This window comes from Carassius gibelio, chromosome B11 (assembly GCF_023724105.1).
Source record: "Carassius gibelio isolate Cgi1373 ecotype wild population from Czech Republic chromosome B11, carGib1.2-hapl.c, whole genome shotgun sequence".
Classification (NCBI taxonomy): Eukaryota; Metazoa; Chordata; class Actinopteri; order Cypriniformes; family Cyprinidae; genus Carassius; species Carassius gibelio.
The window spans coordinates 17075608-17145173 of NC_068406.1; the positions used below are offsets into that span (position 1 = coordinate 17075608).

Consider the following 69566-nt stretch of genomic DNA (forward strand, 5'->3'; position numbering starts at 1 on the left):
TTAAGATTAGCTCACTGAACATACCTCAGAGGAAATTAACCTCAAGGAGATTTATAAAAATGTTTCATGTCATTTAACATCTTGAATAAAACAGACCTAAAATAAGACAATTGCTGATCAACGGTAATTGGTAAAATGTATATGCACACCATAAACATTGAGAGAATTTAATGAAAAATGTTTGAGTTCATATTGAAATGTTTGACTTTTGGTGTCTCTGCAAACTTGAACACAGTTTGAGGCACTGTTCAGATCCCCAAAGGAGACCTGAGAAGAGAAACATGTAAACTCCATGTAATATTGTTTCTGTTTAGGAGAAACGACACATCTATTTTCTGTGGTTTCATATTTCGTATTTTGCTCTATATCTGTCATCTACCTGCATGTCTCCCTGACAGGCATTTGATGTGCAACACCAACACTGGTATTGAGTCATACACAGGGGTGGGGCATTAATCTTCACAACGGAAAAAAGAACAAACTTAAAGTATATATAGCAACACGTATAACACCGTTTCCCTCGCATTAATGTACATTCACACGATTTTCTACATTAATTTGTTTATTTCCTGTGTTATTTTCCATCTCCGTTGAAATTCAATAGGAGGCTATATTGATAGCAGTCTGTGCACGACATTTTCGCTGCTTTTTTGAAAAAAGTTGTCGTGGTCAGTTTAGCGGTGTTTACTGCGTAAAATTGGCTAAACATTTTCCATTAAACGCCACGGTTAGTGTTTGCAATCCACCCCTTGCAAACTTCAACATTTGTGCGTACTACTATTGCGAAGCTCTATACTAGATGTCGTCAGACCCGAGGGGCGGAGCCAAGATGTCGCAATCTTACTAAGAACAGCATCATCGAGTCAGGCTGGTGTAACACACGGAGCATATTAGACGTGCCCAGCCGAAGTGAGATTACAGTCAGACGGTCAGGCTGAGGGTCCACGTCTGATTTGTGATCACATTACTAAAAGGACCTTTAATTTCGGCAGCAACAAAAGACCAACTAAAGGACTACTTTTTCATTTCTGTGCTGTCACCATTTAGGTCGCGTCCTCTAGTTAAACTTTCTTTGGACAATTTATTGTGTGTAGTATCACTGAACTTAGAGTTAAGTGCATCCAACAACGTTTTATCAAGTTTCATTTGTCCGGTACTCGCCGTGAAAGATCTAAAACTATATCCGACCTCCAAAGGACGTTATTACGTATATACAAACAGTGAGAATCAAGATCCAAGGAAATATTATCCATGCAGGACGCGTTCATTTAGCGGGAATAAGGAACAAAGACATTCGTGCCAACAACTGAAGATCTCTTGGTGTTGCCGCCAGACTCACAAGTATCAATTTGCTCAGTCTCCAGGACAAAGAAAAGGACAGAATACGGATTGGAAAACTCTAAACGTGCAAGAATAACTGCAAAACACTTTGAAGCCGGGGATACTTTTCAGATCACCTACTGTATAAGGCACGCGCCTCCTTTCAAACTGACTCATATTTATTCTGCATTCACTGGAGACGACATTTTCATTTATATTCTGAGACCTAACTACAGCTGACCGTTTCCCAGAGTTCATTTCATAATATTTGAATTTTCTCCCGGTGGAAATGTTCTCTGACAAGTAGACACAACTAAGTGCGCCTGTAGTTTTCATTGTTCTGTTTTGGAGAGGAGCGGGTCCTTTGTCTGAGCAGCGAGGTGAGTCCTGCAAACCTTTACGCGTCACATTAACCTCTAGAATCACTATTTAGTACAACAAACCCAAAATCCCTTAGATTAGTTCAGTTATTGATCAACTTTTCCATTGAAACGATTATTGAGAAACACTTTGGTTAAACTTTACATGGAAAGTGATGCGGCGCATGTTGTTGTTTGAACCTTGTCAACTTGGATGTCACATCATAACCCTTGAGCATTTTGAACATATTACTTAAATCGTTTATTCAGCCGGGAACTTGGTGTAGTAGTTTACGTTTGTGATAAAATCCGCTCGCTCCGGGGGATTTAGGTTCGAGTCCGACGTGACCTGGGTCAAGTTCCGAAACCTCACACGTACAAATGTTTCAAAATAGTATTTTAAAGGAAAAACGCTAACATTTTTAATAGCTAAAAAGTTAATTTCAAATACCGAAGTGGAAGAAACTAGGCTACGTCATTGTATGACGTATGCTTGAATGTGTAATAACTTAGAAACTGCATGACTCACAGTCGCCGAACAACATTTCTTAAAGAACTTGAGTCAGTATGATCGAGCACTCCTGCTCATCACATAGTCATTTAACAGTTTTAAATCATGTCCTTTCATTACACAATGTCAACGAACCTCCCATTCTTATTAAGTTAGTTGGTGTGAGATATTATACCGCGGTTACTGAGTGTTGAAGTGTGGCGCAATAATCAAATGCACTCATTTTTATCAACTTTCCTTTTCACCTTTGTGCATAGACTCTTCATTCTTAATCAAATCACCCTTAATGGTACGTTAAGTCATGGTGTCACAAGGTCATGAACTTACCTTTTCTTGTTTTTGTCACAGATGAGTATGAATCTGTCAACCCCTACACCTCCACTGCGACTGAAGCGAGTAGACTTTGAGGACTCTCACAACACCGATACTTTCAAATGCAAGCGCCGCAGACTCAGCCAGCCTCCATCCCCGGGTCTCGCGCCCTGTCTTCGCCCCCTGTCCCAGAGCCCTGAGCAGCCGGGGCCAGAGAAGCACCACGTCTCACGTATTGGGCCCTACATCCTGCTGGAGGCCACAGAAGGAGCTCAGACGTTCCGAGCGGTTCATCAGGTCACCGAGCAGGAGTACACATGCAAGGTGAGCATAGATGCTTCATTATAATGGATTTAAAATAGTTTCTGTTAATGTAAGTTGATGTAATAAGGGATCTATAATCATCTTGTTTTGGTATGTTGCCACCAGGTGTTTTCCATTAAAAAGTATCACGAGTTCATCGCACCCTACACACGTCTGCTTCCACACAGCAACATCTGCAAGATCTCAGAGATGGTGCTCGGGGAGGCCAACGTGTACATATTCTTCGAGCGTAACTATGGAGACATGCACTCATACGTGCGCACCTGCAAGAGGCTGCAGGAGGATGAGGCAGTTCGCCTGTTTGGCCAGATGGCAGCCGCGGTCGCGCACTGTCATGAGAACGGCGTCATTTTAAGAGACCTTAAACTGCGCAAGTTCGTGTTCACTGATCCACAGAGGTAAGTAACTTAGGATTTAATTCTTTAATTACTAGCCAACTGAGTCAAATCTGCTATTTGTAGAAGGGGTGCATAATATTAAACACCAGCAAATATCAAAATATATTTTGCACAGTATTGATCTTAATTGCACATGCTTATTTACCATATTTTTCTTTTAAATCATTATTAATTTGAAATCTTAAAATTAATATATATTTTTTTTTATTGTTGCAATGCTAAATTTAATTGTAGTATTTAAAATGACTATTGGTTATTTACATATGAAAAATAATAATTGGCTTATTGGTATTGGACATAATTTTTATAATGTTATTGTCATTGTTTAGGTATAACAAGATTACTCCGTAAAGGTGTTGTTAAAAAAAAAAAAAGTATAAAAAAAAAGTATAAAAAATATATTATAGTTAACTACTATATTAATGTATAAATAAATTAAAGATTAATATAAAATAAATACTTTTGTTTTTGTTTTTGTTAAAACAGCAATTTAAAAATAAAATCATGCATTTTTAAGTGTATAAAATATTAGATCCACACTAATTACAACCTGCAGGATTTGCATAGGCGTTACCTTGTATTGCTCATTCAGCAAATATTTTCTTATATTTTTAACGCAGGACGTAGTTATCAGGTGACTGATAGATGCTCTTTTGTTTCCTCAGAACAAAGCTGGTCTTGCAAAACCTGGAGGACTCCTGTCTTCTTAACGGGAATGACGATTCGCTGACGGACAAACATGGCTGCCCGGCCTACGTCGGCCCAGAGATCTTAAACTCACGGCACTCGTACTCAGGGAAGGCTGCCGACGTATGGAGCCTTGGCGTGGTTCTCTACACCATGCTAGTAGGACGTTATCCATTTCAGGACGTAGAACCCACAGCACTGTTCAGCAAAATTCGCAGGGGTGCGTTCACCATACCAGAGACTCTTTCACCCAGGGCTAAGTCACTGGTGTGTTGCATGTTGAGGAAGACTCCCTCAGAGAGGCTTGAGGCTGGAGATGTACTCTTCCACCCGTGGCTCCACTGTAATAACAACGTATCCCTCAACCAGCACTCCAGCACCAGACACTCGAGAGATCAGTTGGTGCCTGATTTTGAACCAAATGAGAATGAAGATTGTTAATGAGCTGCTTCATTCGGTTTACCCACAATCAGGGGGATTGGACTCTATGGAGGAAGAGAGATTGCCTCGCAAGGTATGCTGAGGTGTTCGTGATGGGCCAGAGACTGACCTTGTAGTCTTTACAGACCGAAGTAACGTTTTTTTACCTCTGAAAATATCCATTTGTGATCTCTCCAAGAAAATGACACCGGAGGACAAAAAAATGCTGCTTTCCTAGCAGACGTTCCACCTTGGTTCCTGAAAGAAAGTCATGAGGCTCGTGCACACTATTTTAACATCAGTATTGTCTAATCAGTGCATGGATTTCCCATTGTACAACCATGTTGTGTAAATTAAAGTACCTCTAACTTAATTCCTGGTATACTTGATGCACACTTTGTGCCTTTATGTACTGTTTACATATTTTTGCAGTGGAAAACACAGACTATTTAAAGTGCCTTTTTTTTCCAGAAAAACAGCCAATGTTGTTGGACTTGTTGAAGTACCAAAGATTTGAGTTTTTCCTCCCACAGTCTGAGCGTGTGTAACTGCAACGGGTCAGCACGAGTGCACAGAATTCAAAAGGGTTCTAAGTTTTCTGCGAGTCTCTTTTGTAAATGTCTTTCCATCTGTTAATCTATGTATGTGTGCTGTAGAGCAGGTTTAACCCTGAAGGGATGTAGGGCAAATCATGTGCCACAGGAATCATCCACATGATTTAGAGATGTGCCCGTTGAGCGAAACAAAGGCTTTACATGCGTTATCGTTTGTGATGCCTGCATGCAATGCTTTCACCCCTTTTTCGTTAAAGTACCTGTCATTTTGTAGATATCTTTTTTGTTACTAGCGAGAAGTGGACACTACATTCATTGTTGTTTCAAAGGTTGACGTACCTACAAATAAGTATTTTGTTGTTGCCAGTACAAATAAAATGAAAAAAATCAAATAAAATCAAGACTGCATTGCTGCTTATTAATGATTCATTATGAGATTTGGCCCGATTAACGATACACAATCAGTACAAAAAAGCAGTATTTTTATTTTTATCTCAGCAAGGCTGTGTAATAAGAAAGTGTTTTTTTTCTTAACAATCACAATCAGTGCACATTAAATCAGTAAATATTTATTTGACATAGCATTTTAAAAATAACAAAAGTGTTCTTTAAAAGAATACTCAAAAATGTGTTAAGCTCCCAAGAAGGAAATGTTTATGTATCATTAATGCATAAATCTGCATCCAATGAGGCTCATCCTTGATTGTTTTTAGGAATATTACTCAAAACATTTATAGTAATAAGCTATGAAGTTAAGAGCAAAAGTGATCTTACATCTTTCTGCTCGTATCCTGTTCTTATACTGGTGCAACACTGTGATACATCAAAGTGCTCACAATTACAAACATAGTCAAATCTAAAACAGAAAAGGAATTTGGTAAGATTGCAACTTCACCACATATGGCCAGATCCTCAAGAGGCCCTCCAACACATAACAGCAGACATTATGAGCTATAGCGCTCATCACGACTAAGTGTTATTTATTCAAGCCACAGAAGAAAGATTAAGCAACAGCACTGAATCTGATCAGACAAAGTGGTTCACTATCAAGCTATATGTCAAACGGGATGTAATAAAGTTAAGAAACAGCCATTGACACCCACTCAAAGTTTATAGACAATCAATATTATCCACAGAACCATGTTAGATCTACAGCTATAAACACATCAGCAAACAATATCAAGAGTCAAAAGACAACGCAAAATAAGTCTTTGTGGAAGAAAGCAGAACTGCAATGTTTACTTCATGTTATACACCTCACATATGTTACAAAATCCAAGCAAAACCTTAGAGCTTTAGAAAAACTCAACTTTACATACCCATCATGGTTTTCCTTTCACATATTTATTTGCTTTGGGGGCGCAACTAAAAAAGTTGATCCAAAGGTCAAGACACCAATAAATCTACTGGGCGATGTTTACGCTAATATCTGTTTAAATTTAATATTGTCTCTTGAGGCTAGAAAGTTGAAGGAAAATATATTAAATCCAAATCCAAAACAAAATGACACTCATCCATTAACTTATACTGTGATTAATAGAGACAAAAATCAGGGGAATGTTGCTATAACAAAAAAAAAAACATTGAATTATAAGCATGTATTGGTCTCACAAACATGGAAACTTGAAAAAACATTTAAATGTGAACTATGACTTACAATCTTTTAATTTCATTTAATGCTCAAAATGCTTTAAAACTTAAAACATTAAAGGATGATCAGAGGCAGAAGACAAGGATGCCACCTAGTGGAAATACTGAAGTAAAGTACTTGGAGTCATAAAAACTAGTGGAAATAATGAACACGAATAAATGAATGAGGTTTGAGTATCAAAAAATAAAAATACCTGGAGAGGGAGAAAACAGCCAGGGAGAATAAAACTTATATACACGCACTCAGATACAAATAACATGACCTCTTTGGAAGTGTAAAATGGCAAGTATCATAACACATATCACACATGTTCATTCAGAGGAACATTAAGAGAATGCAACGGAAAGTACACAGAAAAGTAAAGAAAAATGCTAAAGTGCAATGAATAGCACTCTCTGGATTACCACATCTCTCTATTCTTCAGAAATGACCAACGATATATAAAATTGAAACAGAAGCAGAAAAGAATAACAGGCGATTAAAACTCAGGCAAGATATGCTGGCTTCAGATGATAAGGAGGAGGGCTTCATCAGGCACACAGTGCACCGTACCTGTGGAAAGACCCATCAATCCATCATTGACCTTAATGACACAAGCTGCTGTTTGTCAGTCTGGTAATAACAGAGTAATTTTCTTTAGTTACACTACAATGTTACTTTTGGCTGTTGGCTTTCCATTAGCAAATACACTGGAACCACATGGTTTATTTGCAGTCATTTTATCTGCAGTCATAACGCAACAGCCGTGGGCGTTCATGATGCAGTACTTCCTAGAGAAGTGATAATAAATAATAACGGTGCAGTTCGCATAGTTCCTCACCTCTCTTCATCCATGTTGCCCTCTTCCTCTTCCTCATAGCTGCCCTCATCTAACTCCAGATCCAGTTCAGTGCCGATGCCAGAGTCACGTGGAGCCATGAAAAGACTAAAGGATCACAAAGATTCAGAGCTCAATTTGGTGCTAAATACACTTTTCTTATTATTAGCTATGTTAAAAAACAGTTGTGCTACTCTATTTTTGTGGAAGGATTCTTTATTAAAGTTTAAAAGGACAGCATTTATTTATGTAGTTAAAAATCTTTTGTACGTTATAAAAGTATTCGCTGCCACTTTTGATCAATTTAATGCATCCATGCGGAATAAATGTATTCTTCCACCCCCACATAACATAATACACAATGTGTAATAAAATCAAAGTTTGACTCCTAACCCTAGGGTTGTGGGTTTGAATCTCGGGCCGGCAATACCACGACTTAGGTGCCCTTGAGCAAAGGAATTGAACCCCGAACTGCTCCCTGGGCGCCGCAGGAAAAATGGCTGCCCACTGCTCTGGGTGTGTGTTCACAGTGTGTGTGTGTGTGTGAGTTCACTGCTCTGTGTGTGTGTACTTTGGATGGGTTAAATGCAGAGCACGAATTCTGAGTATGGGTCACCTAACTTGGCTGAATGTCACTTCACTACCTGACATAAAGATTCTCACCTGACAGAACGGCATGTGAAGAACACGATCCTCTTCAGTCTTTTGTTATAAAAGAAGTAGTTGAAGGACCATAGGTTGCCTTCTTCCCCATAAGGGTCGGAATCTAGATCTGGGTTGTAGCTGTAACAGAATGCAATCAGAGCTTGCTTAATAATTCAAACAAACACTATTCAAAAGCTTCATCAAATTTAAGGCAAGCCTGAATGAACACTTATTTTAAAAGCAGAATATCTACCTGTATATGTCACATTCAGCAAGGCTGATCTCCTTGTCTAGAGCCTCCCATAACTGAGGCTGTAGGTGACTGTACACCTCACCCGCAGCAGCAGACAAACTGCTGTTCACTGCATTAAACACCTGCGGGTAACATGAATTATGTTTTACAATAGTTTTATAATGTCCCATTCTATATAAGAATGAGTGCATGTATTGTTTCAGAAATTGTAACCATTTAACATCAAATTTACCCAATTAACACTAGGCTCTTTGCTGAAATCGTGGCCTTTGGTGCGACTGAAGTCGTAGTCTGGCCGGAAGGATTCATTGAGAGTGGCGATCAGGTAAAAAAGCGTCTTTCTGCTGCACTTGTCCGAAAGAGGACCCTCCCCATCATCCAAACTCTGGCTCAGTCTTAAAGTAGAACGTATTTCAGTTAATGCGCAATGACTTTGTGGAAGACATGTATTGTATTGTGTGTAAGTGAGGGGGCTTACTTGTTGGGGCTGATTCCTGAGCTCTGCGGAGGAGACAGAGCCTCCAGCACATGCGGCTGCCCCTCCTGACAAAACTGCTTAAACATCTGCTTGTCATCACCTGCCATCTTACAGGAGTAGCTCTCGATACTGTCAGTAGAAAATAAATGCTTCAAATAACACTCTTGACACCAGAACAGTGTGAATAACATGTGTGTTACACAGTTTGTCTCTGTGTTGAGTGTTCAGATATGTAAATGTTGTTTATAAAACCAAGTATTGAACACTTACCGTCCAATTATCTTACAGTCTCCCGTTTCAATAGTGAGGAGACTGTTTATGGCCTCAAAACCGGAGTTTTCCAGGAGCTTCATGGTGTATTCAACTTTTTTATATATACTGATAGAATTGCAATGACGTTTTAGAGCCACTAGGTGTCAATTTCTTTGCTAAACAACCATCGGCCTGTTATTCCGCCGTTACACCAAACCAAAACAATGTTTAGCACGTTAGTTTGGAGAATATACGGCTCAAACAGAAATATAGCAATAATAAACAAAATGCCAATACTGGGTTGTAATCAAATAACCACTAACCTCGACGTCCCCTACAGAAGCACCTTTAAAAACAAACGGCTCTCTATTACATTCAAATGTTAAAAAACAAAAATAAAATAAAAAATAAGTCACCCTTGCAGATTCTTACGACCGCGTAAATAATCTTCTCCGGTTGCTTAATGCACTTCTATGTCTAATAAATATCTCTTCCTTTTTACTGTGAAATTTCCAATACCTGCCATTAAACAAGCTAAAATTTAGAGGGAAATTATGCATCCCAGCTACTGAATCAGAACTTGAGGAGAATTCCAAGGCTTATAAAAGCCTTAATCCTCGGTTTATAGTTGTCTATTTGTGTGGAGGAATGACAACAGCAGAGGACGAGCGTTTGTGTTGCAGTTTTCGGTCGCAGTAATTCGCAGTTGTCTTTTTCCTGTGTTCTTTTCGGTCATGATGTCATAGTGGTACAAGTGTTCCATGTTTACCGCCACCTGCTGGCTCGGGGTTCAATTGCGCTTCTGTTTTCCCCCCAATCATAACAAAGAAATGTATGATTCTTTTTGTCTGATGTATGACATCAGTGATAAAGTATCAAAATCGTGGCAAAACAAATTCATTGAATTCAAATTTTTTTTTACACAAGAGTATTCTTATATTGCAATTTAAATATTCTAAAGCTGTTGTTGTTTTTTATGGTTGTATGCATGTATAAAGGTCTAAGAAAAACATCTAGAGATTTACATCCTGCCCACTTAAGAATTGTAAAGGTTGTTTCATCAATTATTATTTTATTTTTTTTTGCATCCGCACCAATTGCCCCTACTTAAGGATGGCCCTGGGTTGGGTACAAAAAGGCAATTAAAACTAAGGTTGCATCACAAACACCCGAAATATAACTAAAACAAGTATTTAAGAACTTGTTACCACAAGCTTTTACATAACATAATGCTTGCTTGATAAACCCTGTTAAAAACTGAAAAACTATTTTCTCAAAGGCATTTTATTTACAAAGGTGGTTTTGAAGAGTCGCAACTCAACTGAAGACAGACGCAGCAGTAAAGATAAGATTTTTTACATCCCAGTCCCTTAATGCATGATGTCACTCAATTAAAGTGAATAAAAAGAAGAGAAGACATGGATGGCCATGACATTTCCAAAGAAAACAAAACATACAGGGTAAGCAAGTATTTTCCCTGAGAACACTGCTTCATATTTACATTTTTGATGCAGAAAGGTGAGCAATGAGTCATAGCCTATGACCTTCAACTATCTGTCAGATCATTAAACAGTAGGACCATAAAATGTTTTGCCTAAACTAGATCAAAGGTTAACAAAATGACCTGTTAAAACAACGTTGATAATGATGTCCAAAGAACATTTAAAGGATCAGAGACACGTGACTCAAAAAGACTAAGAAAAGTGTGGCCTTGATGTGCCTCTCTAATAAAAAGCTAATTTTCAGTATACACAGTACACAAACTGAAATCTTCCTGTCTTTAATACACGTGTGATAGTGCTATAACAACTTCCAACACAATCTTTATACCTGAGGCTGTCTTACAATGGCTTAATACCTCCAACAGCTAAATAAGATTTGTTCCTCTTTTTTTTTTTTTTTAAGGACAGCTTTAGGAAGTCCACTAAAAGAAAACAAGAGGTCAAGACCTGTACAGCACAACGGGTGTTTCTCAAGCACTATGTGATAAAGAAATCAGACTTATATTGACAAGGAAAAAACTAAAAGAAACATTAAAACAGATCTATTAGAGCTTGAAAATAAAGTCTTAATTTAAAATGCTGTGGATCAAATGGTGTCACAGTCCTTTCAAATTCATAGTGGCAGTGTTTTTGTAAGAAAACGGATGACATCGCTCATGTCTAACTGTCAATCATTTCTGAGAGTTCTAATAGAAGGTCGTCCTCTCCCTTGCCCGAATCCAATTCCAAGTCATCCTCAAGACGATCATCAGTAAATTCATCCAACAGGTCTTCAAAGTCATCCACTGATGAACTGGTAACAACAGAATTACGACCAGTAGTGGTGCTGGACCGCCGAGAGCGCATGCTGGGTGTTTTGATCACAGGGCTACAAGAGACAAAAACAAAAATACATTTTTCTTATATATGTGTGTGTGTGTGTGTACAGTACACTTTCATTATGGATCTTTTGGTTCAGTACGCACGTGTACTGAATGAGGAGTTCATTTTTTTCAGGAAATTCAGACAATAAATGCTGTTTTGGTGCTCTTTGACATGGATCACTGTATTGATTTGATGGTTTATTTAAAAGGGGACAGTGCAATTTCATAAAACACATTAACAAACATGGTTAAAAAAGCCAGAATTAGCCAAAAGGCTATTTTTCGTCTGTAGTCCCCTAGCCAAGATGTAAAAAAAAAAAAAAAAAAAAAGCATTAAAATACATTTACAAGTCTATGGCAAATTGACTACAATATAAATGACACTGTAAAATAACTTAAGGTACACTGTACCAGTTACAATAATAAGAAAAAAAACATTTTCAAAAAGGCTTTAGTATATCAAATATATAATACAGCTCAATAGGCTCGGCTTTTAATGTTGGCAGACATAATTGTTAATGAGAAAAATTGTACAATTTTTTGTCAAGGCCTTGTAAGTGTTGAGCTGTCTAACCTCCTCGGGTATAAAATTCCATATATATATATATATATATATATATATATATATATATATATATATATATAATTGTAGAATGTAATATAATGATATAATATGTTTAATTGCCTCAGTTCTAACGGCAGCGAAGAGTGTGAGTGGGTGCGATCATCCCTTCCACTGTATTACTAGTTTTTAAATGCGAAACATATGAACATCTCACTCCTCACATAATCGCTCAATGTTTCAACTGCAGAAAGATGTCATTAAAACAGATTGTAAACAAAACGTCACTTAACATTTACTTCAGGCAACAGCCTGTCAACAGCTCGTTATTTGCTAGAAAAATTAAGTACAGAGAAGAGCATTTCACTAAATATTGGACTATATACACTCATTTTACTTTGACTGTTAGTGATGTCTTCATTAAATGCATGTTTAAATAAATCTGTTATGAAACAAGTTGATAGTACCTCTGTAAATTATTATATTTCAACAACAAATAGAAACTATGTAGGTTTTATATAATATATATTATATATTAAAGCTAAAAATAATTTTTTTTTGTTAATTGTAGCCTTAAAATAAAGGGCTCCCTACAGTTTAGCTGAAGTAGATTTTTATCCCTACGAAAATTTGCCATAATTTTTTTCTCCTACTGTAACGAGCTTTACAAAATATTTCTATAGCACATTTTGTTTTTTCTCTTGCTGTACCGAAACCATACTGAACCTTGACGTCAGAACCTAGGTACATACTGAACCGTCACACACAATTTATTATTTAAAAAAAGCATAATGTCTAAAATACATGAGAACAATTTCCATACCTTTGGGGGACCGCAACAATTTCAGGAGATGTAGTACTGGCAGGCTCAATGCAGTTCACAGGCACCATCTGAACATCCACGGTGTTGGAAGGCATCTGCTGAGCATTGGACTGCACATCTGGAGAGGTTGGGGACTCCATCTAAAAGGGTTTAAAAAATTTTTTAAAACTGTATTCTATATATATATATATATATATATATATATATATATATATATATATATATATATATATATATATATATATATATATTTTTTTTTTTATACAGTGATGCACCAGACTTGCCTAACACCTTTAATTAATGAATAAACTAACTCTTACCTTAAGATGCTTGTTGGGAATAACCAGCGAGGAAGGTGATTGACAGGCAGTGTTAAGAGGTTTGACTTCAGCAACAGCAGAGTGAACTCTTGCAGCTTTCCTCTTTTGGGTAGGCTGGGCTGCCGGCTTTATCACTGATGGCTTCACATTCACCTTGGGCTTCACTGAAATGCAGGCAAATGCAATGGAATTGAGTAGGCCATTTGGAAAAGTTATTCATTTCAATTTTATACATGCAGGTACACTTTATTACATAAATATCAGTACTACTGTAAGTATTACAGTCATGTAGAAAGCAATAAAAAAAAACGTTAAAGAGATATTAAATATGACCATAAATTAATGTTAAATTCATACCCTTGGTCTCTGTTTGAATAGTTCCCTCATTTAGCTGGACAGGTTTCACAGGAGAGGTTGAGGGCTTTGGTGTGTTTGATTGTGTCAGTGTGTTCCTCGATGGAGTCCTGTCTCCAGAGTGCTTGGGAGAGCTTTTCTGGGGTGCTTCTGAGGCAGCAGGGAGCGGAGAGCTCTTGTGTTTGAGGGCAATCCGCTGTCTCACAGTTGTTTGTGGTTGGCCAGATGGTTCAGAATCTGGCGGCGAGGCAGCGGGTGCAGACAGTCCTGCGTCTTTCTGGTTGGTGGAGGTGACTTGCTCCTCTTGCAGCTTGCGGAGTCTCTTCTCTCGCATGATCTCTTCAAACGTTTTTACTTTAACGGTCTCACTGGCGGGTTTACCTTTTCCATTCGCCTGCGAGTTGAACGGAGCAAACAATTATTTGAGAAACAATATGTATGCCTGCTGTTTTGTTTCATTTGTCTTACCTCTATTGCAGGTTCTGGTTTCTTCTCAGGTGCATCTGGTTTTGTCTGACCCACAGTGCACGCAGCTGCTGGAAAGAATTAACAGCTATGTGAACACACTTCTTTGGGCTTATGACAACCATTTCAAACTAGTAAAACATGAATGTGTCTGATTTACATGAGTTTTTATTAATGCGTAGAATGCGCCTCTTTGGAGGTGCACTTGACTCTGCTTCAGTTGAGGTTGGGGTCTTCTCATCTGTGGTCTCTTGAAGCTGTGCCTGCATCCGGGCTGCCTTTTCCCTGCGTATTTCCTCCAGCGTTTTTACTCGTACCTCCCCAGCTGCCACAGGAGCCTTGACCGCAGCTCCGGCAGTGGAAGGTCCTTCATTCCCCTCTGGGCTTCTGGCTGTTGTGCTCACTTCCTCTGCTTTTTTTTCCTGCATTTTTTTCTTTTCGTGAAGGATTTCAGAGGTCTTAACTTGAGGTCCGCCAGCGGGTTTGACAGTTTTCTTGGATGGGCTTAGCTCCTTCGCCGGCACTTCTTTTACAACACGCACAACTTTACTTGTTTTAAGATTTCTGGCTGCCTTCTCTTGCCGAATCTCCTCGAGGGTTTTTATACGGATATCTCCAGATGATTTTGGCTCGCTGTCAGTGGTAGTTGGGGCTGCAGTCAACCCAATTCTTTCACGCACTGGTTTCTGAGCTATAAAGAGACCAGGAAAATAGAAATTATGAAAAAGATACAAAAGACTGACCCAACTACAGCTGCCACAAACAAATCTTTCACCTTTCTGTGGTAGCACGTCTGTGGAGGATTCAACAATTCCACCCAGACGATCAGCAAGGCGTCGTTTTAAAGGTAGGTCTTCCTCCACAGGAGCATCTTTAAACGACAACATCATCTTTCAGTTTTTGTAAAAGGGGTCGCAGATATATAAATTTGAAGCAAATGGATTTCATAAGCTTACCTCTGGCCGAAAGTCTTTTCCCAAGTCTGTCTGCAATTTTTCTTTTTCCAATCTCATTAACAGAGGAATCTGCGACAGATTTTAAAATTATTTAATGGTTTGATACTGTAAAAAAAAATTTATTTTAAAACCTGATGGACCACCCACCAATGCTGGCATTGTTAACTTCCAGACGTGAGCGGGATTTAATGTTTTCCTTTTCGATAGCAGTTCCTTTGTTTTGGGCTGAGCCTTGCATGATGGACTGCCCTGCAAACAAACGAAAAGCGAATATTTAAATGATGCACCAGATGTCTTAACAACAAAACATGCCCAAATAAAACAGTGCTGAAGATTCATTTACCAGATTTCTTCAAACTTGCCATGAGTGCTTTCCTCAATCTGATCTCCTCTAATGTCTGGATACCGAAGTCCAGCGAATCATCTGCATGACAGATGAGGATTAAATAAAGCTCCTAATATATTAAAGAAAATATCAACAGAACATGGAAACAGTCTTTACTTTTACTTGGAATCATTTTTCTGGGGGACCCGCCAAGAGATTCATCTCCTTCTTCTGAGAATTGATCTGCAAGTATTGAAGTAAAAAGACAGTGAGTATTTCTAGATGAACTCTGCGGCCAGTAGCTCCAACCCTAATTAAACACACCTGAACCAGCTAATCAAGGACTAATTACAGGTTAGAATCAACTACTAACGAGATTGGACAGCCTGGTCAAGTTAAGTCACAAAAATGTGAGCTCACCGTCCTCATCATCATCATCAACAGGGTTGATGACCACTGGTGGATGGGTAGGGCTCGGGACATTCTCTTGGGTCTCCGTTCTAATGACCCCTCTCAACTGCGGGTTAGTGGGGTTTGCAGTGGGCGCAGGGACTTGGTTGACTTGGTCTTCAAGTGGGGTCTCTTCCTTCTCCTTTTGCACTGCTTGTCCTATTAAAAAAGTAAAGACAAAGGCCAGTTCATATTAGAAATTTATAAAGACCGGTATAGTTCAAACTACTGTAAAGACAACAAAATACCTTTGTCTGGGGCAAAATAATTCCCATTGATGATGCGCGGCTTCTCATGATGGAAAGCACAGTGAGGTTTCTGGCAGCCAGCCGGCTGCTTCTCCCAATAGCATGCGATTTCCTTGCGGTTTTTCTAGAAAGTAATAAGAAGGTGGATCATTATTAAGGTCCCATTTGAGAAACAATGCAAGAATCTTAACAGAAAGAGGTTTTGGAATCGGTCACAAACCTTTATTTCCATATGGCGAAACTTGCAGATGTCACGGAAGCACCTTTGCTCTTGCCACAGGGTGCAGACCGTCTCGCTACCCATGGCGGCCTCGCAATGGCGAAAAGGGCAGCTGTCACCCTTTAAAGGCAAATTGCAACACCAAAAATTAACTTTTAATCACGATCATCATCTTTTTTATGCATGTAAAAAAACCTTTGCATATTACATTTCATCATAATACTTTTCACATTAAATCTTTATTTAACAATGTAATATTTTATTTATTATACATACCTAAATATATGCATATATACAAATATATATATATGGGTACATAATGCACAGCATATGACTATTTACACTTTTTATTTTACCTTAGTACAGGTGGAATAGTAGAAGAAGTAGCAGTCATCTCCTTGCATGGTCATTCTGGCCTCTTCAGTGATGCTGGGATCTCGTCCTGGACTCCTGCGATAAGGTCTACGTGAATCTCCCTATTTAGAGTGTTACAAGCCTATTCATGCCCCTGTAGATCCTTTCACAGTTTTCACTTTCACATTCTGTCCTCAATGATGCAAAATGGTGGCCGATATTTACTTGAGAGAAAGAAGTTGCAAGAACTTAGTTCACCTGCAGTGGCTGAGATGTTCCCTGGTGATCTCAAGCACTTGAAGGGTCGCTCCGGACTGTATGGATCCTGAAGGAACACTGGACTGATGAGTAAAGACTGAACAGGGGGAGAGATGGGGCAACTTTTGCCTCTCTTAGAAACTTGTTCCCATCAGACTGCTGTGTTAAAATTGGCAGGTGGTGGAAAATGTCCGTTTCATTTTTTTTTTTTTTTTTCAATATTGTTGACAATTGAGCGGTGAGGGGGTTTGGGGGAGTTTTAAAAAAATTCCTCAAGCTAGATGTGGTCAAAAAAAGATAGACGAGGGCAAAAAAAGGGAACTGGATATCTTGGAGATGTTGGAAAGAAACAAAACGAAGGATTCTCTTCTACATTTGCTGAAGGCAGGTGGAAAATTTAAAGGGGGTAGACTGGAACTTTAAAAAAAAAATGCTCAATAAAGGACACCCAAAAATCAATGGTGAGATAAAAAAGCAGCAATCTTCAGGGAAGCTATTTCATTCTCCAAATCCAGTTATCCTCTGGAATGAAGGACAAGTTCTTGCATAACCTATATTTCAAAAAAAGAGACAAAAACACTCCCCATGTCCTGAACAATTGGTTATAGGAATAAGAACATGAACATAACATTTTATTACATGGGAATCTTAAAGCAAACTGAACATGTTTTGGATTTATATCACCTGTAACTGGACACAATAATACGTGATAACGCACACAAACAACTTCAGATTGGGAAGACATTTTTGTATTTGAACTCATTTTGGTTCTGGATATCGTTTTTTCGAGCATGATAAACCATCAAGTTTTAAAATTGGTATTATCTGAATGAACATTTCGCAGATTTTGAATCCGCACCTGTACATTCAGAGTCAAGTTTACAAAATCAGCGTCAGTAAATCTCAAATACTTTAACATATTTTTTTTTTTTCAAATGAAGAAAAAAAAGTAACTGATATTACACAATCGAACGTTACACACTCATAAATAAACCAAAAGGACTTTTATTTATTTATTTTTATATATATTATGTTTCCATTGAGTTTTTCCAAATTTCGATTACGATTAACGTTAGATACATTATAAATTATACTGACAGTTCAAAAGATAGTTTTATCCCCTTTTGTCTTGTTAGGCCTTTAGTGTCGTATTTGGTCTGACTCACTAAACTACGAAAGTTGTCAGATGAGAAACAGAGACAAACAACGTGTAAAGAACAAATAATTATTTCATATGTTCAAGCCTAAAAGCTGTTTACGTGAAAATAACACCGTGTTCTATGGCTTTCGAACAGCATGTTGCTAGCTTCGGGTAAGTTAGCATGTTGTTAACTTTAGCACGACTAACGTTACTGCACTTAAATAAAATAAATCAGCGATTAAATAAAAAGTTCAATCACAATTACCAGTTTAAACCGATTGGAATTAAGTATGTTCGGTTTGGTGCATGTAGACAGTCGTGGCCGACGCTCCTGGACTGGACTTTATCCCTTCTTGACTTCACAGGCGTAGAAAATGGCGCCCGGCTACCCAGACGGCAAAGTGCTGACGAACAGACTCGTTAAAGGGATAGTTCACCAAAAACTGTAGCAAAGAGTATTTGACTGTAGGTGTCGCTGTTCTAATCTAAACCATAGACATATTTATATGTTCTAAACCCCTACGACTTTCTTTATTCTTCAGAACCTGAATTCCTGTAAGTCAAGCCAGAGGAAAAATATAGGGTAGTATCTTTTTGTTTTAAAAGAGATCCAAACGACTTGTGCGCTACATTTCTTGTATTTAACAGTGGTTTATTTATTTTATAGCGACTTATTTAAAAGTATGACTTTTTTGTGTGTTGGGCAGAAGAAGTGTATGCAGATTTGAAAGAAAATAAGAGTTTATAAAAAATTATTATAAGAGTTTAGGAGTTAGGCTAAAATAAAGAAATTAAAAAGTAGTATCTGAGTAACCTAGTGAAAAGAACACAAATACACCATTTTGTATGTAGTATATGTTTAACTGATTCTCACTCGCACTGTATCTAGAACAATAGCCAGAAATCTAACATACACCATGTTGCTCACTTACTTTTTAATGTAGCTATTACTTTTAACTAGACACACAATGCAATTATTAATAATTATGGCAAAAAAACAAAAATAAAAATATAAGAATCTTCATATATTCCAGTAAATGGATGCAAACCTACATCTTGTGCTTCACATTACATGTGCAGAGTCAATTTCTCAAAACAGTTTCGTCAGTTTTAACATCTAACAAATGTTATTTAGCTGCTTATTTATGCTACACTGGTTGCTTGACTATTGACAAAATGGCTCAAAAATGAATTTTAAAGCAAAGGAATATGATTTCACATTAACAACCACAACTATTCACAAGTACACCACATGCAACCATACTGTATGTAGGCTACAACCTAGCTATCCTGTATTTTAGATTTAGAAAATTATGCTCAGCTGTTTTGCCATCTATATATATATATATATATATATATATATATATATATATATATATATATATATATGTATGTATATATCATTAAATCAACATGTTACCCATAAAATATGTTATGCCACTGAGTTAGAAAACTTGCACTCCCTAATGTAATAAAAATGATCATATGGGATGGACGTGCTGGCCCAGAATTATTTATAATGGCAGGGGTGCACCAGGTGATATTTGTCATCCCTCTAGTACAGCTATAAAATGAGTTGGAATCCATTCTGTGATAAAGTCCATCTGATCTGTTTGCACAGAACTGACTTTTCAATGCAGGAAGAGAGCTGAGAATGTCCACACATGTTGGCAGTGGTGAAAAGCCCTTTCCAAATGTTACAAAGGAGTTTGTAGTCATAGAACCATTCAATTCATCTTTTGCTCCTGTAACAAATCAATAATTATATATCAGAATCTGAAGATAAATAACCATTCTAAAAATCAAATCAATTAATGCAAATCTTACCAAGGATTAACCATTTCTTCAGGAGGTTGACTAAAGGGTAACTGCCTTGTCCACAGAAATATCCAGAAAAATCATCCAGGTCTAGAGCCCATACAAATGCACCCCCAAAGCCATGTTCCTGTAAGTATTTTATCTTAACAATAACAAGCAGAGCTGTTATTATATTCTGTCAATTTAAACGTGGAAGTAGTCTATGTAACAGAATGTACCTTAATTTCAAAGCTCCTCAGATTGTCAAAACCCACCCAATCACTGCCTTTAAAAGAAAAAGGAACTTTCTGGTCTTCTATCCATTGTACTGCCCCGCCATTTAGGAAGAGACATATCTTGAAAAAAAGAAAATATTTCTTAACTTAAAATAGACAAGCATTTGCAATTAATATTACAAATTTTGAACAAAGGTTTTTGTCTAGAAAATATATTTTCCTATGAGGTTTACTTCAAAGTAAGACCACAGGCCCATCTCTTGTGTATAAGGTCCAGGAGAAGCCAAGATATTGGCTGGGGCTCCAACTCCACTCTGAGAGGAGGTGAGGATGAAGGAACGTCCATACGTGGCAAAGCCCATCAACAACTTCTCAGGAGGAGCTCCCTGGAATCTCCAGTATTTTAGTGCAGAATCCTGTATGCAAGATGAAAATATGAAAACTACCCAGCAGCAAATTCAAGTTATTCATTGTCTTGAAGCCTGTGCTCATAATAAGAGTCAGTCTGCTTACGGTGTTTGAGTTGATATCCTCCTCGTCTTGGATGCCACTGTACAAAGGGCTGTGATGTCTTGCGAAGCCATCTTTAAATGTATGAAAATCAAATGTCTTGACACTAATAAAGTCCAGATACCTAAAAAAATGTTTTTTACATTTTTAAGCTTTTTGGGGCAATTTTTGTAATTGTCATAAGATATCATGGTGGCTGAATGACATGTTGCTCTTACTTAGAAATCTCTGGAATATTGTAGCTCCTTTCAATAACTTCTTTCTGTGCTGAAACGGTTGCTGTTAGTATCAGTCTGACGTATTTGTTTGACTGGCCTTCAGCTAGAAAGGACTCCAGAAGTTCCTTAAGTTTCACAAAACTCATTTAGTTGGTAATCATTTTTAATTATTTTAAGCATAAACCATAATAAACTTTCTGCTTAAACCAAGAAGAAGAAAAACATGTTTGAAAAATGAAATGAATGTAGAGAATCATTAAAGTCTGTTTCGATTAGAAAATTGGGAAAGTTTTGATGATGGTTCAGTTGATGAAACAACCACTTTTTTTTTTTTTTTTGCGTCGAGTTGGTTATACCTTCAAAAGAAATTCAAGTGTATTCAAATATTAATACATACGTGTCTAAAAGTATAAAAGAAGTTATAGGCCTACATTTGAGGAAAGGAGCACTTAAGAATAAAGTTATTAAGGTATTTAAACAAACAGAAAGAGAATAAAAAATTATATTGAAGGAAGCAAAACAAGCTCATAGACATTATAAAAACAATGACTTGATTTTTTCCCTCAAATAAATCTATTGTAACTGATTTTGTTTTGGGAATTAACTAGTATTATTATTATTATTTTTATTTTTAATAGATTCAAATCAACGGGTAAATATGCCAAATGCAATGAAATGATAGATGCCGTAGCTCCATTATCTGCAGAGATAATTGGTATATGACATCAGGACGTCAGAAGTGTTTTAATCCATCAATAGGAAAAAAAGCTGTTGGTCCTGAAGGGTGAAGTGCATTTTTTTTTAAGAACTTAGGAAATAAATTAGCCCTAGTGTGGCAACTATTGATACACACATATTGTTCCTGTGTTATTGAAGACTGCGTGTAAAACCATTATCCAAAGTTCCATGTCTGATTTTAGGATTTTAGACCAATAGCCCTTACTTCAGTAATTTGGAAATGCTTGGAAAGATTGTTACTTCAGCATTTAGTTCAGATGGTTAAAGACAAACCTGACCCTTTATAGTACTGAAGATGCTGTTGCTACTTTAGTACCTATTTTAATTTCTAAACCTCAGATAAACCTACTACTGCAGTAAGAATTTTGTTTCTAGATTGTTCCCCGACGTTTAACACAATACAGGTTGATATTTTGGTGTCAAAACTTGTACAGTTGAGCTTAAATTCCCAATTGATGATGAGTGAATAAAAAGTCATCTGCTATTATAACAAATGTTGGAGTACCCCAGGGATGTGTTAGTTCTGCTATACTTTTGTTGAGCTGACATGACAAATCAATATATTTTAAATTATTCTGATGACACTGTTTTAATATTCGTGTTGAATGGTTTGGAAAGTCCTGTGCTACATCAACAGGGTGTGACAAAATTCACAAAATTGGTAGAATGGTGTAGAAATCATTTGGGTACACATTTGATGGTTGTACATTGCCTGATGTTATTCATAATGAACAAATCAGACAGGTTAAAATGTACAAATATTAGGAGTGATGGTGGAAGATATGCTGTCTTGGAAGGATCACATTGATACTCTTTGTAAAAGAGTAAAGCAAAGAACTTACTATCTTTGTCGTCTTAGATCTTTCAGAATGCGAAGGAAGAGACCTTTGATATTCTTTATGTCTGTGTTTCTGAGTATACTGGAATATTGTAATTCTATATGGTATAAAAGGTAAAAAAAAAATTGTTTAATTACATAGAAGTCTGTTCAAGGATTGTTGGCCAGTCTCTTGTGAAGTTATATATGATTTAGCATATTATAACAACCTGTTAAGGCTAGATAATAATAGCTGATTCTAATCACATCCTGCATTATGAAGTTGTCTCATTGCAGTCAAATTGGAGGTTTCAACAGAGTGAGGATGAAGCATTCATTTTGCATCAGGCTATGCTTGAGTTGAATAAGACACTTCGAATCAAGAGCATACGAGGTGAAGGTGCTGTAAAGTGTAGGGTGTATTTTTAAATGTACAATGCTTGATGTTTTTGTACTGTGTAGATTAAATGCATTTGTTGGTGTTCAATGTTGTAAACATGGATACTGTCAGATAAGAAACATTTCAGACTTGTCTGACAATAAAGTACCATCATCATCATTATTATATGAAAACATATTTTTCATTTTAACCTTGCACAGTAGAGTGAATTTCATTTTTTCTTCTAGACGCGTCTCTGAAGTGCCTTTGTTTTCCCAGTCCAAATCCAGCCCATCAAAGTTATACTTCCTCAGAAATTCTATGGAAGACTTGATGAATGTCTGTCGGTTTGTCCAGTTGGACAGCATAATGGAGATTCTAATGTGAACAAGTAAATTCATGACTACTTACTTCACTATAACTTGTAATGTGGCTTACAAATGTTTCAGATTAATCTCAAATTTGCTAAATCTCTCTCAATAAGCCTTGTTTTTGTAAAAAAAATAAAATAAAATAAACAGAAAAAGAATGCTTACTGGTTTGAGTCCTGGTCTCTGACGGACAACAAGGTTATTAGGTGAGGATTTCTAAAAGAAACATTTTTGTGAAGTCTGTGTCACATACCAGAACATCTGACAGACCAAAAATATACAAGACTAGAAACGTGTATCTCTGAGCTAGAAGCATCCTTACCGGTTCTTAAGTGCATTGAAGGTCGAGTAAAGGGCCACATCATTCCACTCACTGCCTGCTATGTTATTGGCATAGTTTACAATGGCAAATGCATAGATCAAATGAGTACACAAGTATGGGTCCACATTCTCAGGAAGGTACTTAGCAGTTCCTGCTCTGTACTGAGACCAGTTTGTGAAGTAACACACCAGTCTTGAACAGGTTACTGAGGAAAAATACAATATAAAAATACACATACTAACATGTCAAACGTAATTTGTATGTGATATAATTTTAATGAATAATTCTCAATCTCTCAGTACTTCTTAAAAAATATTAGAATTTTCATTTTAATGCAGTGGATTGAAAATAACCTTACCGAACTGAAAGAACAAAATCAGGCCTGACAAAAATGGAAAAAGATCATTAATAGATGCTTTTACATTGTATTAATATATTAACCTTCCTGTTGTATTCCAAAACTTCTGCTTTGTGGTCAAACTGACATACACTGGTTTCCATGCAATTTTCCAAAAATCTGCACTATGAAAAAAGACATCCATTGTAGCTTGGTTTTATGTTCAGAAATCAGCATAGACACAACATAATGTTAATGATGTTTTGTCTTGGTTCCTTATAGTATAAATAATATCTAACAATATATATTATCTCTTGCTATAACCCTAAATGAGAAATATTCACAAAATGTAAAGGAGAAATAAATAGTTTAATCGGTATTTCAAGAATTTTGAAAATCGAATGTTGTTCTAATTGACCCCAACACAACATAGGGTTTAAATAAACGTATTTGGATAAAAATAGACAAAATACCTGTTAAACGTGTTATTCCCCTGTTCATTTTGTTGCTTCTACATGTCCCTTTAGTGTTTTTGTGGGAAACTCAGCATAAAGTAAAATTAAGGGTGGGGAGAGACAGGGAGGGCTACACATGTATAACATGACACTAAATATCAGATCAGATTTTTCTTGCCGATAGAAAAATCAGAATTTCAGTCAGATTTGGCCAATCCAGATTTATCTGACTGTAGTAACATACCAATAAAGATTTATTTATTTTGCAACTTATTGTTTTGAATGAACATTTTTCTTTCTTTGACAGACACAGTGAAGATTTAATGTATCTCTCTTGGTGGATTCAGTGGTATGGATGTCCATTCCCTTGAGGCTGTTCACAATAGGAGGAAATGAAATGCTATTCAAAACAATTGAGAATACAACGGCAACTTTATTTTGAGATTGTGAAGAAAAAAGCTCATGCACTGAAATCTTACACATTTTATTGTGAATGAAAGTGTGCTACTAAATGTTAAGCTCTTCACATTTAAACACAAACATCATAAACAATATCTAAACATTTGATCTTGTTGGATAGCCTTGTTGTCTTATCTAAGAAAAAAAAAGAAAAGAAACAACTGATCTGACATGACATGACCTAAAAAAAAATAAAAACTGATCTGACATGACCTATTTTCAGTTTCACCTCAAGCTCTCTACTATTATTATTTCTGATGAAGCTAGAAACTCTAGTAGTGTACCTAAACTGCACAAACATCATATGTTTCAGTGACTTCAGGCACGTGGACATACAAATATTCATTACATTATCTTCAACGGCCTTAGGATGAACCCACTCCTTCTGTAGGATCATAAAGGGATACTATAGACATATATAAGTAACTTCAAGCTAATATTTATGATAATATGTACCCAGTGTTGCACAAGAAAGTTACATTAGGTCATTGTTCAATAAGATAGAGATACATTTGCTCTTTTTTACTGGAAAGTGTGTTTAATGCAGACAGAGACAAGGGTCCAGACAGGGACGAAGGTCATACAGGTGTCATTCCAGTGATAAAAATAACAACAACACTGCAGTTAGTATCAACATTACCTGAGCTTGCACTCCAACATCATCTTTGACCTGTCTAAATACCTCCAACATTAGTGGGACATTGTAAAATAACTAATAAAAGTGTCTATCATATTGATTTAGTTTAGTCTTAATTTCTTAATTTAATCATACCCCCCTCTGTATTTTAATTTGTGCTGTACCAGTCAAACGTTTGGTATAATACGATTTGTAAATGTTGCAAGACATATATTTTGGTCATGTATAATTTCCAGTATTTCCATAACACATGATCCTTCAGAAATCATACTAATATGCTGAGTTGCTGCTCAAGAAACATTTTTATTTTTATTTTTCATGCTGAAAGCAGTTTTTGCTGCTTAATATTTTTTTGGAAACCTTTATATACCATACACAAAGTTTGGGGTATAAGTATAAAAAAAGAAAGAAAGAAAGAAAAGAAAAACAAATTAATATTCTTATTCAGCAATGATGCATTAAATATATGAAATGTTACAGCAAAGACATACATAATGTCACAAAAGATACTTCAAATGCAGTTTCTTTCTTTCTATTCATCAAAGAATCCTTAAGTTGTTAGTCAGCAAAAACCTTTCCACGCTGATAAGAAGAACCATATTAATTAATTACCAGTAATAATTGATTGCCAAATCAGCATATTAGAGTAATTTGTGAAGGATCGTTGTTAAGTCACGTTGGAGTACTGAATGATCTTTAAGATAGTATTAACATTTCACAATATTACTGTTTTACTGTATCTGTAATCAAACAAATGAAGCCTTGGTTAGCACGAAAGACTTTCAAAAACATAAAATCCTAGCTATTCCAAACATTTGTCAAGAATAGAATTTTGAAGCTTCCTTCTTGGTTACATTTTAATAAAGCATGTACTGCCTTTTCAAACAAAACACTTAAAAGTAATCACAGACTGATATTACTGTTCTGCAACTGGCATTACAGAGACTAACAAAGCGTCACGGAGTATTACTGGTCTTGGTGCAAGTGACATATGCCTCGAAAAACACGATTTTAAAAGTGAATTAGCGTCTGTTAATTTTTTTTTTTTTACCTCATCAGCATCATTTTTACCCAAGCAGTGTTGGTTTTCATTAGTAACAGACCTGAGAGTGAATTGTCCAACTTGATAATGCAATATAAGATTCCTATCTAGAGATAAGATACGATTTTGTAAGATAGGATAAAAAACCCAAATCCCGTTAAGACTTTAATAGGCCTATACATTTATGAAGATCCTTATTTAAGATGTCACATCTTAAATTCGATTCGATTCGATTAGATTAGATTAGATTAGATAAACTTTATTGTCATTGCACATGTAAGGTACCGAGCAACAAAATTGAGTTAGCATCTAACCATAAGGTCAATAAGCAAGTACAGAATATACAAGGTCATATTTTACAAATGTACAATAAATATACAAATAAGGCAGTGTATGGACATCATTTAGAGATTTTAAATACTATCAGCATGATATAAAGATAGGTGTACTATGAACATACAATACAGATGGATTATGTAAAATTGTATGTACATTATAGGCAGAAATTATGAACATATGAACATCATTTACACTAGTGCAGTAGACAATAAAGTGCATAGAAAATATTTCAGTGTGCAAACGGATTACTCAGTATTCTGGATGAACAGACAGTAGTGCAAGTAATAACAAATTAACTTTTTAATTTGCTTGTTTGTAAATAGATGTATTGATGAAGAGGGGTGAGGAGTCTATGTGTGGTGTATGTGTGTGTGTGTGTGTGTGTGTGTGTGTGTACGGGTGTTGGGGGGTTTCAGAGGGCAGAGTTATTAAGAAATTAAGACCTAAGATAAGAAACTTTCTGTAATACACCCCCAGAGGCTCTCAGACCCCAGGGGGCTAATAAACATATTTATAGCACACTTGACATAATACCAACTGATCAAATGAAATAAAGATAGTTACACACTCTATGTATTACTGCAGCAAGGATGCATTAAATATATGAAATGTTACAGCAAAGACATACATAATGTCACAAAAGATACTTCAAATGCAGTTTCTTTCTTTCTATTCATCAAAGAATCCTTAAGTTGTTAGTCAGCAAAAACCTTTCCACGCTGATAAGAAGAACCATATTAATTAATTACCAGTAATAATTGATTGCCAAATCAGCATATTAGAGTAATTTGTGAAGGATCGTTGTTAAGTCACGTTGGAGTACTTAATGTTCTTTCAGATAGTATTCATATTTCACAATATTACTGTTTTACTGTATCTGTAATCAAACAAATGAAGCCTTGGTGAGCACGAAAGACTTTCAAAAACATAAAATCCTAGCTAGAATTCTGAAGCTTCCTTCTTGGTTACATTTTAATAAAGCATGTACTGCCTTTTCAAACAAAACACTTAAAAGTAATCACAGACTGATATTACTGTTCTGCAACTGGCATTACAGAGACTAACAAAGCGTCACGGAGTATTACTGGTCTTGGTGCAAGTGACATATGCCTCGAAAAACACGATTTTAAAAGTGAATTAGCGTCTGTTAATTTTTTTTTTTTTTACCTCATCAGCAGCTCAAGCAGTGTTGGTTGCTTAGTAACAGACCTGAGAGTGAATTGTCCAACTTGATAATGCAATATAAGATTCCTATCTAGAGATAAGATACGATTTTGTAAGATAGGATAAAAAACCCAAATCCCGTTAAGACTTTAATAGGCCTATACATTTATGAAAATCCTTATTTAAGATGTCACATCTTAAATTCGATTAGATTAGATTAGATTCAACTTTATTGTCATTGCACATGTAAGGTACAGAGCAACGACATTTAGTTAGCATCTAACCATAAGGTCAATAAGCAAGTACAGAATATACAAGGTCATATTTTACAAATGTACAATAAATATACAAAGAAGGCAGTGTATGGACATCATTTAGAGATTTTAAATACTATCAGCATGATATAAAGATAGGTGTACTATGAACATACAATACAGATGGATTATGTAAAATTGTATGTACATTATAGGCAGAAATTATGAACATATGAACATCATTTACACCAGTGCAATGGACAGTAAAGTGGATAGAAAATATTTCAGTGTGCAAACGGATTACTCAGTATTCTGGATGAACAGACAGTAGTGCAAGTAATAACAAGTTAACAGTTTTTTGCTGGTTTGTAAATAGATGTATTGATGAAGAGGGGTGAGGAGTCTGTGTGTGGTGTGTGTGTGTGTGTGGGGGGGGGTGTTGGGGGGTGTCAGAGGGCAGAGTTATTAAGAAATTAAGACCTAAGATAAGAAACTTTCTGTAAAACGCCCCCAGAGGCTCTCAGACCCCAGGGGGCTAATAAACATATTTATAGCACACTTGACATAATACCAACTGATCAAATGAAATAAAGATAGTTACACACTCTATGTATGACTAGATTTATGAAATGGTAAATTTCACACATAGTAAAGCATTCTTATAAACTTGAAAAATAATGAAGGAAAGAAGTGCCATCATTAAACATGTCATATTATGTACACCACCCATCTACATACAGTATTTTCACTTAGAGTCTACCATCAACACCAATAAATATAATATACAGTAAACTGAGTATCCTTCTCAAGTATATAAGGTCTTGTTGTTTTGCTTGCCAGATTTACTTGAAGAGTAAAGTTATTAAATTAAAAATGAGCTGTTCTGACAATTGTGATAATGTTACGCGAGCAAATTAGGGACCTAGATTTTTTTATTCTTATATTACAGCTGAGCTGATAAACTACCTGTAGATATCTGGGACACTTGATTTGGCACGCGATTAGATCTTTTTTTATTTTATTTTTATTTGTGGTGTACACAAATAGATTCATAAAGAATATGCAGTTTATTTTTGAAGCTACATATTTATAGTACGTTTTTTATTTTTTATTTATTGAAATAAACTTAATTAGTAAACTTACACTACCATTTTCAAAGTCTCTTATATGCTCACCTGGGCTGCATTTATTTAATCAAACATATAAAACAGTTAAATTGTGAAACATTAGTTTTCATTTAAAAAGAATAACTGTTTTCTGTTTTAATATATTTTAAAATAAAATGTATTCCTGTGATGGAAAAGCTGATTTTTCAGATGCTATAACTCCAGTTCTTCGTGGGTTTTTTCATGAGTAGAATGTTCAAAAGAACAGTATTTATTTACATTTTTATAAATGTCCTAAGTGTCATTTTGCAGCATATTTTTATTGTCTTTGGTAATGTGCTTTCTTCCTTTTCACACTGATATCATCACCTGGCATGTATAGGTGATAAGATATGAGCAATACATCACTGATGTTCTCTTTTAACATCTCCACATTTTAGTTCTTATATTCTCTTTATTTATATATTTGATTTAATGATCAGATTGTACACAGTTTTATACATTCCTGAATGATGGCAAAATGAAGACAAATGTGACATTGCTAAAGTTAATCGATAAGTGCAACTTAACCATCTGTTTGATTTTGGTTTCCAAATCAGTAGGGGAATATTATGGTGATCCTGAAGCGATACGTTTGAAGGCACCATAGCACTTTATAATGTGGTTCTGATAGCGCAACAAAGTTATATAAGAAAATTATCTTTGTAGAGATAAATTACTTGCGTAAGACTCTTTAAAGAATATTGACCCCATAAATGTTTGGTTTCCTGAAAACTGTATCTAAACCTTTTATTCAGATATCAAATACAGCTATTTTTGATTAGTTACGATAACTATTAATAGAAATAGAAATAGGAATAGGATTACTATTAGTAGAAATAATTATGCTTAGCAATAGTTTCACAGTAAAACAAAGATACAGACAACTTTATACTTTTACTACAAGTCTCAGAGGACCAGATATTTAAATTTATATTTATCGTACATTGTCATTTCCTCTTGCACATATTACATGATAATTCTTTTACAATTACGTTTTTCAAATTTAAACACATAACTGATGTCGGCTGAATATATTTTTTAATATGTATAAGTTAATATAGATTTTTTTATATATATATCAGTGTAACAAACATATTGGCACATTGCACAGATTTTATTGTAGCAGGCCTAATTTTCCATCTTATCTATGATTTTAGCTTCAGGCAATTTGTGCTGATGCCAAAAAGTATATTTACAATTCAGTCCATAGTTTAGAAGAGATACCATATCTAACACCATCATAATAAATCATCCCAGATGGATTTGACAACCCCCAGTTGCTATAAAAACCATGGGTTCCTGATGATCCTTTGTACATTTTTCGAGCTAGAGGTACCCTAGGTATGTGCGATCATAATACATCTTAAAATCTTTATTTCTACTATTAGTATATATGTTATTAAAAAACCCTCTTGTTTTATTCTTACAGGGCAATTTAGAAGTAAACATGGGAAAGCTTACACTCATCGCAGGTAATGTGTATAAATAATAAGTGAAATACTAATGTGTTTTATTCATTCTTTTATGTTTGTCATTTACATGATATTATTGCATATTCTAGGTTTGGGCTTGGTGCTCTGCCATGTTGGTGAGTCATTGAGTATCTACTGCATCATATACTAATATCACATTCATTGTAACGAATTACTATTAACTTATATGTTCAAATCAGCAAGATGTCTTGTCTAAGAGCTTCTTTGTGTCTCCATATACAGCCTTCTCCATGGAAATGGGTTGCTACTTCACCAACTGGTCCCAGTACAGACCTGGAATTGGAAAATATACTCCTGCAAATGTCGACCCTTTCCTTTGCACACACCTCTTGTATGCTTTTGCAATGATCAACCATGCCAACGAGCTTGTCACCTACGAGTGGAACGATGAGACTCTTTACAAGGCCTTCAATGATCTCAAGAACATGTGTGTATTGGTTACTACATAAAGTTTAACACTTCAAATGCTCAGTTTCTCAAATCATGTATGATGTTTTGTCATACATGTTAACTAAATTAATATCACAAAATCCTAAAATATCTCCATTATCCTCACAGAAATCCCAGTCTTAAAACTCTCTTGGCTGTTGGTGGATGGAACTTTGGTTCAGCACAGTACGTATTCTGAAAAAAAATATTGAAGTTTAGATTTATGTTGTCAAAAGAAATGCAAGAACATCTAACACTGTCAATCCCAGGTTCTCCATCATGGTGTCCAATGCTGCAAACCGTCAGAAGTTCATTCAGTCCTCCATCAAGTTCCTGAGAACTTATGGATTTGACGGTATGGACCTGGACTGGGAATACCCTGGAGCAAGAGGAAGTCCACCTGAAGACAAACAAAGATTCACACAGCTGCTGAAGGTGGGTCTGATTCTAATACAGTGTCTTTTTAAGCAGATATTGTGGAGCACATTCCTTATTCAATCTCATTTTATGTCAAGTCTATTATCCTTGATATATATTGCTTTATACAATAACTTATACAATAGTTTATAGATTTAGGTTCAGTTCAGCGAAGACAGTAGTATTGTTATTCAGCTAAAGTCATTTCATTGTTTATAATTTTAGCTGTATTATGTTTTTCTTTATAGGAAATTATTGAGGCCTATGAGGCTGAGGGCAAAGCTACTGGCAGACCCAGACTGATGCTGACTGCTGCTGTAGCTGCTGGCAAAGGGACCATTGATGATGGATACGAGATTGCAGAGGTTGCCAAGTAAGTATAACGACACTGAATCATAATATTTACAAAATGGCAGAGCAATGAGGTGAAAATAAGCCACCAAGACCTCTCTTGATTTGTGTATTTTCTTCTTTTTTTTTTTTTCTAGGTACTTGGACTTCATCAATGTGATGACTTATGACTTCCATGGAACTTGGGAAAGATTCACAGGACACAACAGTCCCCTGTACCAAGGCTCAAAGGATGAGGGAGACCTGGTCTACTTTAATACTGTGAGAATTGATTTACTGTAACATCATTTATCATGCTGTATTCAAACCTCCCAAAGGAATCATTCTTAAAATGACTACTCTCTTGCTCATTCAGGACTTTGCTATGCGCTATTGGAGGGACAACGGCACCCCTGTGGAGAAACTCAGAATGGGTTTTGCAACATACGGTCGCACTTTCCGTCTGACATCTTCAGATACTTCCGTTGGAGCCCCAGCTAGTGGACCTGCTTCAGCTGGAAGCTACACTCGCGAGGCTGGATTCTGGTCTTACTATGAGGTGGGAGCTTTGGAAAAGTCATTTTGTCCAAAATGGAAAGTAAAATGAATGGCATAATTAAAACAATTCTTTCAATATTTGTATAGATCTGTGGATTCCTAGAGGGAACAACAATCCAGTGGATTGAGGATCAGAAGGTGCCCTATGCCACTAAGAATAATGAATGGGTTGGATTTGATACAAAGGAGAGCTTTGAAACTAAGGTACTTTTGAGATTTGAGTATTGATTTACTGGAGTTGGGTTGGAATGTCAGTATTTGTCAGCATCTGACTATATTCCTTTCAATTTATAGGTCCGTTATCTGAAAGACAAGAAATTTGGAGGAGCCTTCGTCTGGGCGCTTGATCTGGATGACTTTGCTGGACAGTTCTGTAATCAAGGAAACCATCCTCTCATGGGCCATCTGCATAATCTTCTGGATATCGGTAAGTCTTTCCTAATTATTAGGTGGCGCTAATAATTAAGATTCAAAATGGCAGACAAGTAGGCCTATTATGACTGACTATGGTAAAATTGTCAACACTATACTGTGAGTCAAGGAATATTTATAGACCAGGCTTAATGTTTGGAAAGTTATAAGCATTGTTTATATTTTTTGGATCAGTAGGTGTAAGTGCCAGTTTGTAAAATTTAAATTAAATTTAGTTACAATTATAGCGTTACATTTTATAATCAAAAGAAAAGCTAAAAAGCTTCCTAGCTAATGCTGACATGCCTTTAATTTTATCAGAATTGCCACCTCTCCCTCCTTACCACCACCATCAAACCCACTCTAAAACTAATGCTTATTAAAATGCTTTTTCCAGTAGTACCTCCGAAGCCTTCTACCACCACCCCTAAACCTGGCCAAAGCACAACACCCACCACCACTACCACCACCACCACCACTCATGCTCCAGGACCAGGATTCTGTAATGGAAAGCCTGATGGACTCTATCCTCACCCTGAAGACCCCAACAAATTTTATAACTGTGCAGGAGGCAACACTTACATAGATAAGTGTGGTCCAGGCACTGTGTTTGATGACAGCTGTAAGTGCTGTGGCTGGCCCAAACACTAAGGGATCACTAATGTGAAAAGGTTGAAACAGGACACTGCAAATTTTTTAAGAACCCAAGAAGAATCAGAACTAAACATGTTTGACTACAACTATTTCACATAAGTGTGAACTGAACATAATTAATGTGCTTTGTTTTTCCATTTGAATGTATTTTGAAAGTGTTTTAACTCCCCTGTAAATCTATTCATGTGATTGCTTGATAGTACAACTGCTATGCATCATTTATAAAAAAAAAAAAAAAAGAAAGAAATGTATAGAACAAGATTAAAAAAACTCATCCTCATGTTAATAAACAACATGCAGCCATCATTAAAATTGTTCTGGTTATGTTTGATTACATCGTCTTGCATTTGATAAAAAATTCATGGTGTGTTCAATAACAAACATATATATTTTTTTTTAATAAGATAAAAACAAAAACAGAACAATACATTTCAAGCAAAACATATTTAGTCACTATAACTGACTCACTGACGATTTTTATATTAGAGAATTAAAATGACAAATCTTGGTTAATTCATGACTGTTCATAAAACCAAATTATCTCTAAGTTTTTTTTTCCTTTCTGTTGAATATTTGTATTTATAACCAACTGGCAGGTATTTTGGTAAGATTAATAATGCATGATTAGATTGCCACAGGAGTAAGTTCATGTTTGAAGTCAAGTAAATTAAGTGATATCACAAACTAAAAATAGAATGTGTGAGATATCGATGTCCTTATACCTTTCTGGACCTTGAACGTGTCAGATGTGTTGTTGTCTATGCAAGGTCAGAAAGCTCTCGGATATCATCAAAACTATTGGTAATACTTTACAATAACGTTCATTAATAAATCATTAAAGGAATAACTTACTGTACTTTGCAGTCTATGGGACAGTCACAAGCCTCCTGGTTTTCATTCAAAATATCTTAAATTGTGTTCTGAAGTTAAACTAAGCTTTTATGGGTTTGGAACGACATACGGGAAGTGATTAATGACAAAATTTTCATTTTGGGGTGGAGTATGACTTTAACACACATTATATAATGTTTAACTAATCATTACTTAATAAATATTAACATATCTAGAAACATGAGCTAATGTGCTTATGTTAACTAATGAACTTCTTAAACATCACCAAATGATTACCAGATCATTATTTCATGTAAATCGAAATGCTTCCAAATGTCATTAAACTTTCAAATCATATGATCATGCATTAAAAAAAAAAACACAGCAACAACTTCAAATGATTTTGACGGATTTACAAATGGTTTGGTTTCTTAAAATCGTGTATAATTGTAAAGGGGAATCTTGTACCTCTTTTTATTGGAAATAAATGTCACTTTTATAATAGTTTAAAAATAGAGACTTTTGTGTAATTATTCCATATTTTTTGTAGTCATTCTGTATCAGAACCCCAGACATACAATCCAAATAGTCTACAAGAAACTTCAGAGTGTTACCTTTCATTTGAGACCAGGATTATGCTTCTACACCAAGAGGCTGCTGCACAGTAAGCATTTTATTGTCAGTATACATTTTGGGTAACCATAAGTCCTATGGGGAGTTTCCATAGGGCATTTTACAAAATGCATGAGCATACCTTGGCAAATAAATGGTCTAAAGTACTCCTATTTCATTCTATATTGATCTGCTTTTGCACACAGCTTCACAAGACCTGATGCTTGGGCTCAGTTTTGTTTCAAAACAGTCATGTCACTTTCAAAAAAGTCATCAAGTGACCTAGAGGCTGAAATGTGGTAAGTTGAGATGCTGGTATTCCGGCAGAAAGTAAAAAACAATATTCTAGCCTCTTTAACTCTGTGCCAGTACTTCACACAATTATTATTTCCTAAGAAACTACAGGGTCTCAGCTTTCTAAAGAGGTCAGGCATTTGATGGTAGGCAAAAATATCTGGGAACAGTGATCTCTGAAGTAGGCACAGTGCAATGTCGAGGGGAAAAGCCTAGGAAATGGCATGTAATAATTCAAATTATTTTATTATAATAGTACTATTCATATTATAAAAGTTATATATATATATATATATATATATATATATATATATTATAAAGTGATTGGTAGAAAATTGAGCAAATTATGATTATTTAAAAAGTAAATGCACCATTAAAACACAATGTTACAAGTGAACAAGCTGACTGTCACAAGATGGCCACCAAGTGCGGACGTTGCCCTCCATTGGCCAGAAGCGCAGACAAAACATCTAGCCTTTATTATGTATAGCTATGGCTAGCACGGCAAAAATGTGTTGACATTTGATTTCAAATCTACACACTTGCTCACCTTTACAAATGACTGAATTTAGCACACAAAATTACACAGAAGTGGCAAATGTGACCTCACTTTTAAACTCTGTATTTCACTCTGTTTTTGAAAAAATAAAAAAAATAAATGGTGCTAGCAATGCTCTTTATTTATTATTTGTAAAGCAGTGGTAGATTATTAAAAGGTTTGCTGAAACTACTGCTTTGGAGCCACTGGTGCAGACCAGGTAGCTTACAATCTAAATTTTCTAACATTATATCAAATAAGTGATCACAGGAAATGAACCGATCAGAAGATGAACCATTTTAAGGTAAGCACTGCAGTAAAACTTACTCTAAATCATTAGTTCATAACAAATCAAGCATTCTTTAGTTAATATTTTAGCATTATTGTGATCTTTTATTAGGCAGAAGACTCTCTACCATTGCAGTCCCACATGACCAGGAAGGTCCCTAATATCAACTCACAGGTGGGTTCACTTCTGTAGGAAGGAGAAAGATCATCACATAGTAGTTTCTTGCATGTGTCTTAGTGTGTTTTTGTCTCCAACAGTTACCCCTTCACTGCAGACAAGCTGAAGGCTAAATCCTCAACTGGAGTCTTTCTGTCTATGGATCTCATCATTTTTGGACAGAAAGTCTTAATATAGTGTTGAAACCCGGGATCTCCACTTAAGCACTGAGTTGACACGTATACAGACCAGGGAATATTCTGATATTGTCGATCAAGTACTGAGTCCAGTCTCCAGTCCTAACCCTAACCCTAACCCAGTCTGCGGAGAAGTACATTTATTCCTAGAGGTGGACAAAAACAATGTGTTGGCTTTTAAAAGGCTATTTTGATAATGACTTTCACTCCTATGCTGTGGAAAATATGGAAAAATTGAAATGATTATGAAGGTGGGGTTATGCGTCATGTTACCTGATGAGATGAAAAGAACCTTTGTCCTGTGTTGTACATTTCCTTTTGACTGGTTAAAATTGTATACATATATCTATGAATGTAATTGTTGATATTTCATTATAATAATTATTTTGACAATAAGCTAAACAACCAATGATTTTTCCATCAACATTATTTAGAATTTTATTTATGTTTTTTAACATAATGTTTGTAGTAAAAGGAAAGCACATAATGTCTTTAATTATACACACTTTTACACATCTTTGTTCAAGCCTTTCTGACAGATTTACTGTGTTAAAATCATCAATACAATGAATGAGTAAAAATTAACACAAAAAACATCCCAGGACTCATTAATGTGTTAAAGTTCTACACAGGTTGTGTCATGTTTAACACATCTTTTCTAAGAGTGTAGGCACTTCACAAACTATTCATGTTAATATATACATTAGCTTATAATCAGTCTGTAAAGGTCATATATTTTGTCTTAGTTTGTTGAGTTGACCTCTACTATTTGCATATCTTTATTCATTTATTAATAATTGCAGTACCCAATCTAATTTGGAAACTATTAATCAATTCAATTGAAAAGGTGTATAGGAATTTACTAATAATTAATACCTTTACCATTTGAGTTGTCATTTTGATGGCAAAAGTGTCCCAAATGACCAGAATGAACCGTAACCCTATTTTCACATAATTTTTTATCAATTGTTAATGTGTTTGCAGTGTTCATTATTTGTAAATGTTTATAAACATTTACTATGTTTAATGTGTTTTTTGTTGTTGTTGTTTTTTTAATCTTTATTGTCACTGGACTTACATCTATTTTACCAATGTTTGTGTAATTAGCTAAATGCTTAGTAAGACATATCACACATTGTAATTTGGGTGCAAAACATGTTTTTATCATCTCAACACTTATATCTGTATACTATTGTGTATTATTACACAGAATATTCCTCGAGTCCTACATCATCAGGAGTCCTACATCAAAAATACATTTTCAAGAAAATACTTCATTTATCGAAACAATGCAATATAAACAGATTGGATTGTGTTCCCTTATAGTAATCAAATTGATTCCTGTTGTTGACACCTTACCCAACCTTAAACCTACCCAAACACAAAACCTGTCCCTAACCCTACCTGTATCACACCTTAACAGCAGAAAAGGTGTTGTGCATTAATTGTATAACATCTGTAAAAATAAATTGTAGATTTTCAAGATGTGCATGATCATATGAATTAGAAGTTTAATGACACTTTAAGCATTTGAATTTAAATGAAATGTTAATTATTGCATAATGTTTAATACATTTATTAGTAAACATTAACAAGCACATTATTTAAAATTTCTAGATATGTGAATATATAGGAACTAATGATCCGTTAAGCATTACATACTGTTTGTTATTATAAAGTGTTACCAAAATATCTCCAATAGACTGCTGATATGCTAAATATCATAAAGGCTTTAAGTCATAAACTCACTTTGCTAAATGGGCCAAGTGGTATAGCTTAGTCTTACAAATTTGACGTAATAAGCAACCTAGTGAGATTAATTTATTGCCTTTTACATCTTCAGTTTCTGTCCTGTTTATGTTGAAACATACTATTTATCTGGTATCCAAGACCTTTGATTAAATACCTTGATAATGTGTTACTTTTATTGTCCATACATTGTGTACTGCCTTCCTTGTATCAGCCGATCCCCTAAAATACCCATTGTTCATTTATATTGAAGCCTGTATATATTATCGCTGAGTATGGATATTACAGCCATATGCATTTGACCTTCAAGTCCTAAAATGTACACTAGTACACAAGTTTTCATCATGAAGCAATAATTTAGTTAATTTTAATCTAAAGCAGAAAATTGATGTAATGAGTTAAGGTTTCTAACTAGTTTATTAGACATATTAGTGTAGTATAAAATATCTAAAATAATTGAACGATGCTGGCATCCATATAAAGTCATTTAATTACAATAAATTAATCCCCAAATGTATAGTTAGACTATTCTTCAGAATTTTTTTTTTTTTTACAACTGTTTTGTTCATTTAAATTTAGATTTCACAACGCATATAATTTTAAATCAGCTTCACAGAAAAAGCATGTTTCAGTGTTATATTAATGCAGTATTCTCTTATCAGGCAGTGATGCGTTGCTAGTTTCAAAGTCATGTCCTAATGGTATATAGTTAGTTATGAGATAATACAAGTTATATGGTTAGTAACGTCATGTAGCATATACATTTACATAGAAACAGAAAAACAAAAAAGGGGTAAGGAGATTTGTAAATGGTTTTCAAGCATTTTTTTTTTTTACTAGACTTTGATGTCCTTGGTACCATTTCTTTACTATTTCTTACTTAATATATTGTATGTGTGCATGTCTGTAACCTGTTAGTGGGTAGGATATATTAAGCAACATTTTGTCCTCAATGTTGATATGTTAGAATCAGGAAAAACAAGGGTCAATTTGTGATGACTAGATGACTGGATCAGAGCATCTCCAAAACTGCAGCTCTCATATGGTGTTCCCATTCTGCAGTGGTCAGTATCTATCAAAAGTGGTACAAGTTAGGTACAGTGGTGAACTGGCGACAGGGTCAAGGGCAGCCAAGGCTTATTGGTGCATGTGGGGAGTGAAGGCTGGGTGGCCCATGTGGTCCGTTCCAACAGACAAGCTACTATAGCTCAGGTTGCTCAAGAAGTTAATGCTGATTCTGATGGAAAAGTGTCAGAATACAGTTTGTTGCATATGGGGCTACATAGCCCCAGACCAGTCAGGGTGCCCATGCTGACCCCTGTCCACTGCCAAAAGTGCCAACAGTGGGCATGTGAGCATCAGAACTGGACCACAGAGCAATGAAAGAAGGTGGCCTGGTCTGATGAATCACATTTTCTTTTACACCTGGGGAACACATGGCACCAGGATGCAATATGGGAAGGCAGTGTGATACATTGAGCAATTTTCTGCTGGGAAACTTTGGGTCCTGCCATCCATGTGGATGTTACTTTGACACCTACCTCCTATTTAAGCATTGTTGCAGACCGTGTACACCCTTTCATGTAAACAATATTCCCTGGTGTCTGTGGCCTCATTTAGCAGGATAATGCGCCCTGCCGCAAAACCAAAAATGGTTCAGGAATGGTTTGAGCACAACAATGAGTTTAAAGTGTTGACTTGGCCTCCAAATTCCCCAGTTTATGGGACTTAGAGGATCTGCTACTAACATCATGGAGCCAGATACCACAGCACAACTTAAGGGGTCTAGTGGAAAACCCGTATTTATCTCTGGGGTATATTTTAAGCAATAGCCAAAAATACAGGTCAAAATTATAGATTTTTCTTTTATGCCCAAAATCATTAAGATATGAAGTAAAGATCATGTTCCTACCATAATAAATATATCAAAACTTAATGTATGATTAGTAATATGCATTGCTAATAACTTTAAAAGGCAATTTTCTCAATCTTTAGACTTTTTTGCTCCCTCAGATTCCAGATTTTCAAATAGTTGTATCTCGGCCAAATATTGTCCAATGCTAATAAACCATAAATCATTGGAGAGCTTATTCATTCAGAAAAAAATGACACTTAAGACTGATTTTGTGGTCAAAGGTCACATTTATGTATTTTTTATTTGCTGTTTTGCTGTTTCTTGAATGAGATTTTGAGATATGATTGTGAAGTGGTGTATTTGCATTAAAAAAAACAAACAAACAAACAAAAAAAAAACCACAGAAGTCTACCTTGATGACAAGTAAGTTTATTAATTTCTTCAAAAAAATGACCGAGAAACAGTGAGTCATTTAAGAATAGTTACTTACACTAACAAACTGCACACAGATGGAATGGAGATTTAGACATAATATTTTCAGTTTATAAACATGAAAAAAAATTATGTTCTGTGTCATTTTTGCGCTTTCACTATTTGCAGATGTTTTTTTGAAGGTGATCCCTTAGGGCCAAACACAGCACTTACATGTGTCATCAAACACGGTGCCTATGGCACAATGGTCCAAGAAGGTATTGCCTCCTGCACAGTTATAATATTTGTTGGGGTCTTCAGGGTGAGGATAGAGTCCATCTGGCTTTCCATTACAGAATCCTGGTCCTGGAGCATGAGTGGTGGTGGTAGTGGTGGTGGGCGTTGTGGTTTGGCCAGGTTTGAGGGTGGTAGTAGAAGGCCTCGGAGGTACTTCTGGAAAAAGCATTTTAATAAGCATTAGTTTTATTTATTTTTTAATTCAAATACAGCCAGTGGTGCAAGGAAAGCTTGTGAAAATGTGTACCGATATCCAGAAGATTGCGCAGATGGCCCATGAGAGGATGGTTCCCCTGATTACAGAACTGTCCAGCAAAGTCATCCAGATCAAGCGCCCAGACGAAGGCTCCACCAAAATTCTTGTCTTTCAGATAACGGACCTATAAATTGAGAGAAGAGCTGCTAGTCAGTTTCTGACAAATGTTGACAATGAAACCCAACTCCAGTAAAATCTCAAAAGCACCTTAGTTTCAAAGCTCTCTTTTGTATCAAATCCAACCCATTCACCATTCTTAGTGGCATAGGGCACCTTCTGATCTTCAATCCACTGGAGTGTTGTTCCCTCTAGGAATCCACAGACCTATACAGATATTGGTGTATTGTTTGACAGTAGTAGATATTGGGAATATTCAAAAGATACTTTTAAAGAATATGTTCAATTATTTTGGACAAAATGACTTTTCCAAAGCTCCCACCTCATAGTAAGACCAGAATCCAGCCTCGCGAGTGTAGCTTCCAGCTGAAGCAGGTCCACTAGCTGGGGCTCCAACGGAAGTATCTGAAGATGTCAGACGGAAAGTGCGACCGTATGTTGCAAAACCCATTCTGAGTTTCTCCACAGGGGTGCCGTTGTCCCTCCAATATCGCATAGCAAAGTCCTTAATGAGCAAGAGAGTAGTCATTTTAAAAAATTATTCCTTTGGGAGGTTTGAATACAGCATGATAAATGATGTTACAGTAAATCAATTCTCACAGTATTAAAGTAGACCAGGTCTCCCTCATCCTTTGAGCCTTGATACAGGGGACTATTGTGACCTGTGAATCTTTCCCAAGTTCCATGGAAGTCATAAGTCATCACATTGATGAAGTCCAGGTATCTGGAAAAAAAAAGATTATACAAATCAAGAGGGGTCTCTCTACTCTGATTCAGTATCCTATGACCCTAGACCAAAAGGTTGGGAAAATGGATCAGTAGATTACTTGGCAATTTTAGCAATCTCGTATCCTTCATCAATGGTCCCTTTGCCAGCAGATACAGCAGCGGTCAGCATCAGTTGAGGTCTGCCAGTAGCCTTGGCTTCAGCTGCATAGGCCGCAACAAGTTCCTTCAAAGAGAAACATGGATAAATAAATAAAAAAATGAAAGGAGCAAAAGTTCTCCACAATATCTGCCTAAAAGACATATCATTACAATCAGACCCACCTTGCACAGCTGTGTGAATCTTTGTTTGTCTTCAGGTGGACTTCCTCTTGCTCCAGGGTATTCCCAGTCCAGGTCCAGACCATCGAATCCATGAGTTCTCAGGAACTTGATGGTGGACTGGATGAATGTTTGACGGTTTGCAGCAGTGGACACCATGATGGAGAACCTGAGATGAATTTTGGAAAAATCTTGAAATCTAGGTGTTTCAGCATTTCAATTGATCATCAATCTAATGTGATAATGGAAAAAAAAAAATCGTAAGAAAACTTACTGTGTTGAACCAAAGTTCCATCCACCAACAGCCAGAAGAGTCTTAAGAGTGGGATTTCTGTGTGGTTAATATAGTTAATTTAAGATATTTTAATAATATAGACAATACATATTTAGATTTTATTTTATCATGTCTAAATACATTGACACTTCTTATTTGCTATTTATTTTTGCTATTGTATTTTGACATATTTTTACATAGTATTTTTTTCTAATACACACATGTTCTTGAGGTTATTGAATGCAGAGTAGAAAACATCGTCGTTCCATTCATAGGTGACAAGCTCGTTCTTTTGGTTGATGATTGAAAAAGCATAGATTAGGTGTGTACAAAGGAAAGGGTCAACATTTGCAGGAGTATATTTTCCAATTCCAGGTCTGTACTGGGACCAGTTGGTGAAGTAGCAGCCCATTTCCATGGAGAAGGCTGGATATGGATACACAAAGAAGCTCTTAGACAAGACATTTTCAAACTAAAATGCACCCCTTAAACTGATCTGTCTCATTTCAAAATTTCAATCATATATAGATATTTTATTTAAAATATGTGATGTGATAAATACTCAGTGACTCACCGACATGGCAGAGCACCAAGCCCAATCCTAGAATATGCAATGACATCATGTAAATGACAAACATAAAATAATTCACTAGCATATTTTGGATTGCACTTTATTATTTCTTACCTGCTGTAAGTGTAAGTCTACCCATTTTCTGACAATTTTCTATAAAAAAAAAAAATTCAAAAGTAGTTTCCTAAATAAGCGAAGAAGAGATAAATATTTTAAGCTGAATTCTTAATATAGAAATTACCTGATGGTTATTAACCTGGGGTTTGTCAAGAAAAATGAGAGGATGAACATCCAAACTCCTGGGTTTTTTATAGGAGTTGGCTGTTATCTATTCCATCCTAATATGGGAGGATTTATTAGGAAGGTCTAAGATATGCTATCTCCAGTAAACTATGGACTGAACGGTGCCCAGGAGCTGACATGGTCGGTTCACTTAGTTTTGTTGTGGCCACGACATAATAACTTGTGGGAACGTGATAATATGTCATGTCCACGAGATACTAATTTGTGGGAACATCATCTTAACTCGTGGGAACGTGATATTATGTGATGGCCATGAGATCATTTTGTCGAGGTGACATCCTTCTGTCATGGCCTCGAGATGCTATGTTGAGGGAACAGACATGGATTTCTCATGGCCACGACTTCTTATGTTAAGGGAACAACATATTTTTCTCATAGCCACAAGTTTCATGCATAAATAAACCTGTGTGACCATAGCAGACTGTTGATTGTCGTTTCTCCCTCTGTGTCCATATTTGGTTGTTCCTGTTCTAATTATTAGTTAATCACCTCATTGTGCTCACCTGTCTTACCTTTCATATATGCCTTATATTAGTTCCTGTCTCTTGTGTTCTAGTTTGTTGGTTATTATGAATGTCTATGTGTACGTGTTGTGCTGCCTTCGCTCTGTGGATTATCCTTTTTGTGGATCAAGATTTGTATTCTCATCTTTGTCTTCATTCATTCCCTCATGCACCAAACTGTCTAAGTAGCGACACCCCTCCTCTCCTTTTTATTTCTGTTTATTTCTTTTCCCAGTTTTTATTTGTGCACTTATAGATAATTTAAAGGATCTCCTTCCCCTCTCAACATGTTCATCAACCTGATGTCCTCTTCCTACTGCTGGAGTAGAAGGAAATGCCTCTTGAAGTCCACTCTATGAGCTTCACTGAGAACGCGAATCACTCCAGCAACCCAGACAACTGGGTGCTGCCTCTGCACATTCTTCCTTGTGAGCCTCAATGAGGAGCGTGGCTGCCCTGAAATGGACCTTTGGACTCGTTTGCCGCCTTTGTGGAGTGGGTGCTGATGAGCAAACAATTCACTATCAACCATTGACCCCGCAGAGGAAAATCTCACCAGTCCCACTCCAGACCCAGAGCCCAGCAAACAATCACCCTGCTGTGTGGAGCCTAAGCCAAAGCCCGCCGTGACCGTCGAGCCATTGCCAAAGAGGACAAAAAAGCTGAGGACTGCCTCAGAGCTCAAGTCTGACCTGGTGCGAGAGCTGGCAAATGAGTGTGCGCAGAAGGATGATGCAAGGGAATATGAGGTTTTGGAAGAAAGCCATGCCCCCTGCACCACTGCTGAGGTTGAGCTGCTGCTGGACTCAGTGGAACCTATGGACAACTTGGATTTTTGTGGATATGCCCGATCTTCTCCCACCATCCTATGAACACTCTACTAATCCTATTGCAACTATGGAGGTCTTTCTCCCTTCTGCCGAACCAAACCCTCACAAATCCCCTGCATCTGCCTCAGTCGCCGACGCCATCTGCTTCGAAAAATTTGTTGTTCCCTCAAAGTAGCATCTTGAGGCCACGACATGTCGTTACCTTGAAAAAATGATCTCTTGGCCATGACATAATATCACATTCCCACAAGTTAATATAAGGTTCCCACATTACCCACATTACAATATCACATTACCTATTTCCACACACCTATTTCCCTAAATTATAAACACTATTCCCCTATTCCCCGCTAATCCAATGTAGAAACAGAAAATATTTATTAAGCCAAACGTTACTGTTGTATACATGAGCATCCTGGTCCTGGTCCAGGAGGGGGTGCAGTCCCCAGTGCTAAGCTTCATCTCTTCTCCGAGCTGGGTCTGGCCACAGTACTTCTTCCACATCACAAGATACGTTTTCTCTTGCCAAACATCGAGGGAAATATCTCCGAGCATGGCGTATCCAACCTTGGAAAGAGGCCACCTCTATGTCCTCACATGTGTCCTCCATTGCCTGGAGAAGTGGTATGCTGGCAAAGGGTTGGCGATCATACACTTTCCAGCACCAGGCTGAGAAGAATTCTAATCTCTGAAGGTTTGAATTATGGATGCCACTGTAAATCGACTCAAATTAGGCTGGACTCTCAGTCCAGCCTCTCTCATGGTCAAACTGTGGTTGATTACATGATCAACAAGTGTTGCCTTAATCTCATCAGAGATGGCTCTCCTTCCTTCTCTTATTTGCCCTCGTCCTCTTCTTCCTCTTCTTCTTCCTCTCCCCCTTCCCCTTCCCCTTCCTCCTCCTCCTATTGGTATTTGTCCTCATTGTCCCCTGCCTCTTCCTCTTATTCCTCTTGTTCTCTGTTCATTGTTAGCATCCATTGTTCAAAACGGGTAATCTGACCTTTGAACTATTTATAGGCCTATCTATACTACTGTAAAGTAAAGCAGTGATTGGTTAGTGATGAGTTAAGCAATTAGTGTTTGCACATGTGAGGAGAGTGTCTGTGTGACCTGGTGAATAAGTGTAGCATTTTGATTGGTTGTGTTTGGAAAAGGAAAGCAAGTCACTTCCTGATAGATCTTTGTGTTTTAGGTAGAGAACTGTGTGTAGTGTTTTGAAAAAAGTCAAGTCAAATCACCTTTATTTATATAGCGCTTTAAACAAAATACATTGCGTCAAAGCAACTGAACAACATTCATTAGGAAAACAGTGTGTCAATAATGCAAAATGATAGTTAAAGGCAGTTCATCACTGAATTCAGTGATGTCATCTATGTTCAGTTAAATAGTGTCTGTGCATTTATTTGCGATCAAGTCAATGATATTGCTGTAGATGAAGTGACCCCAACTAAGCAAGCCAGAGGCGACAGCGGCAAGGAACCGAAACTCCATCTGTGACAGAATGGAGAAAAAAACCTTGGGAGAAACCAGGCTCAGTTGGGAGGCTAGTTCTCTTCTGACCAGACGAAACCAGAAGTTCAATTACAGGCTGCAGCAAAGTCAGATTGTGCAGAAGAATCATCTGTTTCACGTGGTCTTGTCCTGGTGGTCCTCTGAAAATTGTTTTATTCAATTGAAAACTGAGCCAAAGGCCGATAAAAAGCTTATGGTTTTGAAGATTTGGCATGTAGTTTTGCACTGTTTTTGGCATTGTTTTTAGATTTTTGAGACAAAGCAGACGAACAAAGTGACACTTATTTTTTACTCACAAATTCGCTGTTGAAGGTAGTTCTGGAGTAGAATTAAAGATATGCTTAGTATATTTGATTGTGCTTAAGTGGAACAATTGCAAGTACACTTTAGGAACACTTTGAATATTTTGCATTTAAATAATATTATTCAAAGATATAATTCCCATCAAATATGACATCAAAACACATTTTAGACTTAATATTAATACATTTGCATTGAACAAAAGTATTACACCAAATAAAGTTTAATTATATTTTAGTCTTGAGTTATTTGTCAGTAAATATGTTAACTTTCTCAGGTTCAAATTAAGTTTTAGTGCAAGTTTTTAGTACTCCAGATACATAAAATATGTATCTGGAGTAATAAAGTAGTTCGTTTTTAACTGTTGCAAATCAGCAACGCCTGCCTTGGATTCTAACTATGAGGGTGAGTAAATAATACTAGAAATGTTAATTTGTTGGTAAAATCATGAGAAAACAAAACATTTGTGCTTTATATGATTTTTTTTAGGGTTGTAAATACAGCATGAAGATTGCATGTTTAAAAGGCATACCAACCGTACTATGCAATAACAAAACGCATTAGGTGTCTCCAGGCAATTATCAATGTGACTTTATCAGTGTGATGACAAATAACTTGGGACTTAGGAAAGATTTAATGAGCCTAATTTACTGGTTCCAAGCTGCAAAGGATGACTAATAAAACGTGTGTTGGCACACTTGATATGGATGATAAGGATGGATCCTTTAATGATTAAAAATGCTTATCCTCCTGCCACCATCACTTTCACCATCAGCACCTCAACCACACCTAAAGAAATCACTTCCATCACAGAAACTATTAGTTCTGGAAACTGATTCGGCATTGGAAAGCCCACCAACCTAATTCTGTGTTGTGATGATTAAGAATCACGTTTTGTCATCTGACTTGTTTTATGGGATATAATTCTTCATTTAATGCATGAACTTCCAACTGAAAGGCCTTCACTTTTCGTCTTAAACACCTCCACTGGTGTTTGTCTGCATTAACTGCATATTTTTGTTTTCTGGATTTGTGTCATGACTGCATGGTGAAACCATAGTTGTGAGAAGACTAGGATCTTTTTGTAATACACCCCCTGGAGAAGTAATGACATGACCTGACATTTGTGCTTTTTTAAGTTGCTTAAACATATAAACGGTTAAAGATAACACTGTAATCAGCACAAACTGGGCTACAATAATATGTGAGCAGCATGTATGTGCATGATTGTGTTTTTGAGAAAACAATGTTTATGCATGGTTAGTGAAAAACTACCATTTTTGAATCACATGAATAAGGCCATGAAACACGTACAGAACATTTGTTCAAATGTTTTTGCTTCAAAATGATGGGAAAATTATCCTGTTCAAAAAAAAAAATTATATATATATATATATATATATATATATATATAGAGAGAGAGAGAGAGAGAGAGAGAGAGAGAGAGATTTAAATTTTAAGGCAGTTTTTGCCTAGAAAGCCTGTATGCGAGGAGACGTGAATGATCATGAATGATAGTGTGATTTAACACCTTAGAAGACAAAGGCCCGCATAATGAGCTGCATAATGAGCTGCATAATGAGCCTTTCAGTAAATTGTGTGACTGATTTTTTTTTTTTCCGTAGTTTATTTAGAATATATTCAGCTATCACACTAAATGAGATTCACTTGTAAGTGCAGTTACCAGTCAAAAGCTTTTAAACAGTAAGATTTGTAATTTTTAAAGAAGTATCTTCTTCTCACCAAGCCTGCATTTATTTGATCCAAAGTACAGCAAAAACATTATAATTATAAAATATTTTTACTATTTAAAATAACGGTTTTCTATTTGAATATATTATAAAATGTAATATAATTAATTCCTGTCATTTCAAAGCTTATTTCCCTATCATAGGTCACTTCGATGCTGCGGTGACGTCACCACGTATGGGAACACCTCCGGTGTGACGAATGTCTGAAGCCCTATACCATCCCGCCAATCCTATTGGCCAAATGGAGCATAGCACCACCCTACGCATGCGCACGCATGATATACCTGGGTGCAGCGCGCCATTTCGCTCAGATTTCATTCCTTCAGGAATAGCGAATCATCTGTGCCCTATCATCTCGCGTTCTCCAGCGATCTCTTCGAGCAGTGTTAACTCCTCTTCGCGGACGCGATGAGTTTTCGCAAATGCAAGGAGCCATGTACCAGGTACATCACAGCGGGGGACACTCATGACAGGTGCGTAGTGTGTCTTGGTCTACATCACGCACAGGCGGCGCTTAGCGGCCTTTCTTCCTGTCCCCATTGTGATGGCCTGCGGCTCAGAGTACTGCGCTCTAGGGTGGAAGTATTCTCAAATGTCGCCCTCGAGTCTAACCCCCGTCAGGTCACCTCTGCGACTGCCGAGGCACCGCACGAGGCGAGGGCCTGGGGTGACACGTGCGACATGGATTTCGTGGACAGCGCAGCGCTGGAATATTCTCCACATCGCTCGCTCTCCCCTACCCTGCTGCAGAATAAAAATTATACTGAGCCTGTCGTCTTCTCTAATGAGGATTTACTTCCCACACCGGAGGCATGCGTCGCCATCTCCTTCGGTTGTGGACGCTATGACGACGACGTTTTATCCACCGCGGCCTCGGGGTCTGAGGACTTCGCGACCGACACTAGCCCTCTTCCTCCTAGCGGACAGGAGAGGCGTGTTTCCCCCTCCTACAGTGAGCTGTTGGACGTGGTTTCTCGTGCGGTGGGTAAATTGGGGCTAGACTGGGAGGTTGACAAGGCCGAGGCCCAACCTTCTTCTAATCTGGACGACCATTTTCTAACTAGTCGGACACCTACACAGCCCCGGAGGCCTTTACCTTTTTTCCCGGACCTCCACCAGGAGGTTTCGAGGTCCTGGAAACAGCCGTTTTCGGCCAGGATCACTAATGCTGCGGCCGTGGATTTCGCCACTGTTTCTGATATGGCGAACCATGGCTACACAATGATGCCCCCGGTGGAAGAGACTCTCGCCGAACACCTTGCGCGTAGTTCGGCCGCGGCATGGAAGTCTCGCCCCCTTCTTCCTTCGAAGGCATGTCGAGTCACGTCTAGTTTGGTGGGTAAATCCTACATGGCGGCTGGTCAAGCGGCTGCTTCACTCCACTCTATGGCGGTCCTTCAGGCCTACCAAGCGGAGTTATTGAAGGAATTGGATGAAGGTGAGGGCATCACACCGGAGGCAGTGAAAGAACTGCATAGAGCAACGGATTTGGCGCTACGTGCTACCAAACATACCGCTCGTGCAGTGGGCCGTACTATGGCCGGTTTGATTTCGGTTATGCGCCACCTCTGGCTTAATCTCACCGATATTAAGGAGAAGGATAAATCTTTCCTTATGGATGCCCCTGTCTCCAGGGATGGGTTGTTCGGTGAGGCTGTCACATCTGTAGTGGAGAAGTTCAGGGCAGCGAAACAGCAATCAGCCGCTTTCCGCCAGCTGATTCCCCGCAGACCCAGGGAAGTTGAACGCCGGCAAGCGCCCGCGCGTTCTCGCTCAACCTCCTCTCACCGTCAGCGAGCAGCCTCTCGAGAGGAGCCCACACCTATGGCGCCTCTTGTAAGGACTGGGGCCCTAGGGTTTTTCCTCCGGCGCACCAGCGTCAACGAAAGAGATTGAACCTGACTTCGACGGCAAAGGCCTCTCGTTCTCGGGTACCGAATAGCAGCTCCTGATCTTTTTGCTGCTTGCCAGGGACTGTGCCCTCCGCTAGAGAGCGCTGTCGGACCGCTTTCGCGCATCCTACACTCTCATTGCAGTCCCCATGCTCAAACATTGACTGTCTCGCCGCAAACAGCGCCTCGAGCAGCATTGGATCGAGCTGTAATGTCAGACGCTCCCTCAGACACTCTGCGCAATCCTGCTTTCGGAATTCGAGGGACGACTCAAGGACCCTACACAAACGGCCCGTTTATGACGGCTCGCGCAGCCGCCGCTTTTTCGCTAGCGGCAGAGCCCCATGTTGCATCTGTTGGCCTAATTCCTGCCGTGGACACGTTTCAGGATTATACTCAACGGGACGCAACGACTCTTGCGCATACGCTTCCCCGGTGCACGAACACCACAGGTTTTTCGTGTCCGGCCGTTTTAACGCGTATGACAGCGTTGCAGGGAGCGGAAGTTTTGAAACCGCTAATATTGTTTCGGGCCGCGTGGGAATGCTTGCCCGGCATTTCTCAATGGGTGTTACGCACGATTTGTCACGGATACACCATTCAGTTTCGAAAAGGCCCGCCTCTTTTCCGCGGAATTCTTTCCACTACGGTGAAGTCTACGGAAATGGCGGTGCTGCGACAGGAAATGTCAACTCTGCTGAGCAAAGGGGCTATAGAAGAAGTACACCCCTCTCAGATGGAGACAGGTTTTTACAGCAGTTATTTCATGGTACCGAAAAAAGACGGCGAATTATGGCCCATTCTGGATTTACACCGTCTGAATCTTGCACTCAGGCCGAGCAACTTCAAGATGTTGACGGTAAAATCTATTCTGTCTCAGATCCGACCAAACGATTGGTTTATTACGATCGATCTGAAGGATGCGTATTTCCATATTCAGATCGTCAAGAGACACAGGAAGTTCCTCAGATTCGCTTTAGAGGGCAAAGCGTATCAGTACCGCGTTCTTCCCTTTGGCTTGGCTTTAGCGCCCCGTACTTTCTCCAAATGCATGGACGCAGCTCTGGCCCCGTTGCGGCTCCAGGGCGTTCGTGTGTTGAATTATTTGGACGATTGGCTGGTGCTAGCGCAATCGCAGACTCAGGCACACTCTCACCGAGATCTTGTGCTGAATCATTTAAACAACCTGGGCTTACGCACAAATTTCAAGAAAAGTGTTTTAACTCCCTCTCAACGGATAACTTTTCTGGGAATAGATCTGGACTCTCGCGCGATGACAGCGAAGCTTTCTCTCCCGCGCGCTCAGTCGATTGCGTCATGCGTGCGGCACTTCAAAGCGGGTCGCACGGTGACAGTGAGATTGTGCCTCAGGCTCTTATAATAATTATAATTAATAATTCTTTACATTTTATATAGCGCTTTTCTAGACACTCAAAGCGCTTTACATAGACAGGGGGTATCTCCTCATCCACCACCAGTGTGCAGCATCCACCTGGATGATGCGACGGCAGCCATAGTGCGCCAGAACGCCCACCACACACCAGTTTACTGATGGAGAGGAGACAGAGTGATGAAGCCAATCAGTAGACATGGGGATTGTTAGAAAGCCATGATGGTCAGAGGCCAATGGGCGAATTTAGCCAGGATGCCGAGGTCACACCTCTACTCTTTCCGAAAGACATCCTGGGATTTTTAATGACCACAGAGAGTCAGGACCTCGGTTTAACGTCTCATCCGAAGGACGGTGCTTGTTGACAGTATAGTGTCCCCATCACTACACTGGGGCGCTAGGACCCACACAGACCACAGGGTGAGCACCCCCTGCTGGCCTCACTAGCACCTCTTCCAGCAGCAACCTAGTTTTTCTCAGGAGGTCTCCCATCCAGGTACTGACCAGGCTCAGCCCTGCTTAGCTTCAGTGGGCAACCAGTCTTGGGCTCCAGGGTGATATGGCTGCCGGCTCTTAGGTCTAATGGCAGCAGCATCCCCCGTGATTCGCCTGGGATTGCTTCAAATGCGCCCCTTTCAGTGGTGGACAAAAAGGCGGAATATTTCACCCCGTTGTCTTCCGCATCGAACGATTTCGGTGACACGGCGTGTGTGATGTCGCTAAAATTATGGATGTCAACCGAATTTCTCCTGTCAGGAGTTCGACTGGGAATTTATGCTTTCCGAGAGACTGTCACGACGGACGCGTCTTTGACTGGTTGGGGAGCTGTGTGTCGAGGGCGCCCAGCCCACGGAGTATGGACAGCGGCTCAGCGCGGCTGGCACATAAACAGACTGGAATTACTGGCAGTTTTTCGGGCTCTCCAGTATTTCACGGATCTGCTGATCGGCCGTCATGTGCTGCTCAGATCAGACAACACAGCGGTTGTGTCTTACCTGAACCATCAAGGAGGATTGCACTCTCGCCCCCTGTGCAGGCTGGCGAGGCATGTTCTTCTGTGGTCTCGGGACAAATTTCTGTTGATCCGGGCCGTTCATATCCCCGGACGATTGAATTTCGGAGCGGACTTGCTATCCAGACAGGCTCTGGAACAGGGAGAATGGCGATTACACCCCCAGACGGTGAATCTTTTATGGCGGATATTCGGCAAAGCGAAAGTGGATTTATTCGCGTCGAGCATGACTACGCATTGCCCGCTATGGTTCTCCCTACGCTCCCCATCGCCCCTGGGCGTGGATGCGTTAGCTCACAGCTGGCCCAGGACCAGTCTGTATGCTTTTCCTCCGATTCGTTTGATCCCAGCGGTATTATGCAGAATACGGCGGGACAGAGTGGAACAGCTGCTGCTGGTGGCTCCGCGATGGCACACGCAGCCGTGGTTTGCGGATCTGATCAGTCTGCTAGCGGGCTCTCCGTGGGAGATTCCCCTCAGAAAGGATTTGTTATCACAAGCACAGGGGCTGATTTGGCACCCGAGGCCAGATCTGTGGAAACTGTGGGCGTGGCCACTGAGCGGAGTGCATTAGTATGTCCCGGTCTTTCTGTTGAAACCACTGAGACTATATTGAATTCTAGAGCAGCTTCTACGAGACGCTTATATGCTTTCAAGTGGAGACTGTTTACAGCCTGGTGTGGCAATCATAATGTGGATCCAGTTTACTGCCCAGTGGCTTCAGTGCTGGAGTTCCTCCAGGAGCGTTTTTCGGATGGCGTTACACCAGCCACTTTAAAGGTTTACGTGGCAGCCATTTCAGCTTACCACGAATACATAGGCGGTGCCTCTGTGGGGCGTCATCCACTAGTTTCTCGTTTCATACAGGGTGCGCGACGGCTGAGGCCTTTCCGCCCTGTGCGAGTTCCTTCATGGGATTTATCCATTGTGTTGCTAGGATTATCAGGGCATCCGTTTGAGCCCTTGGAGACCGTATCGGATAAATTCTTGACACTGAAGACACTTCTTCTCATGGCTTTATCCTCCCTCAAGAGAGTTGGGGATTTACAGGCTCTTTCTGTTTCACCCTCATGCATGGAATTTGCACCGGGCTCTGTGAAGGTGCTGCTGCGGCCCAGGCCTAACTATGTTCCTAAGGTCGCATCTAACCCCTTTCGCTTTCAGCAAGTGGCCCTGGAAGCTTTTTCACCTGCTGAGGCTGGGTCAGGAGATCTAAGTCTTTGCCCTGTTAGAGCTTTGAAGACTTATGTGGATCGTACAGCCCCTTGGCGTGAATCTGACCAGCTGTTTGTCTGTTTTGGACATAAAAGTAAGGGCCATGCGGTTACAAAGCAGCGCATGTCCCATTGGCTGGTGGAGGCAATTTCTTTGGCCTATGAGGCGCGCGGACTCGCTTCGCCCTTAGGAATTAAAGCTCATTCCACTCGAGCTGTGGCTTCTTCTCAAGCTTTTCTCAGTGGATCTTCTATGGATGATATCTGTGCTGCGGCAGGATGGTCCTCACCGAGCACTTTTATCAAGTCCTACAGTCTAGATGTGAGGATGGCTCCTGGCTCCCGGGTTCTCTCCGCTTGAGCAGATGCTTCCTCGGATCTCAGTTATCAGGTACGTCAGGCGTTTTGGTATATCGTTCCCATACGTGGTGACGTCACCGCAGCATCGAAGTGACCTATGATAGGGAACATCTCGGTTACGTATGTAACCATGGTTCCCTGAATAGGGAACGAGATGCTGCGGTTCTGGCCGTTCCGTACCTTGATAATTTCTTCATCTTCAGTCATGAAATCTGAGCGAAATGGCGCGCTGCACCCAGGTATATCATGCGTGCGCAAGCGTAGGGTGGTGCTATGCGCCATTTGGCCAATAGGATTGGCGGGATGGTATAGGGCTTCAGACATTCGTCACACCGGAGGTGTTCCCATACGTGGTGACGTCACCGCAGCATCTCGTTCCCTATTCAGGGAACCATGGTTACATACTTAACCGAGATGTTTTTTAGCATCATTACTTTGTCTTCAGTATCATATGATCATTGAGAAAGCTTTCTAATATTCTGATTTATATATTTATATTAGTACAATAAGTAGTATTAATATTAGTACTTATTTGCATTTTCTGCTGTAGTAATATTACCCTTTTCTAACCTCATTAGTTTACAGACAATTTTTGTGCCAAAATGTTTACTAAAATTATGGGTTAGGATTTGCTCCATGAATGTAGTTCTAATTTCAAACAATTTTTCTAACAAACGAGTTGTACATTTCCCATATATGAAACTGTTGTTGAAAATGTTTTCCAGAAGTCTGTGAGTGATGTTCCTTGATGGCATACTCTGTGCATTGAACAAAAATAAGAGAGATAATATTTTAACATATCACCACAGCTTATTGATGTTGAAAGCTTCACAAATTGAATGTTTCACATACTTATGCAATGATCCAATTATTTAGTACAACAGCAAATGCAGATCGCCAGGTGTGGAGTGGGAAGAACATAAATAAAAAATAGTGTAATTTAAAAGAAGAGCATAAAGCTGTGGTAATAATATAATGTGATATACCTAAAGTTATCAAATTATCGTAAATACTATTTAAACTTTTTCGATTTCATAACAAAAAACATCTCTCACCACAAATTTATGTGTAAAATGTATTGAGGTTTATCAATGCGTTCTTTAAGTGGAAATTTATTTTATAGTAAGAAAAAAGTGTCTTAAAAGTACACTTTTTATTCATATTTATCCGTAAAAATGAGAATGTTGGTCAAGAGAAATCATGGGATCAATAACCAAATTACTAAAGCAAGACTAATAAAATATTTATTCAAATATGTATTTATAAGTATACCCTTCCTTCATTTTTGTGAACTATACCTTTTCCTGTAGGCCTACCTTGTAAACCAGTGTTGTTTTTTTGTTGTAAGAAAAAGTGATGAGAATGTTTATTGCAGCATAGCAGTGACAAAGTACACGTTACACCCTGGGTTCAACAGAGTCGGAATGAACCCAGAACATCCTGAGCTCAAACCTTTTATATACATTTCCAGTTTACTACCATTAATGTAAATTAAGTAGCTCTTATTGTTACAGCTGTGATCAGTATGTTAATTAAATTCTGTGACCCCTTTGTCTGAAGTGGTTCTCGGTGTCCCACACCCATTCCATTCTACAGTTGATCACCATTTGCTGAGGATGTGATCATCTATTATGTTAATCTAATTGTCAGCCTTTTACATGTGTGCTTCTCATAATTAGTGAACCTGCATGTAAACACCCTTTTAACTAGCAGAGTAGAATAATAATGGCTGTTAGAAAGGCATGCAAACGTAAAAGAAAAACCAAAGAGAATAAAGAGGATTTTAGAGGATAACCTCTAAAACCAAAGGTGATACCTTTTTAAAAGCTCATTGTCATCAAATGTTTTATTATGTTTATATTCTGAAGCAGATTTCCAGCAACAGTCATTTTAGGATAATTGTGGCTTGGTCTTGGGACGTGGGAGCCCTCTTCACTACTCCTAATGTTTCACAGATTTAGGAGCTGGTTTTAGTGTTAAAATGCTTTGTGAAAACCTTGTAAAAAATGTACGAGTCCTAAATTTAGGACTGTCATGGCCATTATTTTTAAAGGGGTCATATGATGCTTTTTTTAAAAGATCATTATTTTGTGTATTTGGAGTAACATAATATTTTGACATGCTTTAATGATCAAAAAACACATTATTTTTCAAATACTGTACATTATTGTAGGTCCTCTAAGCCCTGCCTCTCTCAAACGCACCATTTTCTACAAAGTCCCTCCTTCTGACAAGTGCAGTCTGCTCTGATTGGCGCACACACACAATGCTCAAAACTCATTAGAACAGTCAATAACAAATACTTAAACTAATAAACTAATAACAAAACATACTTACAGTAGCTGATTCAGAAGCGCCTGATTGTCATAGCAAAGTCAGAATGACCTCCTCTACTAGGTTCATGAAACGGTCATCCATAAAATGTGTTGCTGTTCTGTTGTAAGTAATCTTAAAGATTTCTCAATGCATCTACTTTTGGAAGGCCAAATAAAGTGCTTTTGCCTAGATACACACAGCATCTCCGTGACAAGGCTGCTTCAACACTAACTGCGGTTACTGAAACCTCTTTGTGTGAACATTTTAGCGGCATTACCAAATATTTACACATACTTATGTAGAGATGTGGGGGCATGTTTGAACGAATCATTTTAAGGGGGCGTGGCAGAGTCATAACTTTGATCAAGAATATCTCTTTGGATTTGAGAATTTAGTCTTTGCAGCTTTACAGATCTTCTTCATGCACCAAGAACTTGTAACACTCCAAAAAGAAAGGAAAAACTGAAATCGCATCATATGACCTCTTTAATATTTTCTCCTAAATCGGCGATTTATAATCTACTTTTAGCCTTAAAGGGACAATAAGTAACTTTTTCGGTATTTTATTATCTAAAATCAATATTTTTATTCATAAATATGCCCTCAATGGTGTACAAATACCTATGCCAATGTTTAAACTAATCCTCGTAAATGAAGAATTTATTATCTTTATATACATGGGACGGGTAGGTCGACGGAGGCTTCCATGTAGTTCCGCCATCTTGCAAAACTATAATAGCGGAGAGGGTCAAAAAGTACTAAGCCAACGCGTTTCCACAATGCGTTTTCGGTCAAAGCCAGAAACGCAGATGCGGAGCAGTGAGAGGCGCTTGAAACTGCACCGGCAAGTTTAAAAGTCTGGATTGCATTCTTATTATGGACCATACATATGCCGCGCCACAGGAGAAGAAAACATCGTCGCCAAAACAGTCAAAAATAGAACGTAAAAGGAAACGTGACCGTAGATTACAGAAAACAAGAGTTAATGTCGGGGAAGCTTTTTCTAGGTGGCAAGAGCTAATGCTGGATAAAGATTTCAAAAGAGACGCTGAAGTGGCCTGTTTTCTTCTCGACAGGTAAGTCAGTGTTACAATCTATATTATAATATTTTTTCTTTGCTTGGTTGTTAATATATAGATAGACAAACATTTATAGTTAAAAGTTAAACAGGCTATTTGATGAATAGCAGCTACTGAGTAATGTAGCGAAAGTGCTAAAAACTAGATTTGTAAGTTTTAGTTTTTGTAACCCAGAAATTCTATAGAAATATTTTAATAGAGCATACGATTTTTGATGAAAATTCATTGCTAGTGCTAGACATAAATTGTACAAACCTCGGTTGCTTCTCTTCTCTGCCTTTGTAAACTTTCAATTCTATCAAGATCGTCTCTAGTAGCTGCCGGGCATCTTTGTCGTCGTGTTATTGACTCTCGCTCTCCTCCTCTTCCTCGTTCACCTCCTCGCCTAGATCCCACTGATCCACTGCCTCTCTGTCCTCTCCCTCTACCTCTACCTCTTCCTCTCCCTATTGTTGAATCATCTGATGATGATATCTAACAATGCACATAATTCAGAAAATAACGAATAAAAAAGACATAACTACTAATTACAATATTTCATGTTTTCCACAGTCAGTAATTCATACTGTAACATTCGTTTGTTAGTTGTCATGTTGCAGTTTGTTTGAAATAACACACCTGTTCACCTGAAGGAAAACTCAACGGAGTGCTATTAGAAGACATCCTGTCAAAGCTTTTTGGTACATATGGCCTACCGTAGATGCAATGCGCATTTGAAAAAGCGAGGCGCTGGAGAGCAAATTTAGTTTGAATGCAAAATACAATTTCACCACTAGATGGGAGTAATTCCTACTTACAGTCCCTTTAAGATGTTTTGTGAATGGGGCCCAGTTCTGTAATTGTTCAGGTAAACAGAGTACTGAGAAACACAGGTAACATAAATGATTAATTATTCACAAAAATATGTGAACAGTCATAGGAGTAGTTTAAGCTTAACTTCGTTCCACTTTATTACCTGCTTGAAATTACCGATAAAACAAAATGCAATCTGAGGTGCTTGTGCTAATAATGTCTGTTCCACTTGCTTGTACTTGAAGGCCCCACCCATCATGGGGTATCCTGATGAATATTCACAAAAGGGCCACCCATGGAACCAAATATTTCAGGAACTGAATATATTGTAACACCTACAATATTTAAATGTTACACTCGATTTGACAAATTTTAGTCTGAAATTATGGTTTGGGAAAAGTCAAACAAGTAAAGGTGTCCAAGTTTTGTGGTGTCGCTAACTGTACTGTGGGTGGCACTAGTGGGATGTTTTAGTGGGATGTGCTCGCTTTCTGTTTCTGAGGTAAACAAAGCTTAGCAAACTCGCAGCACGTCATCTGAGGTAAATACAGTCTTATTCCTCTCAGCGTCATCCAAACACGGAGAGTATCCAAGGTGAACACATTGCTGCTTTGTTTGCGGTGATGAGGGTGTTTACATGTCACGTGTCTCACTTTGAGATTTGTAATATCAATAATGCATGTAGCACATGGGCGGGGTCACAGATACAATTTAGGTGGAAAAACTGGACATGTCGTTGATTTCATATGGATTACTTTATCACAGAATATTTGTTTCCGATGAGATATACTTCGATTAGGAGTATACATATCAAGCTTTCTACAAATATATTTTCTTCATGTCGATATGTAAAGTATTCACTGAGTTTCAGTTCATTTTAGTGACGTTTTTCTAAAAGCAGTTGGCGGAGACAGTGAAGACTGAAAGCGCACCATTAGTTTTAATTTTACAAAAGCACAAAGTTTTGTTGTTATGGTGAGCACACACAAATAAAGGTAGACCCTTTACAGATTCAAGTTATCTATTATTTTTACGTGTCCAACAAAACGTGACAGAGCATTTTAACTTCTTTTCTCTGTCATCTGGAAAATATCAAAGTGTTCCTGTTGGCTCCTTTGATGACCCCACGTGGTTAAAATGTTTAGTTTTGCAGCACAACAACAGAAAACTAGACTGTACTGAACCGGACATTATAATATTTGATTAACAAAACCTGAGGGAAAATATGAACAGCAATTTACTAAGACACAACTTTCCATGACTTCTTTATTTATTTATCTTTAAATGATGAGCTTGGATATTTGGAAGTAAGGGTAATAAATCACAACAGTAAGAGACTGGACAGCTGTATTGAACAGGATGAGTGGATTGGAAACTTGTACTCAAGGCCAATCACAACATTTGCAATCATCAATAAAGACCAGACCAGGCTGGCATTTATGCAGGTATGTGTTTCCACGGAAGCACTGGAAGTAAGTGGTTTCGTCAGCAAGGTTAGGGTACAACCCATCTGGTTTGCCAACACAGAAAGTGGTGGCGGGGTCAGCAGTCGTGGTGGGACGTGGTGTAGTGGTGGGCTTGGGTGGGAAACCTGTGGATAGAGATTCAGCATCACAATACATATAATGGAAGACAGAATAAACTTTTCTGCAGTCTTTTTCTGCATTATAATCACATTTACCTAGTGCATTTCGCAAATGGTTGACAAGAGGATAAGCTCCACTGTTACAAAAACGGCCAGCAAAATCGTCTAAATCTAAGGTCCACACTGATGCTCCTCCCAAGTTTAAGGAGTTAAGCCACTGGACCTGTTAAAGCAAATATTAGGAAAGGTTTGTTGGAAGCTCGTCAAACATCTAGTTGCATTCTGGGAAATCAGCAGCTGATTTACCTTAGCAGTAAAACTTTCACGGTTGTCAAATCCAACCCAAGACCTTCCTTGCACTGCATAGGGCACCTTCTGCTCTTCGATCCATTCAACGGTAAAACTTGATTCCATGGGGCAAATCTGAAAACCAAAAACAATAACCAAATTTCACCACCCAAATTTTACATAGATCATGTGTGTTTTGCATGTTAAATAACTAGCTTTTGAGAACATTTTTCTCATAAAATTTTTCATTTCAATAAAAGTAGTTCCAAAAAACAAACTGCAATCACTGACCAACAATGTAATGGTATTCCCGAATGAATCGGTTGAGCGAATGATTCTGTGACTTGCTTGATTTGTGCCAGAATGAATCAGTATTTTAAAAATAATTATTTAAATGAATGATTTGATGATTCACTCAGAAAGTATACAAATTCTATGCTTTGATGTCTAATGTATGACCTAGTTTTTAGAGTAAAACCAGTTGAGAACACGTTTTAGAACATAAGTAAAAATAATGTGTTAAAACCTCATAATAGGACCAGAAGCCTGCTTCACGTGTGTAGGGGCCGGCGTCAGCAGGGCCATTGGCTGGGGCTCCGAGACCTGTTTGCGAAGTGGAGAGCAAGAATGTGCGTCCGTATGTGGGGAAGCCAAGAAGCAGCTGGTCAGCGTGGGCTCCACTGTCCATCCACATATCCACAGATGATTTCTGAAGAAGAGAGCCAAGAACGTGCTAAAAGATCTTACAAATGACACTTCGAAATGATCCATTTTGAATTTAAGGGTTTGCATCTTACGATATTGTGGTGAATGAGGTTTCCAGTGTCCAAGGAGCTTGGGAAAAGGGGGCTGTTGTGCCCCGTCACGGGGTCCCAGTGTCCATGGTAGTCAAAAGACAAAAGGGTCAAGAAATCCACAAGACTATAATGACAGAAAGAAGGAGAAAGTGAAAAACTTTCATTGGTACGTTAATGCAGCTTAATTGAAATATAGCAAACTTACCCTGAGATTTCAGCAACCTCATAAGCAAGCTCAATAGTAGACTTGATGCCAGAAACTTTGCAGGAGACAAGCAGAGGAGTTTTCTTTGTGTCTATGGCCTCTTGTTCAACAGCTTCTCTCAGTTCCTAAGAGAGAATTTTCATACAATAGAAACATAATTAGACTCAAAGTCATGTTTTAATGGAAATAAACCTGCTTGATTTTAACCCTCTAGTCTGCTCACCTTCAGGAATATAGTAAACCTCTGCTTGTCCTCTGGTGGGCTTCCATTTTTACCTGGGTACTGCCAGTCAATGTCCATACCATCAAATTCATGGAGACGCAGAAACTGCAAGGCAGAACTGATGAAAGTCTTGCGGTTCTCTGGAGTCGACACCATTTTAATGTATCTGCAAAGTTGCAAAGAAAGATATACAGTACATAAGTTAAATTATTCGGTATATCATGTTTAATGTGTTTGTAGCGAGATAATTTAACTTGAGTGTTTACTAAAAAAATATTTTGTGTATGTTTTTCAAAGTCATGTCATGTATTTTTGACTTTTACTGTGTTTCACTTACGGACTGACGCCATTGACTGTTCCTCCAACAGACAGCAAGGTCTTCAATGCAGGATTTCTATAAAATAAATAAATAAAATAAACGAAGTAATAAGAGAAATCTATGAGTAAAGCTTTTAAATCATTGTAAAAAAAATTGCATTATCAAAAAGGTCTGACTTAAATTGTGTAATTTATCATGGTTTATCACGCGGTGATGATTGCATTACAATAGATACAGCATTCACTTACACTTTTTTCAGTTCATTCAGTGACTTGTACAGCACTTCGTCATTCGCTTCAACAGTAGTCATTTGATTATCACGGCTGATGGATGCGAGAGCATAAATCACATGTGTGCAGAGGAACGGATCAATGTCTTCTGGCAGGAACTTTCCACTGCTGGGTCTGTACTGGGCCCAGTTGGTCATGTAGCACACCAGCTTTGTAGAAGCCACTACATCAGAAATTCACATATATTGCATGCATGTCATTTATTATGAATGTTAGTGAATTTATTATATAGACTATATATTTGACATTTATTTATGGTAATGCAAAGCTATTGAAGGTACTTACCCATCTGCACTGTAAGCAAGATGCCCAGTGCTACAGAAAATACAACATGATTATGAATAAATATTCAAATATAATTTATAGTAGATAAATATATTTAAAAAATCAATTAAATGTATGTGAAAAAAATACCTGCTAAAAGTGTTAATTTGGTCATCTTAGTCTTGGTCCAAACTAGTCTTCTTCAGAAACAGAGCTGGAAAACAATACAACTAATGCATTAGCCATTTCACCAGCACGTCTTTGCACGTTTTGCCATAGTCAAACCCTTTCTATAATAGAAATGGTTGAAAAATGAAAATGAATGTGTGCATAGAAACATTAGTAACAAAGAAATGAACGAAACAGAAGCTGAGAAGCTGCCCTCTTTTACCTGTCGGCTGCACTCAGAATGGCCAGTTTGGTGAAGAGCTGTTCATGATCATGTGTACTTATACATTATTAATAGTTCCAAAGTACAGGTGATAAGTGCTAACTTCACAAGAATTGGGCAATAGAATTAATAAGAAGTTATATAACCAGCAAGTTACGGGAGGGGGGTATTATCTTTTGGATTGTTATAACACTATGATCTAATAGTCATAATTAGTATCATAAAGTGTAACCCATCAACTTTAACATGTCAAATATTCACGTGAACAGTTTTGTTTCTTCTTATTTCTAATATTAGGCATGCAGGCATGATAGTATATGCACAGACCTGTATCAATCTCTGCATGTTAATATAAATACATATAAGTTTTTAATATCTAGTGGCATTGCGCCACCTTATATATTCCACACATCTTTATGAGTGTGCATTATGGCAATCCCAAAAAAAAACAAAAAAACTGAACATAGCTTCTTGAAATACAGTCAAAATGTTTTTTATTGAAGAATATTTACAAGTGCTGCATTATTCACATTCAGTCCGCAGTGGACAGGCTCGACTTTACAACAAATGTGGTTCATGGTAGTTCGAAGAGACCACTTGACATCACAACCTGAGTGACATTCAGAGTGAAACTACAAGCGTGCCATTCGACTCCTGCAAGCGTAAATACAGACAAGTTTGGAAAGTTGTTAGCGGCTATAAATGTTGAGTTGTGACTGACGAAGCCCTGATTGAACACGAAAGGGGGCAAACCACACAACGTGAAACACAGCAGAATGATTTTCGAATTAAATGATACAAGAATTGAAAGCTGTGAAATTGTACATAGTGGACTCATAATGCACTTAAAATCACTTGAAATAGAAGTACAAACCAAGGGCAAGAGACAAGGACACTATAGTTTTGGTTTTGTAGTCCTAACATGACTTGAGTGCTTCTACATTTGAAAAGTGTAACATTTACTCGACTGCTACCAGGGTGTGGGACTAGAGCTACTGATGATGCTATTATGTGTTTTTGGCTAAAATCGTTTTAAATGCCACTGATCGTGATTTGTAATTTACAGTTAATGGGCAAAATATAAAATTGCTTGATATAAATGATCATACAAGGTGTTAGAGATGAAAAAGACAAAATGAAGGAGCTCAAACAATCAAGCACCCCCCACACGAAGAAAATACTACATTTACAGTAAGAACTTGATAAAAACAGTGTTAAATAGAAAATGAAATACATTTAATAGAAACACTGAATAGAAAAAAAGCGAATAATTCTAAAGAAATCATCCCACTGAACAGGCACTAATGAAAATCAATGCAGGGTGAAGGAAAGAAATATATACAACATTCAAACAGTTTCATTGTACCTTTTTGATCTGAAAGTACAAGCTTCAGACTGAAATTTGACGCATTGTGCACATCAAACGATTTCATAACAGTTTTAAGTTTGTACTTCGGTAGTTGAAGTCATAGTTTTGAAATACAAATCTAAAAAGCACAGCAGAGGATCTCTGAAATCTTTAGTTTTGTTCATTAATAAATAAAAAGGAAATAAAAAGGAAAACATAACAGTAAAAAAAATCCATATAGGTTTTTAAACAAACATGGCAGGTTTAGGTTGAGCTGGATTTTGTAGCAGATAAGTGTCCTGGGACCTGTTAGAGTGACCCGAGAGCCCCAGAATTGTCGCTAAGACCATCACAATCACTGTTGCCAAGTATGCGGTCTTCCCACGGAATTGGGCTGCTTTAACAGTGTTGCCGCAGATTGTTTTTCATGTCAGCGGGTTAAAGCGCCCCCAATAACGTGACATTTAGCCCCTGCAATGCGATTCTTACCAGGGAAACCTCCCCGAAAATTTTTATTTTACCCACTGGAATGCAATTTTTTACAGGGGACACCCCTCAAAATGCTACTGAGCTAATTATGAGTAGCAATTGGGTGGGTTTTGTTATGAAAACCTGGCAACCCTGCTCACAATCTAATGTCAGCCTACCAAAACACGTCTCCTAATTCTTTTAGTCGAAAGGACCTTGTCACTTAAGGTGTCTGCCATTAAGGACAGCATCCAAAGATTGAGCCAGTTCTTGTAAGAAAACAATACCTTTATATAATAATTAACTTGTTTGTCCATGAATGTTATCTTCAGCATTGTTCAATGTTCAGTGTCTCGCTCTTGCAGTGTGCCAAGAAAGCAATTAACAGCCCATGGACGTCAACTTTATGTAATCTTTGAGGAAAAAGACAAAGCAATATCAATGAGATAACAGAGTGATGACTTTGCCAAGCCAAGCCCACTTTAACAACTACACGAATCTGGTTCTGTTGTACCATTGCTTTTGTGGGACCTTTCTTCTTTAAAAACTAGAAAACTGAGGAAGGCCGAATGCTACAATCATTCCAAAACAGATACAAAAACCTGTTAATAAAAATCCTGATCCACGCTTGCTTGAAATTACATTGACACACACAAAAAAAAAGATAAAATAAAAAAGGTAAACATTCATTTGGATCATTTTGCAGTCCATATGCTGCCGACAAAGTATAAAAAAAAGTGTTTGTTTCATCCATTATGGAAATGTCACCAATACATCCATGTGTATTTACACCTATGACGAAATCAACAAGATAGAGCTGTTGTTGAATTTTAGAAACTACAACCAAATGCTGACATGATCAGTGCTCAATTTTGAGTTTCCGAGCTTCTAAGGCAAGCGTCTAAAATGATAACAATCAAAAAAGTCTCCCACAATGACTTTCTGTCCAAACATCCTTGTAAAAAAACCTTTTTATACAAAAGAACCTTCCACTCCTCAATTCAAAAACTTTACACCCCACACATCTATTCCAACTTTCCTCATCAGCACCCCCCAGACCCCCCCCCCCCCCAACCTACAGCCTGTCCCTTCTGGGGAAAACCTGCTCCATTCAATAAGAAATGCCTCATCCCTGGCTATCATCACAGTCCAGACGAGCCAATGAGAACGAGTGCTGTGAACAACAGAACAGATGTGCAGAGGGACCCAGAAGTGCCAGAACTGTTCTGGACCATCATTCCAGTGCCTGTGGATCAAACACACAGACTTTCAGAGACATCATTTAGAAATTAAACTCTAGGTCTTAACTAAAACCAGTACCCCTAGCTACTTTTAGTATCACACACCTGAATCTTGAGACACTATTGCCTCATGGGCTGCTCCGTCTCCTCCATCTCCCCACGAGCGGATTTCCAGAACCACATAACCATTGTCCTTGGGTAACGGCAGAGTGATGGAGTTCTTGCTTTTCTCCACTATCTTCAAGGAAGAATGGCCTTCATGCTTGTAGAGGACCTGCACAAATAATAGAGAATCAGTTAATGTTAAAATGTTAAAAAAGATTTTCAAGCATTTCAAGTCAATTCTCTTTGTATAGCACCTTTCACAAGACAGTGTCAAAGCAGCTTTACAGAAAGTCATGATGGTGAAATGTTTATTCACTGCCAACAGGCTCGATAGGATCGTTGGTCTGATGTTCCATAAGGGACAACACGTTCTCTTCTCACGTGACATTAGGCTGCTCATTTATTCAATTCTTACCTCAGAGCTATGTAATAATACGACAGAAGCCTTTGACTGAAATGACTGAATCTGAGCAAATATTCTGATGACATTCAAATTCAGACAGATGACCCAGCACAAACACACATCCTAAGATATACCCGTAGTTTTGGGTGGCAGCGTGTCACTCACTTTGTAACCCAGAACGGCAGACTCATTGTCCATGGATTTAACATGATCCCATCTCACAGTAACCCAAGAACCAGCAATCTTCCATGAGACGTTACCTGGAGGACGGCTGGGGGCTAGAATTAAAGATATAAGCAAAAGTAAGTCCACAAAGCCTTCACACCATGCTCTGTGACAAAGACAGGAAGTGCAGATGTCAAGTTTTCAAGTATATGAATGACTGTTCGGGGACTGTTCATTTGAACTGCAATGGAAGTTACAGATTGTTGTAGTAATCTTTAGTGGCAAAATAAAACTTATTATATTTCTGTTATTGTAACATTGTAATCTAAATAAGTGGGTTAACCTATTTCTACAGATCAAGTGACAGTTCATTTTCTCCACAAAGGAGTATGAAAATAAATATAGGTGGTTTTAAGTTAACAGCAAAGCTCTTTACCCAAAGTATGAAAGAAAGGTTCTGTAAGGATAACTCCAACCACGACAACGTGATGTGATTCAATGAGATCTTTAATTTCTCTAAACTCTTCCTCCTTTAGGCTACCAGCTTACGCAAGTTGGACATTAATCAGCCTTTTTTATTTCTTAGAACAACATTCTTATCAACCAAACACTGCCCTCTGATTTAAAGAGTACCCAGCTGACATTTCAACATTTTTAATAGGTGTATCAAGGTTGAATCACTGTTGAATTTGTTTTAATTTTGCAAATTAAATCAATGTAGATATTTATTGTAGGGCATCCATTTATATATATATATATATATATATATATATATATATATATATATATATATATATATATATACACACACACACACACACACATATATATATATATATATATATATATACACACACACACACACATATATATATATTTATATATATATATATATATATATATATATATATTTATATATATATATATATTTATATATATCCTTTTTACATTAAACATTCTTTAATAATGAATCAACTGAAATTCTTTCAGTCATCTTTTAAAATTAAAGGAGACCTATTATGCCTCTTTTTACAATATAAGTAATAGTTGTGAGTCTATAATATAAGTAAAGTTGTGAGTCTGTAAAGTTTCAGCTCAAAACAACCCACAGACCATTTATAATGATCATTATGAAAATTTCTATTTTGAGTGGAAGCAGAAGCATGCTGTTTTTGTGCATGTCTCACCCTGAAATCATGTTTTAAAGGGGTCATATAATGCGATTTCAAGTTTTCCTTTCTCTTTGGAGTGTTACAAGCTGATTGTGCATAGTGAGTTTTTTCACAAGCTTGCAGAGAAAGGTTTACCAAAAAGAAAATTACTAGGTTGATCTTTTTCATGTTTCATAGGTTAGTAGCTGCACCAGAGACCCAGTTATAGCTCTTAAACATGGAAAAAGTCCGATTTTCATGATATGTCACCTTTAAAGTTTGATCAAGTGTCGGCTATGTAGTTAGGAGTAGGAGCTTGGGTTAAGATTTGCAGAATTTTTTTTTTTAAATCTCTGAGAGCTTGTTCTACTCATGTAAAATAAGTTACCAGTGCACACTGAGCCCAAAAATGAGGTCTTACGAGGTTTCTTGGTGACGACAGTGGTTCTTGGGGAGGGTGGGCCAGTGCCTGCACTGTTGTAGGCCAATACAGTGACATGATAAAGAGTGTTGGGCCTCAGACCAGTGACTCGTGCCATGCTCTCCAGCCCTGCTGTTCTCACTCGGTCCGCAGCTGCCTCACGTTCATGTTGTCGCCAATAACGAATCTGTAACCAGAGCAAGAGGACGGTCTCAAACCTGTGACAAGCTTGATCATACTGAAAACAACCTGATTGTGAATTCTGTATGAAAAATTAACATAACAAATCTTAATTTGCTTTTGAAAGACAATTATATTACCCTATTTAATTAAATACAATCTGCAAAAAATACCCTTTGATACCAGTGGATTTCAAAGCATGGCTTTATCTAAAGGGAGGCACCTTATCTATTATTGCGTTTCATGTTCCTTGATCTGATCTAGACGTGCTGTATATAAAAAAGGAGCTAATGAGATAACAGTAGCTCTATTAGTCTATTAGGGCAAAGCTCATATACTGATGTGCCACCTCAATAGCCAACATTGACCCGCAATGGTCAACAAAACTGCTATTAGCTCTGTCATGCCATTTATGTTTAACAATCCACATACAAATATAAAAAGAGATATTACAGATATTAAATGAAGAATGGGCCTGACCTCATAACCCCGAAGAACTCCATTAATGTTCAGATGTTGAATGGGGTCCCAGGACACCTGAATCTCAAAAGCTGTCAGAGCCGTGGCATTAATCCTTCTTGGGGATATGGTAGGCTCTAAGGAAGGCGGGAAAACATCATGTTACACCTCTGTCAGTTATCATGCATTTGTTTAACATTAAACCTTTTTTAACCTTTCATTTTATAAAGCTGGCCACATTTTAATCCCTGACTCTTCGAATTCTGTAAATACACCCCTTACGTGCACATTGCTGTGATTACAGTTTGATGTAAACGTTTGATGTCAGTTATAATACCGTTTACAATGTCTCTTTATTCATTAACAGCCTCTTTTTAAAGCCAACATTATACTCTGACACGTGCGACAAAATTATCTTTCCCGAAGTGAGATGTGATGAAAGACCTTGTTAAAATAATCTTGGGATCCTCATAAAGGATTTACAGAGCAGTTTAGTTTATTTTCTCATTTCACTGGTATTATTGGTCCTTGTGTTGTTACTTCTATAACTACTAACTGATCACTTAATAGGAATCTTTGATATGTAAATGTTGGTGGTTTTGTGTGTAAATATAACTAGGATGAGACATTATTGCAGCTTTGTTTAAATATTGATTTTGGGAGGAAATTTTGACTTCAGAAAGTTACAATATGCTTCCACAGAACAACAAACTCAACAAAGTCTAATTAGAACACAATGAAAATGATTATCCTTCACAATGTTTCTCACCCTCTTCTGCAGAATGTACCACAGCAATCTGGCTGAAGGGACCTTCTCCTTTCTTGTTGTAGGCCTTGATTCTGACCTCAAAAGGGCAGTAGGCTGACAGACTCTCATTACTGTACACATATCGTGATGACTCCACGTGTGGCACTCTCACCACCATCCATGTTGGCATGCCTTGCTTTCTGAATGCCAGGATATAACCAAAGCCATCTCCATTCTGATACTCCCTGGCCATGGTCTGCAATTCATTCCAGTAGAAAATGTTTTTTTTTTTTTGTCTCATTATGGAACAGAAGGTGAGTGTTGAGTAATAAAGACATTGATTGACCATCTGTTCGTAACTCTACATACTGATTAAAAAGAATAAAGCAATCTAATATGAAATTATAGCAATAGAGGTCCATGGCAC

General features: G+C 37.8%; 8 protein-coding genes across 13 annotated transcripts in view; 2 read left to right on the forward strand and 6 right to left on the reverse strand.

Annotated features, from left to right (window-relative positions):
- The first annotated feature begins 866 nt into the window (after positions 1 to 866).
- Positions 867 to 5282, forward strand: trib3 (tribbles pseudokinase 3). Its single transcript, XM_052569657.1, has 4 exons — positions 867 to 1700; positions 2539 to 2826; positions 2932 to 3224; positions 3890 to 5282. The coding sequence occupies exons 2-4, from the start codon at positions 2539 to 2541 to the stop codon at positions 4350 to 4352; spliced, it is 1044 nt and encodes a 347-aa protein (XP_052425617.1). The 5' UTR covers positions 867 to 1700; the 3' UTR covers positions 4353 to 5282.
- A 695-nt stretch (positions 5283 to 5977) lies between these two features.
- maf1a (MAF1 homolog, negative regulator of RNA polymerase III a) lies at positions 5978 to 9715 on the reverse strand. Its single transcript, XM_052569658.1, has 7 exons — positions 9000 to 9715; positions 8730 to 8858; positions 8484 to 8646; positions 8252 to 8373; positions 8017 to 8136; positions 7357 to 7461; positions 5978 to 7088 (listed from the first exon to the last, which is right to left on the reverse strand). The coding sequence occupies exons 1-7, from the start codon at positions 9080 to 9082 to the stop codon at positions 7067 to 7069; spliced, it is 744 nt and encodes a 247-aa protein (XP_052425618.1). The 5' UTR covers positions 9083 to 9715; the 3' UTR covers positions 5978 to 7066.
- A 534-nt stretch (positions 9716 to 10249) lies between these two features.
- zc3h11a (zinc finger CCCH-type containing 11A) lies at positions 10250 to 18244 on the reverse strand. Of its 6 annotated transcripts, none has more exons than XM_052569662.1 (17): positions 18088 to 18244; positions 16682 to 16748; positions 16426 to 16519; positions 16070 to 16189; positions 15850 to 15973; positions 15572 to 15760; positions 15329 to 15394; positions 15170 to 15250; positions 14974 to 15075; positions 14827 to 14895; positions 14646 to 14741; positions 14031 to 14561; positions 13874 to 13941; positions 13409 to 13799; positions 13052 to 13215; positions 12732 to 12871; positions 10250 to 11351 (listed from the first exon to the last, which is right to left on the reverse strand). In XM_052569662.1, the coding sequence occupies exons 3-17, from the start codon at positions 16477 to 16479 to the stop codon at positions 11144 to 11146; spliced, it is 2403 nt and encodes an 800-aa protein (XP_052425622.1). In that variant the 5' UTR covers positions 16480 to 16519; positions 16682 to 16748; positions 18088 to 18244; the 3' UTR covers positions 10250 to 11143. The 6 variants fall into 6 exon arrangements, with proteins under 6 accessions (XP_052425622.1, XP_052425621.1, XP_052425624.1 ...); XM_052569661.1 differs by having other exon boundaries at positions 16426 to 16545; XM_052569664.1 differs by having other exon boundaries at positions 16426 to 16545; positions 16682 to 17232; positions 18088 to 18208.
- A 1310-nt stretch (positions 18245 to 19554) lies between these two features.
- On the reverse strand, positions 19555 to 25152 carry LOC127967961 (acidic mammalian chitinase-like). Its single transcript, XM_052568726.1, has 11 exons — positions 25102 to 25152; positions 23569 to 23572; positions 23211 to 23415; positions 23054 to 23104; positions 22730 to 22895; positions 20584 to 20708; positions 20369 to 20489; positions 20089 to 20271; positions 19859 to 19975; positions 19661 to 19782; positions 19555 to 19567 (listed from the first exon to the last, which is right to left on the reverse strand). The coding sequence occupies exons 1-11, from the start codon at positions 25150 to 25152 to the stop codon at positions 19555 to 19557; spliced, it is 1158 nt and encodes a 385-aa protein (XP_052424686.1).
- Positions 25153 to 30310: 5158 nt separating this feature from the next.
- Positions 30311 to 33645, forward strand: LOC127968441 (acidic mammalian chitinase-like). The gene is made up of 12 exons (XM_052569666.1): positions 30311 to 30386; positions 30475 to 30517; positions 30607 to 30633; positions 30761 to 30965; positions 31097 to 31153; positions 31237 to 31402; positions 31633 to 31757; positions 31873 to 31996; positions 32091 to 32273; positions 32360 to 32476; positions 32567 to 32699; positions 33081 to 33645. Exons 2-12 carry the CDS (start codon positions 30493 to 30495, stop codon positions 33332 to 33334), a joined length of 1416 nt encoding a protein of 471 aa, XP_052425626.1. The 5' UTR covers positions 30311 to 30386; positions 30475 to 30492; the 3' UTR covers positions 33335 to 33645.
- Positions 33646 to 40271: 6626 nt separating this feature from the next.
- LOC127968442 (acidic mammalian chitinase-like) lies at positions 40272 to 43072 on the reverse strand. The gene is made up of 11 exons (XM_052569667.1): positions 42946 to 43072; positions 42835 to 42861; positions 42482 to 42686; positions 42261 to 42317; positions 41990 to 42155; positions 41767 to 41891; positions 41540 to 41663; positions 41262 to 41444; positions 41030 to 41146; positions 40814 to 40946; positions 40272 to 40722 (listed from the first exon to the last, which is right to left on the reverse strand). Exons 1-11 carry the CDS (start codon positions 42968 to 42970, stop codon positions 40481 to 40483), a joined length of 1404 nt encoding a protein of 467 aa, XP_052425627.1. The 5' UTR covers positions 42971 to 43072; the 3' UTR covers positions 40272 to 40480.
- Positions 43073 to 59336: 16264 nt separating this feature from the next.
- On the reverse strand, positions 59337 to 62519 carry LOC127968444 (acidic mammalian chitinase). Its single transcript, XM_052569669.1, has 12 exons — positions 62451 to 62519; positions 62210 to 62273; positions 62081 to 62110; positions 61754 to 61958; positions 61524 to 61580; positions 61187 to 61352; positions 60964 to 61088; positions 60759 to 60882; positions 60488 to 60670; positions 59980 to 60096; positions 59770 to 59896; positions 59337 to 59679 (listed from the first exon to the last, which is right to left on the reverse strand). The coding sequence occupies exons 2-12, from the start codon at positions 62232 to 62234 to the stop codon at positions 59471 to 59473; spliced, it is 1368 nt and encodes a 455-aa protein (XP_052425629.1). The 5' UTR covers positions 62235 to 62273; positions 62451 to 62519; the 3' UTR covers positions 59337 to 59470.
- A 408-nt stretch (positions 62520 to 62927) lies between these two features.
- The window catches only part of LOC127968443 (contactin-2-like), a 27937-nt gene continuing 21298 nt past the window's right edge, over positions 62928 to 69566 (reverse strand). Inside the window, exons 18-23 of the mRNA XM_052569668.1 lie at positions 69161 to 69395; positions 68413 to 68528; positions 67753 to 67939; positions 66181 to 66293; positions 65613 to 65781; positions 62928 to 65512 (exon numbers count right to left, since the gene is read on the reverse strand). Coding sequence (XP_052425628.1) covers positions 65409 to 65512; positions 65613 to 65781; positions 66181 to 66293; positions 67753 to 67939; positions 68413 to 68528; positions 69161 to 69395 — 924 coding nt within the window. The 3' untranslated portion in view covers positions 62928 to 65408. The remainder of the gene's footprint in view (positions 65513 to 65612; positions 65782 to 66180; positions 66294 to 67752; positions 67940 to 68412; positions 68529 to 69160; positions 69396 to 69566) is intronic.

Excerpts from the sequence above, each read along its gene's own strand:
- trib3 (XM_052569657.1), top strand. The coding sequence starts at position 2,539 with ATGAGTATGAATCTGTCAACCCCTACACCTCCACTGCGACTGAAGCGA. Across the intron at positions 2,827-2,931 it reads AGCAGGAGTACACATGCAAG|GTGTTTTCCATTAAAAAGTA; the intron begins GTGAGCATAGAT and ends TGTTGCCACCAG. Across the intron at positions 3,225-3,889 it reads GTGTTCACTGATCCACAGAG|AACAAAGCTGGTCTTGCAAA; the intron begins GTAAGTAACTTA and ends TTGTTTCCTCAG.
- maf1a (XM_052569658.1), bottom strand. The coding sequence starts at position 9,082 with ATGAAGCTCCTGGAAAACTCCGGTTTTGAGGCCATAAACAGTCTCCTC. Across the intron at positions 8,137-8,251 it reads GCTGAATGTGACATATACAG|CTACAACCCAGATCTAGATT; the intron begins GTAGATATTCTG and ends ATTCTGTTACAG. Across the intron at positions 7,462-8,016 it reads TTCACATGCCGTTCTGTCAG|TCTTTTCATGGCTCCACGTG; the intron begins GTGAGAATCTTT and ends GTGATCCTTTAG.
- zc3h11a (XM_052569662.1), bottom strand. The coding sequence starts at position 16,479 with ATGACCATGCAAGGAGATGACTGCTACTTCTTCTACTATTCCACCTGT. Across the intron at positions 14,896-14,973 it reads AGTTAACAATGCCAGCATTG|ATTCCTCTGTTAATGAGATT; the intron begins GTGGGTGGTCCA and ends AATCTGTCGCAG. Across the intron at positions 13,942-14,030 it reads ACGCATTAATAAAAACTCAT|CAGCTGCGTGCACTGTGGGT; the intron begins GTAAATCAGACA and ends AATTCTTTCCAG.
- LOC127967961 (XM_052568726.1), bottom strand. The coding sequence starts at position 25,152 with ATGTTGGAGGTATTTAGACAGGTCAAAGATGATGTTGGAGTGCAAGCT. Across the intron at positions 23,105-23,210 it reads TTCAATGCACTTAAGAACCG|AAATCCTCACCTAATAACCT; the intron begins GTAAGGATGCTT and ends TGTTTCTTTTAG. Across the intron at positions 19,783-19,858 it reads TGAGGAGCTTTGAAATTAAG|ATAAAATACTTACAGGAACA; the intron begins GTACATTCTGTT and ends GTTATTGTTAAG.
- LOC127968441 (XM_052569666.1), top strand. The coding sequence starts at position 30,493 with ATGGGAAAGCTTACACTCATCGCAG. Across the intron at positions 31,758-31,872 it reads GAGATTGCAGAGGTTGCCAA|GTACTTGGACTTCATCAATG; the intron begins GTAAGTATAACG and ends TTTTTTTTCTAG. Across the intron at positions 32,274-32,359 it reads GATTCTGGTCTTACTATGAG|ATCTGTGGATTCCTAGAGGG; the intron begins GTGGGAGCTTTG and ends ATATTTGTATAG.
- LOC127968442 (XM_052569667.1), bottom strand. The coding sequence starts at position 42,970 with ATGGGTAGACTTACACTTACAGCAG. Across the intron at positions 41,664-41,766 it reads GAGATTGCTAAAATTGCCAA|ATACCTGGACTTCATCAATG; the intron begins GTAATCTACTGA and ends TTTTTTTTCCAG. Across the intron at positions 40,947-41,029 it reads AAGAGAGCTTTGAAACTAAG|GTCCGTTATCTGAAAGACAA; the intron begins GTGCTTTTGAGA and ends CTCAATTTATAG.
- LOC127968444 (XM_052569669.1), bottom strand. The coding sequence starts at position 62,234 with ATGACCAAATTAACACTTTTAGCAG. Across the intron at positions 62,111-62,209 it reads CAAATTAACACTTTTAGCAG|CACTGGGCATCTTGCTTACA; the intron begins GTATTTTTTTCA and ends TATTTTCTGTAG. Across the intron at positions 61,353-61,523 it reads ACAGTCAATGGCGTCAGTCC|ATACATTAAAATGGTGTCGA; the intron begins GTAAGTGAAACA and ends GCAACTTTGCAG.